General features: G+C 39.3%; 3 long non-coding RNA genes across 3 annotated transcripts in view; all 3 read left to right on the top strand.

The window, feature by feature from the left end:
* The window catches only part of LOC130083487 (uncharacterized), a 25,101-nt gene extending 6,717 nt beyond the window's left edge, over nucleotides 1–18,384 (top strand). The window contains exon 3 of the long non-coding RNA XR_008806843.1: nucleotides 18,268–18,384. This is a non-coding gene — a long non-coding RNA (uncharacterized LOC130083487). The remainder of the gene's footprint in view (nucleotides 1–18,267) is intronic.
* Nucleotides 18,385–33,045: 14,661 nt separating this feature from the next.
* LOC130083486 (uncharacterized) lies at nucleotides 33,046–34,431 on the top strand. Its single transcript, XR_008806842.1, has 3 exons — nucleotides 33,046–33,114; nucleotides 33,691–33,817; nucleotides 34,372–34,431. It is a non-coding gene; the product is annotated as an uncharacterized LOC130083486 (long non-coding RNA).
* A 10,945-nt stretch (nucleotides 34,432–45,376) lies between these two features.
* On the top strand, nucleotides 45,377–58,148 carry LOC130083485 (uncharacterized). The gene is made up of 5 exons (XR_008806841.1): nucleotides 45,377–45,656; nucleotides 45,837–45,956; nucleotides 46,776–46,860; nucleotides 56,367–56,739; nucleotides 57,867–58,148. It is a non-coding gene; the product is annotated as an uncharacterized LOC130083485 (long non-coding RNA).
* The last annotated feature ends 13,941 nt before the right edge of the window (nucleotides 58,149–72,089 follow it).

Below are 72,089 nucleotides of genomic sequence, written 5' to 3'. Positions count from 1 at the left end.
AGGTGCTCTATGTAACTTTTAGCGGCCTCTAGTGGTGATGTTTCAGATTGCAACCAAATTTTACAAGAGCGCTCGTGCTCGAACTCATAGACAATACAGTCTATTACGCAAATATCTCTGCGAATACTAGACGGATTCGGCGAGCACCGAGCTCATTGGGACCATCTAGTCGAGCTGAAAAGAACCATATAAGGTCCAAAGTTTTTGGTGGTGTTTTCGCGGAGATATTAGCAGAAAACCATCGGGCGCCATCAAAACTCGACAAGTGGATCATTTTAATGTGTGATTACAACCCCTTCACACACAGGCAATAAAAAAAAGGATTCATTTTAGTAGAAAAGTTACATAGAGCACCTTTAAAAGAAAAATTCACCCCAAAATTAAAATTCTGTCATCGTTATTGGCGTCAAACCTGGTGTCTTTTCACCGTCTTATTTAATTGAATGTATGTAAATGAGATTTAATGCATGCAATATTACAAGTTTATGCATAAACATGCAAATAAGTTTAATGTTTGTAAATTGAATCAATAATTGTGTTGTATTGGGTTATTTTAAATCAAACAAGCAGTAAACTTGTTAAAAAAAAAAAAAAAAAATCAAATTTGTTTTGGGTGAGCTGTTCTTTTAGGATGATTTTGATGATGTTAGATCACACAAGCAATAAATGTATATGAGAACTGCAAGTTTTATTTATGACCTGAGAACTGACTGCAATTTTTTTTTCATACTTTGGTGTAAAAAATATATACATGTATAAAAAAAATCATAATCATGATTATTTTGTAATAATGGCTATTTAATATGATTAGGAGTAGGCGACATGACCAAAAAAATGTTTCACAATAGCAATGTTTTATTTTGTTTGTTTTAGATACCAGCTAAATTTCACAATTCTCACCACCAATTTTGATACCACAGCAGAAACTAATTAGCCTGACGTCGTCATACTCAGATTCTAGTCAGAATGTGAGTCTGATACTGCTCCATTGGGCTGTGATTATGGGGCGTGTTTCAACCGAACCAGGAAAGAAAACGCCTCTGCACTCAATTGGATCAACAAATGCCTTGATCGCGGTTCTCTGTTCCTCTTTTAAAATGACTGCGCTGTCTACATCTTCTATAATAGACAAGATGCCTGAATCTACACATCTAAATTCTCCAGCGGTAGTCATTCTTTGTTGTAAACGAATTCAACCCAAGGGCTCTTTGGTGACGTGGATGGTTACGTTACGGTTGATCATCTGTCCATCATCGTATGAAGCCCGCCCTGACAATTTGATTGGTCCGAACACCTTTGGTTCGGGCATACTTGCTTCCCAACGGATCAAGTCCAGACCGAACTTCCCATCTTCAAATGTTGTGGGCGGGGCTAAGTTCGGCTGGCATCCAGGCTAGAAACTAATACTAGGCTCACTAATGTTAGTCAAAACAGTGGCAGGAATCCCTCTGTCACACACACAAACAAAGATCTGCTGCGAGGAGACTCGGTTCTGATACCTGTACCAAACTATGATGGGGCAACATCACGACTATGACGAGAAAAAACAGCTATGCTTGAGCATTCTGCCCTTTTTATGGTCGCATCTTGTGATATCATGCCTTTTTTTGGTTCATTTACATGTCTTTGGTCCGTGTTGCATTCATATTTCATTTGAACTTCGTTTAGAAGCAGACCGAGACCTATCTTTTCAGTGGTCTCGGCCCGCTTGTTTGGTGCGCCTGGTTCGGATGGCAGCGTTCACTCTTATTCACTTATAGCAGAGGAAGTTTTATTAAGCCGCTGTCACTCTTTCACTGCTTAATAATAATCTTTTGAGAATTATTAATATCAAGCATATCCCTTTTTACATTGTTTTGACAGTCAAGTTACATAATTTGACTGATCTGGACATTAAGTTTGGCCTTTTAAGGAAGAGTGGAAGTGCACCACTCTAAATGAAAGAAATGGAATGTGGCACAATAACCGTTTTATCTCAATCATTGTGTTTTCATAATCATTGGCAGCTGAAATCTAGACTTACATTTCGATTAATTGCACAGCCCTATACCCTCCACCATAAAGTTCTGTCTGGCTCATCTTTGTAAAGTTGTTTGAGTATTTTGAAGTTGTTTTTAAGCTTTGTATTGAAAGCCTGTGTAGACACTTCAGTCTTGATCACTCGCTCTCTTGAAGAGAGAAAATAGCCAAGAGAGATTGAGTTACTGCTTAGACCTCCCAGTATGGAGGCTGTTCTCTCAGTGTCCATCCCGGCAATGTTTTCAATTTAGTTGTCTCCGTCTATTCCTCAAGCGTGGCAGATGGGCACGCTCTCCAGGGCAAGTAAGCTCACATTACATCTTGCTTTTAAAGGTCTCCCCCTGGTTTCATGTTCCGTTAATCCACAGGTAAATGCTAGACACACCGATGGGGTCCTCGGAAGAAGAGCTGACCAGAGAAAAAGCACCCTAGCAATTAAACCTCGGGATTCACACTTGTCTGGTTCTGAGCTCACTTCCAATCTGGGTTTTGGACAAAAGTCAAAGATAACAGCTGCACACGTTGAGGGATCAGTGAACCCGGCTGACTCCCTGGCAGCCGGAACACCGGCAGGAACCAGCTCATAATTAGAAGCGTTTTAGGTCATCTCGAGGAGAAACGGAGACATGCAGGGAGAATAAGAGGCAAGTATGGATATAAGAATAGATGCCCAGCCTCATTGCATGAAGGGCACAACATGTCTTTCAAAATCAGTGCCAATGTTAATTTTAAGGTCGGAAACTTATGCAGGTGTGAATGTTGGTCAATGCATTGCAAGTGCACTCTTTCAACCTAAAGTCGGCATGAAAAGGAAATTTACCCAATCTATTTTCTAAAAAAAAGAAATTGTCAATTTTAGTCAATATGTCGTAACGTTATCTTCTAGTGAAATGACTGACTTCTCCTTGACTCTCCTCTGTACTTCTCCAATCATTTAGTCCACTTATCTCTGATTCAGTCCTCATCTAATCAACAACCGTTGAAAAGAACCAAGTCCCTGCCCTACATCGTCTCTACTTCTGTTTCATCAAGACTTTAATCTTATCGTTTCACTATCTAATAAGATTAGCTTTAAACTGTCTCTCGACATGACAAAAGTAAACCTATAGTCTACAGCGCCTCTAATGGAACTGCTGAAACTGCATTGCTTGTTACATACACATACTTGTCGCATTATGAACTAAAATTAAAATGTGTAGCTAGAAATATTTGTGTTAACGTATTTGCTGTGAAAATTTTTCAGTCCTAAGTGTAAGATCAACACAGTAAAGGATGAATGAAAATACTACTACTAATGTACTATTTTTTTTCAGACGATTTAGGGTGTGTTCACACTTCAGTTCGCTTAGTTCGTTTGGTCTGGACCAAAAAAAAACAAAAAACATTTAGTCTTGGTCCGCTTAGCGTTCAGATTGGCATTGTGATCACGAACCTAGAGGTGTTGGTATACGTTTACAACCTGATTGGTCAGCTTTTATGACGTATTGCTTATTTTTAGACGGAACCTACCGAACATCCAAAACAATGCTGTGTGCTGGGCTAAATGTGCTCGCTTTATGTGCGTAGTCTGCATATGATGGGATTTTGACCAGCTGAGAACTCGTAAAGAGCTTATAAAATGTGTAGAGGGGTGTAAACAGCGGCAGGAATCCCTCTGTCACACACACAAACTAAGATTTGCTGCGAGGAGACGCGGTTCTGATGCCTGTACCAAACTATAATGTGCAAACTATGACAAGAAAAAACAGCTATGCGTTAGCATTCTGTCCTCTTTAGGGTATCATCTTCCTTTTTTTGGTTCGTTTGCATGTCTTTGGTTTGTGTTGCGTTCATACTGTATATCATTCGAACCGCACCAGAGTTTGTTTGGAATGAACAGTGAAATAACAGAAGCTCGTACGTACAATACATTTTAGCAAGGCTTAATTAGGCAGGAAATATATATTTGCTAAACCAATATATTTAATATATTCTCTACCCAATATATTTAAATGCAGTGAAAATACAAGTATCGGTATAGGCAAGTACCAAAAATGAAAGTATCGGTATCGGACTCGTTCTGGAAAAAGTGGTATCGGTGCATCCCTATTGCCAACAAATAAAAACGTCTCAGGTTACGTATGTAACCCTGGTTCCCTGAGAGGGAACGAGACGCTGCGTTTGAGACGCGGTGGGAACGCTCTGCGTGATTGCGTCATGAAGCACGTGTAAAATCAGTCCAATGGAAGCCCGATACGTCATAGGTGACGTCATAGACCAGGAAACTATAAAGCACCCTTGAAAACAGACCGCGACAGCTTCTGAAAAGTCTGAAGTAAGTCGATCAGGGTATGCAGGAAGTATGGCAGGCAAACGCAGCGTCTCGTTCCCTCTCAGGGAACCAGGGTTACATACGTAACCTGAGACGTTCCCTTTCAAGGGAACTTCGAGCTGCGTTTGAGACGCGGTGGGAACCCCATACCCACTACGCCATAGTGACAAATGCCCGTTCTGTGTGAAGTCCTTGACGCACACTAAGAAGCAAGCAACCTCGCCCCAGGAGTGGAGAGGTCAAGGTCATAAAACCTGACAAATGTATGCGGAGAGGACCAGCCTGCCGCACTACAAATATCAAGAAGGGAAACACCCGAAACTAAGGCCGTAGAGGCCGCCATACTCCTAGTAGAATGGGCCCGTACAGCCATAGGTGAAGGCTGACCGGCCGCTTCATAAGCCAATGAGATAGCCTCGACTATCCATTTACTCATAACCTGTTTCGATGCAGGGCACCCTCTTCTGGGTGACCCAAAACATACAAATAGTTGCTCTGACTTACGCCACAGGGCAGCTCTGTGAACGTAGGCATCCAATGCCCGAACTGGACATAACAGGTTCAATTGTTCCTGATCTGGGGTATTAAAAGGTGGAGGATAAAAGGCCTGCAACACTATAGGACCCCCAACATTCACTGGGACCTTAGGTATATAGCCCGGTCTAGGGTAAAGAAATGCTTTCACCATACCAGGTGCAAATTCCAGGCATGAAGGAGCAACCGACAGGGCATGCAAATCTCCAATTCTCTTGATAGAAGAAATAGCAAGGAGAAACAAAGCTTTCAAAGTGAGGAATTTTTCTGAAACCTCTTCAATAGGCTCGAAGGGAGCCAGAGCCAGACCCTCAAGTACGATGGCTAAATCCCAAGCCGGTGCTCTAGAGTGCAGTGCAGGTCTCAACCTCAATGTACCACGGAGAAAACGAATAATCAGAGGATCTCTCCCAATAGAAGTACCCCCCAGAGGGGTATGATAGGCCGATATAGCCGCCACGTAAACTTTTAAGGTGGAAGGAGATAATCCAGCAGAGAAACGGTCTTGCAGAAAATCGAGAACTGAACCAACAGGGCAGTTAACAGGATCTAACTGACGCTCACCACACCAGGTGGCGAATAACTTCCATTTCAGCGCATACAGTCTTCTCGTGGAAGGGGCTCTGGAATGGAGAATGGTCTCAACGACCTCAGTCGAGAGACCGGATTCTATGAGCCTGGCCCCCTCAGAGGCCAGGCCCACAGTTTCCACAACTCCGGCCGAGGGTGAAATATCGTGCCCTCTACCTGGGACAACAGGTCCCTCCTGATTGGAATCTCCAGGGGAGAGCCGTTCAGAAGAGACACCAAGTCCGAGAACCAAACTCGAGTTGGCCAGTAAGGGGCTACTAGTAGCAGACGGGCCCCTTCCCGGCGAACCCTCTCCAGAACCCCCGGGAGCAATGATATCGGGGGGAAAGCATACAGGTGCAGCCTCGGCCACACCTGCACCATCGCATCCAGTCCGAGAGGAGCTGGATGCGTGAGAGAGAACCACATGGGACAATGGGTTGTATCTGAGGATGCGAAAAGGTCTATCTGAGCACGACCAAATTTCTCCCACAGGAGCTCCACCACCTCGGGGTGAAGTCTCCACTCCCCGGGCCTCAGCCCCTGCCTTGACAGTATATCTGCTCCCACATTCTGACGCCCCGGAATGTAAACTGCTCTGAGAGATAGCAACTTCCCCTGGGCCCATAGGAGGATCTGATGGGCCTGCTTGCAAAGGTGACGTGACCTCAGACCCCCCTGATGGTTGATATAAGAAACCACTGACGTGTTGTCCGTACGAACCAACACATGATGGCCTCTCAGGTCTGGCAGGAAATATTTGAGAGCTCGAAATACCGCCATCATCTCCAAGCGATTTATATGCCATGACAGATGATGGTCCTGCCAAAGACCTTGCGCCGAGCGGCCACTCATGACCGCCCCCCATCCTGTGAGGGAAGCATCCGTCGAAAGCGTGACGCGTCGACAAGAAGCTCCCAGCACTGGGCCCTGGGCGAGGAACCAAGGTTTCTTCCACATGACCAAAGCACGAAGGCATAGCCGCGTGACCTTGATCTTGCGGAACGGATTTCCCCTCGGAGAAAACCCCTTGGTTCTGAGCCACCACTGCAGGGGTCTCATGTACAGCAGGCCAAAAGTAATCACGTTGGACGCTGCTGCCATAAGCCCCAACAGTCTCTGAAACTGTTTCACAGTGAGTGACTGGCCTAGTTTTACATTTTTTACGGCTGTGAGAATCGCAGTGATCCGAGCAGGAGATAGACGTGCCTGCATTGTGGTCGAATCCCAAATTACACCCAAAAAAGTGGTCCTCTGAGAAGGGAGGAGAACACTCTTCTTGGTGTTGAGCCGCAACCCCAACTCCTTTATGTGAGACAGAACGACATCTCGATGCCGAACCGCCAACTGCTCTGACTGAGCTAAAATCAACCAATCGTCGATATAATTTAATACGCGAATGCCCTGGAGTCTCAAGGGAGCCAGAGCTGCATCCACGCATTTTGTAAAGGTGCGGGGTGATAAACCTAGGCCAAACGGCAGAACCCGATACTGGTAAGCTTCGCCCCCGAAAGCGAACCTCAGGAACTTCCTGTGATGAGGATGGATAGATACATGGAAATAAGCGTCTTTCAGGTCTATTGTGACAAACCAGTCCTCGGACTGAATCTGTGAAACAATTTGCTTGAGTGTGAGCATCCTGAACTTGAGTTTCTGAACTCTGCTGTTTAACTGGCGCAGATCTAGAATAGGACGCAACCCTCCATCCTTTTTCGGAACAATGAAGTAACGGCTGTAAAACCCTGACTCTCTGATGGGAGGAGGCACCCTCTCTATCGCTCCTTTTTGAAGAAGTGTCAGAACTTCCTGCTCCATAACCAGAGCCTGCTGTGGGTCCACCACTGTGGGAAGGACCCCTTGAAATCTGGGCGGACGAGAACCGAACTGAATTCTGTAACCCTTTTCTATTATGTGCAGGACCCATAAAGAAATATTTGGCAGAAGTTTCCACGCTGCCAGAAATTCCGATAAGGGAACCAGTCCCTCGAGACTGGCCTCTGGATTTGATTGAACAATCATTTCGGCGCCCTGAAGCGGCGAACCGGCAGGGAACAACCGAACTGACCGTTCTACAACCCTCCTCAGAGGATTGTACGGGGACGCTGACACCTCGGTGCCCTGAAACGGCGAACCGGCAGGGAACAACCGATGTGGCAACGCTGCGACTCTCCTCGGAGAATCGCCCCCCGGAGGGCGCCAAAGAGAAACGGTTCCTCGGAATCGTTCCTCCTTGGAGGGGACCACCCTCAGAAGCCTGGCACACTCGGCGTCAGGACTTCTTCTTAGTCCAGGCTCTCTTGGAGATGACAGTCCTCAGATCCTGTCTACCCCCACCAGGCCTGGACTGCGAACGCCACTCGGGAACCCCAGATTGTGGAGGAGCCCGAGCAGCGACGCTCTGTTTCTGCTGGAATCTGTGTGCGGAGCTCGTAGACGGACGAGGCTGCTCTATCTTTATATTGCGTGCAGCCTCGGGGACACTGGATCGGCGAGGAAGAAACCTCTGAAACGCAGCCGCTTGTTTTTTGTTTTCTTGAAACCTATCGACAACACAATTTATAGCATCGCCGAACAGACTTGTAGGTGAAAGCGGTGCGTCCAGAAGAACAGATCTATCTTTATCTTTGATTTCAGAAAGATTTAACCATAAATGACGCTCCGTGGCCACCAGGGCTGCCATAGAACGGCCCACTGATTTAGCCGTCTCCTTGGTGGCCCGGAGAGATAGATCGGTTGTGCGACGTAATTCTCGAACAGTCTCAGCACTAACTTCCTCACAATCATCCATGTCCCTCAGCAGATCAGCCTGATAAGCTTGTAAAATTGACATAGTATGTAAACATGCCGCAGCCTGACCTGCTGCCGAATACGCTTTACCCACCAGCATTGATGTATTTTTTAAAGGTCTGGTGGGTAACGTCGGGGCTTTCAGTGATGACGCTGACTCGGGGGAGAGATAGCTCGCAAGCGTCTCTTCCGCACGAGGCATCGTCAAATAACCATAATTATCCATACCTCTAACTTTACTATAATTACTAGTTTGAGGATTATGAACTCTGAAAGACGCCGGTTTATTCCATGATCTAGACACCTCAGTGTGAAGATCAGGAAAAAACGGGAGTTCCCGACGAGGAGGTCGTGATCTAGATGGTAAATAACGTTCATCTAGAAGACTTTTTCTTGATTCAACATCAACATCATCAGCTGGCCACTCAATATTTAATTTAGTAACAGCACGAGATAAAACCTCCATAAGCTCCTCATCAGCAGGGGTATGAGCTGGCGAAAACTCAAATTCCCCCATATCAACGACATCCAGATCCTCAGAACTGGATAGCCGTAACAGTGGTGTCTCAACCTGGGGAGGAGAAACCGCAGAGCGGGCTCCTTCCTGGGCTGGGACACCGAATTCAGCAGGTAAGGGCTGAGAAAGGGCGGGGCCCGTCTCAAACCCCGCTACTAAATCCATGTGTGAACCCCAAGATGAACGCCGCCGCAGTGCCTCGGCAGCCGCGGGACCCGCACCTCGGGGAACACGAACCGAACCATCCTCCTCAAAGAATGCCCGGCGAGAGCGGAGAGTTTTCATGGACAAACTCATGCAATGCTCGCAGTCAGCCCCCTCAAGGACCGACTGAGCATGCTCCACTCCCAAACAAGCAACACACATCTGATGTGTGTCCCCACCCGTAATGAAACGAGGGCAAGGGACAACACAACGTTTGTAATCTTGCTTGCTCGCCATAATGATATATATATATATATATAAATGATCGGACAGACAACAATAAATAGACAAGGACAGAGTCACAGAGAGCGCTTACTGAAGACAACAGAAGCTGTCGCGGTCTGTTTTCAAGGGTGCTTTATAGTTTCCTGGTCTATGACGTCACCTATGACGTATCGGGCTTCCATTGGACTGATTTTACACGTGCTTCATGACGCAATCACACAGAGCGTTCCCACCGCGTCTCAAACGCAGCTCGAAGTTCCCTTGAAAGGGAACTGTTTTTTTAGTATTATAGTATTTATTATTTTAAATGACCTTTCACATATATATATATATATGTATATTGGTTTCCGTTTTAGCTTTTCCCCCCAGTATTTTAATTTTATTTCTATCTAGCTTTAATTTATTTTCACTTCAGTGTTAGTAATTTTAGTAGCCTACTTCAACTTCAGCTTATTTCATTTAGTTGCTAAAACATTTCTAGTTTTTGTTTAATTTAAATGTATTTATTTTTGTGTAATATTTTATTTTATTTCAAGTAATGGAAATGATTTTGGTTTACACTTTATTTCGATGGTCCCCCTTAGACATTCCACTAACTATAAGTAACTTTGCTACTTGTCAACTAAGTCTCATAAGAGTAGTAGTAGACTGTAGTAGAGTATTAGGTTAGGGTTCAGGTTAGTAGAATAAGTTGACCTGTACTTGCAAAGTTACTTTTAGTCAGTAGAATGTCCTTTGGAGGACCATCAAAATACAGTGTTTGTAGATATTAAGCAGACAGTCTACTAATATTAGATTCTCAAAGTAGTAAGTAGAACTAGAATGTCTAAGTTGATCATCGAAATTAAGCATTACCATGATTTTTAACAGTTGTAGTTTTAGTTAACAACAATTGCAACCACAGGTCACATTAAGGATGAATGTAATTCACTAGCATTGTTCCATCTTCATTCTGAACTCCATATCTTGTTTTATCATTTAAACCAATATCATTAAATCAGTGTATTTATACACTATCGCATACAGCAAATTAACTGCACATAGCCTTAAGGTCAGGACTTCTCATGAGCTTGCACACACACACAACTGTCCACTAAAAACCCGTACATTACCTTGTCATTTCAGGCCTTAGGCAGAACGGCATCAAGACAACGGTGTATATTTTTACTTTTGCTTTACATTTTCTCCCTCTCCTCTCTTGTTCTCTGTATGGCCTCAGGTAGAATAGATGCTCTAGTGACCTGTTTGAACAGTTCACTACAGCACTGTCTGTGCAGTAACTCAAAGTCGCCAAACCCCTGAGGCTAAAAGAACAACATAACAAGAACAACGGTGAAACAAGAACAGGGGGATTGATGAAATATGAGGCTGGGGGTCTTTGTACATTCAAAAGCATGTGTCAGAGAGAATGTTGCTTTTTACCATAACATCCTCAGGCCAGAGTACTTACAATAATGGCTTTACATTGCATTATACATGCAAATGTAGCGAATTAAATTAGTCTGGGACTATAAATAGAATCATGGATGCCATTGTTTTGATGGTTCACACAACTAGCATTCAGCTTTGACTAGTGAGAGCTAAATTAAATGTCATGGCTGGTTGCCAGGGCGTTGCTAAGCAGTTGTTAAGGTCTTCTGATTTTTTTTTTTTTTTTTTTTTTTTTTTTTGCATGTTATGTCTTTGCTAAGGTGTTCTGGGTGGTTGCTACTGTACGCAGGTGGTTTCTTAATGACCAAAAAGAAAAAAGATTCTCTATAATATTCTGATCACTGGAAATGGCCAGAGTCCCTCCTTCAAGTTAAGTATGAGGGGTTTTTTTCACTCTTTTTTTGTCATCCACCAGGTTGAATATTGTAAGTTTGATCACTTAGACAGCAATAAGCTGCATAAGCTGAATTGAGCTATTTATGTTCGTAGCCCAGCTATTTACACACCAAAATTTAATACATTGTGTGTTGTATTGTTTGGGTTGTAAATTAGTGCCAGAGAGAATACTGCTCAAGAGAGCTAACAGCTTTGCATTATATGTTATACATGCAAATGTAGTGAATCTATTTACTCTGGGGCTATGAAAAGAATTATGTACTTCATTGTTTTGATTGCTCAGACACAATTAGCAATCAGCTCTGATCAGCGGCAGAAACCTTAAATGTAAGAAGTACCAATTGGCACAGGATATGATGCATAAGAAGATTTATCGTGGTCTAATCGAAGAGTATGTTGCATTTAATCTAATATTATTAGCTGGGAGAGGAAATACAGTCCTAATTTGTGAGCTCATGCTTAATTAGTTTTTTTTTCCCATTGTGGAGGCATCGGCAGTGACCTTTCTCCTCCTCCTCCTCCTCCTCTTCTTCAAAGCAGCTCTTTTTAAATTAAGCAGGCAGACTTGTGTGTGCTAACCTGCCCTGAGGAGCAGCAATATTTCATACAAGAGGAAGCGTGTCAACAGCAGCAGGTTACAAGAAAGCCGAGGTGCACTTCTGATGGGGAAAAAAATAAATAGAAAGAGCAGATGTTAATGAAAGAAGGCGATATTTGCTCCTTCTGTGTGCCTACTTGAGTTATAGGACTTTATTGGTTTTAAAATAGGAACCTTGTAGAGTTTCCTCATTCATTCAGACAAATGCTCTCGATGTATGTACTTATCCTCTCTGTCACAATTACATAGGACAGTTATGTAAGCTTGTTTCCGCCACAGAATAAAAGACAAAAAGGTAATTCTGTCGCAATTCTGACTTTATAAATTGGAATTCTGAGAGAAGTCAGAATTTACTTTTAAAATGTGGCGGAAACAATATGGCGGGAACATACAGTTCTCATATATGTTTGTTTGAGCTACACCTTCTACAGTACAGATGTGAATTTGCATTTCCTTTAGCCTGAGGCTTATTCATTTCACTTTTGGTGTGAAATAGCCTTTAATATTTGCTAAAAATATAACTCTTTTGTTATTAAAAAACAAGCAAGCGTAATTTGTTACAATGGCGTAACCGACTGCAATGAGACCGTAAATATCCCATAAGTCTGACATTGAAGAAAGGACCATATCTAGAGATCATAGAGACTTGAGGGTGGGCTCTTGTGGGCCAGTAAGAAAACACCCAGAAAACCTTATAGCCAGGGTAATTATTATTCATTTTTTAATCTGTTACATAATTTTGCATTTAAATTGATCAATTAATGAAGGTTTTTATTTCATTTTTGTTTACTAAAACAATGCCGCCATAGAGCAACATTCTAAAAACCACCCACAACACCCCAGTTTTGTGGCTTTTCCCCCTTTTTATAGTTAAATGTATCCTGTGTTCCACAAAAACTCCCATTTCCCATCCTTTGGAATAATGTCACTTCATGTCCTGTCATGTCACACTGGCAGCCTGCATCACTGGACTGAATCTTTCTCTCTGTGACTGTATGTCTACCCAGCCCGATCGAATTTTACGAGGTGGCTAATTCGTACTAATTCATACGACCTCACTCGTACAAATTCGTACGATTTTTGCTAATTCGTACATATTTTACGAGTTACCAAATTCGTATGAATTCGTACGAATGACCTACCCCTGACCCCGCCCCTAAACCTACCCATCACGTGAGTTTAGACAAATCGTACGAATTCGTACGAGTGAGCCACCTTTTAATCACTCGTACGAATGGTCGTGAGATAGCGTTGGTCTACCTGAACCCCTAATTCCTTTCTGCTCTCTCAACCTATAGTTTTATGTTGTGTTTTGTGCTGCTTCTTCTGAATTTATGTGTGTGGAAGACAGATGTGAGCCATGTGCAGACTGAAGTTTACATAGCGGTTGAATAAAGTGTCAACTGTAACGTCTGGCCATGTGTGAAGACGTGTGTTTCATATTCTCTTTGTTAAATTCCTGAGCTGGAGCACACAATCTGTCTCTTATCTATTCATTAGTGAATGAGTGGACAGAGAAGAACAAGCTCTGCACATATATGGCTACACACTTCCCGGGATTCATTCCACGCTTAATGAAACACTTGGTGACAGCTAGCGTGCAGCTATCTCTCAGGAGGATCCTGCTGTAACGAACCAAGCCACTTCCTGAACTAAATGTCTATTGATTCGCGCTCATAATGTTTCAAAAGCCTTATCTACTCCAAAGATATTTATCGGGGGAAATGTGATCAGTTGCGGTTTGTTTACTTTTGGGGCGAAATTTCTTTGTCATTTTTCAAAATCAATATCCTAAAGGTTAAAAAAAAAGAAAAAAGAAGTGAAAGGTTGGTTAAATATTTCTTTACCGATCAGGCCCAAAGCTACATCCCTCTTCGTATACCTGCTGCTCGACCCGTACTAAGAGAGGCGGTGTTCAAATAATCCATCAGGGATTAAATAGGATCACCAGTGGGTACGGTAATCACATCCTACATGGATAAATAGTAATCGATAACTCCGACCTCTTCTCTGCTCGATCAGTGTGGAGCAAAGGCCTAGCAGAAAGCTCTTCTCTAATTCAGCCCTTTATTGGTTTCGATGTGAGACAATGGATTCGGTGTGGTGGCGGATGGAGGACAGGACATCTTTTCAAGTGGTGCTAGAGAAGGAAAGAAAAAGGAATAGCAATATAAAAGGAAGTTGCGAGTTCTTACCAAGCAGACCCTAATGGGGAAGAAGTTGCTTTTGGTTTAGTATAGATTTGAAATGCATTTTTCATGCTGGCACTGCATGTGAATTACTATCCTCCGTGCATCTGATGTGAACTGCTCCCGGTGGTGTTTGAAAGGTCAGATAAGTGTGAAAGCATATGCAGACTCGGGGGAGATTACTGCGAAAGAGTTTTTGTTGTGCTGTTGTAAGTTACATTTCTTAGCAGCTCTTTAAATATCCAGTGGCTCTGATGAAGGGCAGTGGCCGTGTTAAGTACATGCTAACTAGAACTTGTTTTGAACTCACAAGCATTCATTATTCCAGCCCAATAGAATACCTTAATCGATTTGCTGATGCTGTATTAGCATTTAGATTCACTGCTTCACAGCTTGAGTTTGTTGTACTGAATAACAGCTTTGTGCTCGCATATATTCATAACCATTCATGATATTTAAACGTGTTATGTTGAGAGGTAGTCTCTGTGAATCAGATTTGTGTTAATGCACATATAATATTGCTGTGGGTGCCTTTATTTTATTTCTGGTCTTTTTATTCATTGGTGCAGTAGAAAAAGGAAAAGAAAAGGTAATTCACTTTAATTTGGTTTCATAATATTGAATGTATTTTATATAATTATGTTTAGTTATTTTTTATAATTAGTTAATATGTTATTTACATTAATTTGTTTTTATTTAATGCCTGGCATTTTTATTCATTACTGTAGAAAAAAGACATGAAATTATGTCAGGAAAGAGAAGAACGAGATCTGTAAATTATGTGATTTAATTTTAATGTATTACTCTTCTTTTATATTAAATACTCGTAGAAAAAAGGCTTGAAATGATGGCAAAAAGAAAGAGGAGAAATGAGACTATGACGTGAGCCAGATATTGCTGTGGGTAATAGAAATTATTTTATAATTTTTAATCCTTTGTTTACTTTTATGTATTCATTTATTTATTTGAATATATTTGATTTATATTAATGTATTTGTACATTAATTTATAGATTTTTCTTTCTTGGCATTTTTATTCGTGGCAACGGTGGAAAGGAGGCATGAAATGTTGGCAGGAAAGAGTGAGGTAGGATCAGCAAATGGCACAAGTCATATTTACTCATCGCCCATAGCTCCATGGTTCAACTTGTTGCCCACGGCTGCGTATATCTAGTGGACTGAAACTCCATAGTTCAGGTAACACATGTCTACATTACCCAGATCAAGACTAGTTCCCTCATACCAAGACCTATCGATCCAAGATCGAGGCTTCCCATTTTAATAAACGCCAATGGAGAAAAATGGTGTATTAAATTGCATCCGCTTTCCATTCGGTTCAAGGTCAAGAAGACTCTGATACTGACCTGTAGTATAGTAAACCTGATCACCTTGGGTTGCATATCCACTTGTTTCACCCTTATGTAGGTCAAGGTGTCCAGGCAGCCCTCTCTCAGAAACATCCAACAGAGAGACCGATGAATGTTCAATGTAATCTGAGCACATTATAAGTTTGCCAGTTTACCCCAGGGTGTCTGTCTCTCTGTGGTGAGTGTTTTTGGATGTCCTCTGCATTTCATATATCTTTGGCTGGAAGTCCAGAGACTTTCCTGAAAGGGGTTCATTTGGCCGTAACCGTTATCCCCCATCAAAAATCAATAGGTTATTTTGAGGCCAACTCTGATCTGAAATGAACTGGGAAAGTTTCATTCGGTGAGCTGCACTCTTCAAAGTGAATTGTCCCAGATCGATAGCGTCATGAATTATGCAAGTACATTTCATACAGTACAACCCAACTCCTTCCTCAAAGATTTCACCAAAACAGGACTTTCCTTTCTTCAGGTTGCCGCACCTAACGGCTGGTGTATAAATAGCTTGGACTTTAAAGAATTATCTCAAAGGATGCATCAGTCCTCTTTGCAAAGTGACCTATGACCTTGTTTGCAGTCAGCTTGGACCTTACAATAGAAGCTTATTGGTGGGGAAGGATATTGACAGCATCCGATTCCTGTTGTCTGCTTGCTGCTCTATTGTCAGTCCTCCTTGGCTTTGTGTGGTCTTCCGTTGAGGAAATGGTCATTTCAGATAAATCCTTTACAGTACATCTAATGATTGCCTTGCTCTTTACATCTGATGGCATAATTCAGCTTGGTTTAGACGGCTTTGTCCGTAAATATTCATTACAATTCATGATGTTAAGAATGATGCAGGGGATCTACATTTCATTTCATAAAGCTCATCATTTTCATATAGCTGGGAGTGTTATGTTGACGCACATAGACATTGCGCAGGTATTTTATTTTGTACGATTGGGTGACCAGGCGTCCCCATTTTCCGGGAACAGTCCCAGGTTTTGGTGTTCTGTCCATCGTAAACTGTCCACCAGTTGTCACCGTAAATGTCCCCGTTTTACAGCTTCTTCAAAACAACCCGAAAATTAATTGCAAATGCCCTACTGGTTATAGGAGCAATAGTGTAGTGATTATTTTCACCAACAGATGGTGCTGTGTGTGTGTGTGTGTGTGTGTGTGTTCGTGTGTGTGTACTTTATGAAGAACATAACCTGGACGAGAGCAGACATCATTATCGTCAAATATCAAAAGAAACATTGTTATATCGCTTTCAAGGTAGTAACATACTAATTATTCATGATAAATTAAAGTAATACTGTTTGTGCTTTATAACAGGGCCTCAACATTGTGTGGGATTGTTTTGCACAATTTTAAACGTCCCCAAAAGTTCTCCAGTCACAACAGTTGTTTCCACACATCTTATCTTAACTATTTATATATATATATATATATATGTGTGTGTGTATATATATATATCATATATAAATAGTTAAGATAAGATGTCTGGAAACTGCAGAACTTTTGAAGACGTTTAAAATATATATATTAAACAATTACACTTGCAACAAAAATATTTGCAGAATATGCATACTTTGTTAAAATAAGCCAAAAATGCAAAATAATAAGCCCAATTAAGGCTAGTAAGATTCATTTTCAAGCACAAACATAACAAAACATTTGGAGTTTAAAAAGTTGTAATTTCTATATACAGTATCAAACGGCTTGTGAAAATGAAAATTTTAAATGCAATTATAAAATGTTAAAATATTTTATGAAATAGTTTTATTTATCATATCATATTTATCTTGTTTTATTTTTGTAATGTGTTTTTAGTCATAATTTTGTTTTGTTATAATATTGTTTTGAACTGCTTGCTATTTACAATGGCTATTAATTGTTTTTCAGTGTGTGATTTTTTTTTTTCTCCCCGCAGGTGCAGTGAATTGTATTAAAACCAGACCAAAAATCCTAATAATCAAACTAAATCACAATAATTATTAATGTAGACAATAATATGGGGGACCCACAACAATAAAAAAAAAAAAACATACAAAAATGTATTGTCCCCCTTTTTTAATTAATAGATAATAACAAATGAGATATCAGTGATATTTTGATCACTCAAATAGGAAATGTTCCTGGTTTCCATTTCCGAAATCTGCTCACCTTATTGTACACCACTGTTCAACAGTTTAGGGTCTGTAAGATTTTCTTTGTAATGTTTTATTTTTTTATCAATGTTGAAAACAGTTGCTGCTTTTTTTCAGGATTCTTTGATGAATACAAAGATCATGATTTTTTGTTTTAAATAAATGTAAAGCAACCTTGCTGACAAAAAAAAATCTATTAAAAAAATTAATAATTTTTTATTTAACTAATATTTAATTTTAGTTTATTATTTAGGTAATACATTTAAAATTAAATGCCTTTTTATTTAATATAATCTCTAAGGAACAATATATGAATAGCTTTTATTGAGCACAGTCATGCCTCAAGGTTTAATGCTTTTTAAAACTCTGCTTATAACCTGCTAAAGTCATTCTTCTGCTTTAATCCATTTCAAGCTTAATATTGTGCTCTTGATGAAAGCTAGCTATCGTTATCAATGCCGGCCAGCCCGAAAGAAGACTTTTGATAGAGTACATAGGGCTTTTTAAGATGCAGGACACACAAGGCCGCCTTTTTAACATGCAAGACACACCTGTATCTTTTAAACATGCACTGCGTATGCACCTCTTTTAAAGATTCAAGGCACATGGGTGTCTTTTGAAATATTTTCTGGAATCACAGATGGGCCGGTCAGCTGTGTCTCCTTCACTCGTCTGCCTTTGCTCCATGACTTCATCGGACCATGCAAAAGCTGTTCAGTCTACTGCCTCGCTTCATTTTAGGGCACACACTCAACAGCGAGCAATGTTACACAGCACTGCGTCTGAAATGATGTCTCAAGTATCTGATTGCTTCATTCCCCAGCTTCCATCACAACTTTCAAGCTTGCTCAAATTGATTGAACTTCCAAATTTGTCACTGTGAAATAGGTTAGCAAGTAGAATCACAGAAGTCCTAATTAAAGATAGGATGCAAATATATTCATAATTGTGTTGCTTTATCTCGTCTGCACTTGACGTTCCTTTACAGCAAATGCGGGAAATGACATGGAGCTTCAGAGAGGGAGGAAAGGAATAAAGAGGAGTGGGATGGAAGAGTTCTGCTGTGCATTAATTAGGTGTCTGCTGAAGACAACAATGCAATCTATAAGCTTTTCTACAAAAGGCATCATTTTAAGAACATCATACGCGCACCCCAACACAAAGGCTGTTTCAAAAGGTAGGCAACTTAATTATACCTTGTTTTAGCCAAAAATACAGGCAGCATCAAATATATCCTTCACTGAGGCCATCTCAGAAAGCACTGCAAAAATATAATTACATTTTATTTCAATAGTCCACCATAGACATGCTACTAACTATAAGAAACTTTGCACCTGCATGTCAACTGTTACGCTCAAAATGCAGGCAAATGTGGCCCAAATCCGTTTATTTATTTGCTCACATGTGACTCAGATCTGTTTTCTCATGACGCTGTGAACAGCTCAAACCACTTGGTATCTGATCTTTTCATTAGTGGTCCTAAATCCAATACAGGTCAGATGTTTTGCAATGACACCTCAGTCTGAACAGTCAAATCGGAATTCATGCGACGTTTATGTCACTCAAGATCAACATTCGTCACAAGCCTGCACTCATGGGAGTCGGATTTTACATGCACAAAGTTATCAAGAGAGTTGCTAAAGGTAGTCTGTGAAGGACAGGGATGTGACAGAACTCATAAGTGACGGCTCTATAAGCAAAACGTGGGCTCGTATCATAAATGTTTAAAAACTCTGCTCTCTTTTTTCACATCCTTGTCTTTGTTTTTTATATTGCCTGCACATAAATTTGCTGGCGTCTGCAGCAGATCACGCTATAAATAAAAGCACAATTGCTTACTTTAATATTCTATGTGTTTATGACAGCTTGCATGCGGGTCAGTCCAGGACCATGGCGGTTCGCACTGGAATCTGATATTGGACACATTTAAAACAACAATGTGAACAGCTATACTAAATCATATCTGAGTAAATCAGAATTGAGCACTTGTCAGTTGAAGTTATAGTCATTTACGTACTTAAATTTTTTCACCGTTGACAAGTCAGCCTTTCGAATTTTCCTTTACATTATTTAAGTTTCATTTAGTATTTATCATTTATTTCAGCTTTAAACTTATAACTAATAGTTTATTTGAATAGTTTTAGTTTTAATGAACACAACACTGATACACATTTTTAATACTGACATGTGTCAATTAAAAAGTGTAGCATAGTCAAAAACGGGCTGTTGTACCCTTATGTGTGTGTCCAACCCGGCAAGTCGTACGAATTTTACGAGGTGGCTAATTCGTAACAATTCGTACGACCTCACTCGATTTTTGCTAAATCGTACATATTTTACGAGTTGCCCAATTTGTATGAATTCGTACGAATGACCTACCCCTGACCCCGCCCCTAAACCTACCCATCACGTGGGTTTAGACAAATCGTACAAATTCGTACGAGTGAGGTCGTACGAATTAGCCACCTTTTAATCACTCGTACAAATTCGTACGAATTGGTCGTGAGATAGCGTTGGTGTACACATCTTCATCCTTGTGAGTGAAGTCTGAATAAGGAGCATTATTTGTATGCCGTCTAGATTTGCAGCCCTGTAGAGTGTTTCAGACTGACATCCCATGCCTCAGAAGGTATACTCACTATAGGCTTTGAAACAGAACTACAGTCTTTGATGTGGTTGAAGCCTCCAAAACTGCCATGCATCAAGCTCAAAAAGATTTCCGTTTCCTCCATCAGTTTCCCCCCTTCCTTTTTATTCTCTTCAATATAACTGGTTTGTTTCCAGTCTGATTACCTTCATATTGCACAAAACACCTGATTCCTTTTCTGTTTTTATTCTTCCACACCCCTTTTTTTCAGAGACTGTCTCTCTAAATGTTTAAATGTATCTCTCACAGTCTGTTTCTCTCCTGTCTCCTGTGCTGGTTTAAATTCCGAACACGTGCACAAACAAACACAAACGTTCATAGATTCTCAATTTACTGATAAAGGCGATAAATGCTAAATATTGTTGCCCTAGAAACCTCCTTTACCCACCCCCCTTCATCTGTCGCACCCCTCTTTTCTCCACCTCTACACACCACTATGTATTAATAAACTAACACACTTATCTAATCAACAGGAGTGTATGTATGCGCATGCATCTGGAGAGGGAGAGAGGGAGCAAACGTGTGTGTGTGTGTCCACTACAGATAATCCTGCAAATGAGTCCAGTGCCAGTGTCACACTGCGCGGAGCTCTGTTGGCTGGCAGTTTGGACAGCAGTGTGGATGGAGAGAGAAAGAGAGCGGAGTGCGGTGTTGTGAACACAGCTGCGGTGAGGTACAGAGATGTTCATGTTAATCCATTTTCAAGGCAGACGTCAAACAGAGTCTAACTGAGCTAAGCTCTCCCAAAACGTACAGACGGACTCACACACAGCAATTGATCCACCGGATTCTGTTTGTTTTTTAAAAGGAATGTTTTCCTGAGGTGATTTAGTGAGCTGGATGGGAAATGAATACATATTTATGCCCCAGTCCAGCCTCTAGCACTCCATCGTCCTCTACTGAGCGCCGGAATAAAATTAGAGGCCGTTGACATGACACTTTTTTAACTGAAAACCGGAAACTTTTTTATGCGTTTTGGCCGTTCATTTACACTTCAACAGCGGTTTGGGGGCCTGAAAACGTTAATTTTTGAAAACAGGAGATTGATACTGTTATCATCTCCGTGTAAACTACAAAAACGGTGATGTCATGCATTACGTGTTCAGTCTATAGGCACATAGTTTTTCTTTTTAAAGTGACATCGCAAACTACTGGCCCGGCATGAATAATACAACGGTTTAGTCGAATAAACAATCAAAGAATAGTAAACTACATTGTTATCATATGACCAATATGTTACATGCTTATTTATTGCATTAGTGATTTTTATTATTATTATTATTTGGCTTTCTTTGACAGGATAGTGGAGAAACAACAGGAAAGTACATGGAGCGAGAAGGAAAACAGGACTGGGACAAGTTCCAAACCAGACTCAAACTCGCTCCCTTAAAGGGTTAGTTCACCCAAAAATGAAAATTATGTCATTAATGACTCACCCTCATGTCATTCCAAGCCCATAAGACCTCCGTTCATCTTCGGAACACAGTTTAAGATATTTTAGATTTAGTCCGAGAGCTTTCTGTCCCTCCATTGAAAATGAATGTACGGTATACTGTCCTTGTCCAGAAAGGAAATAAAGACATCATCAAAGTAGCCCAACTAACCCTTTAAGAGCGTAAAAGCATATATGAAAAATGCACTATATGATAACATTTTGCATCCCCCCCCCCCCCCCCCCCCACACACACACAATTTTGTGTAAAGAAAAAATGATCACAAAGGTGCTTAAAAATGTTCCAGTTATTGGTTTGACAAAACTAAAGATTACCAAAGTTTTTACACTACCGTTTAAAAGTCTTGGTGTCAGTAACATTTTTTTTAAAAGAAATGTATACTTTTATTCAACAAGGATGCATTTAATTGTTCAAAAGTTACAGTCAAAACATTAATAATTTTACAAAAATCTAAAAATGAAATTTGCACAACACATTTTGTGCACAACTGTTTTCAACATCAATGATAATAATTATAATATATATATATATATATTACAATTTGTTCATTGTAATAGTATTTTACAGTGTTACTATTTTTGATCAAATAAATGCAATCTTTTTGAGCATAAGAGACTTTTAAAAAGTGGTAGTGCCTTTTGAATGGAATATTATTAATATTATAATATAATATTACAAATAATTATTGGTATAGTATTCAACACAAGTCTGCACTCAAGAAATGCCATTAAAAAATAATATATAATTTTAATAGAACAGTTTTCCATGCTGTATTGTATGCACATTTTGGAAAATAAGCCTACATATAGACTCTGTGAAAATACTGTAGTTTGAGCAGTGGAGTATGCTGTTTTTGAACACAAGTAACATTTGAACTTCACCTGGGTGCTGCATACCAAAAATTTGATATTTGACAAATAGAATAGAAAATATACCTAATTCTTGTTGCTGATTCGGCAAAGAATCTCTTCTTCTAACTGTAACAGGCTAAAAACTCAGTGGCAGTTTTCACATGTGTTTTAACCACAAGAACTAGAAAGAATGAAAGAATGTTATCACACACACTGCTCCAGGAAGCTGTCCAGTGAGAAATGTGTATGACTTGGTGACAAATGTGAGTTCAGTGACTAGGTGTGTTCAGGGCACGTGTGTGTGTGGAAGTCTTAGTTTAAAGACACAGCTGCTCCTGCAAAGGAATTAGTCTTTGGTGTGTGTATGTGTTTGTGGGAGGGTTTGTGTTCCACAGAGCATAACCAGGCGTTGTTAATGAATTAATGACACAGAGACAGACACAGGGGGGTTTTGATTAGATAATAATACCATGACTTGTGGCTTCATGGGAGGGAGTTTTAGACGGGCGGTAAGACGGGCACTCTTGGGAGGTGCAGTTTGCTCAAGATGTTCACCAGGCCCTGCTGGAACTGCCCGGTAAATCTCAACTGACAGCTTCCACAGAATAGAAATTTGATTGAAATTGGGATGTGCTGAGTTATTATGAGTATATGAGGCGACCATACAACCATTCTAATTTACACTTCATTCATTCTCACATGATCCTTCAGAAATCATTCTAATATGGTGATTTGCTGCTCAAGAGTTTTTTTTTACTGTCAATGTTGAAACCAGTTGTGCTGCTTAACATTGTTTTTATGGAAAAAAATATTCATATACACATTCAATAACATTCTCTTCGAATCTTAGAAACATTCGATTTGCTCCATATACTTCTATTGTTGGTGTGTAGAGAGTTTAAGCAAAACATCTTGGGCTATACTATTTCAGAATGTTGTTGTGAAATTGTCTTTTACTTAACAAACAGCTAACAGAAAATGACCTAATGATAGGTCAATGGCAAAAGATAATGCAAGTCGAAAAAATAGATGTTTTATTTCGAAGTAAAAAGCTATTAAATTCTATAACACTTACGGAGGTTTTGAGAAACTGGAGATAGCATTTGTTAAAGATTGTGGTAGATGATGTGTTTGAAGGCCACTTTAATAGAAAAGGGATACGAATCCGCCAGCAATAAAAGCTCTTTGTGAGTCAGTGTAAGTAAATTTCAAGTTTAGGAATTGGTTTAGATGAGATTTTTATGATAATCACTTCTGTCTGACTTTCCATACACTTAACACACATTCTCCCACACACTCTGTTCGGACGGAACTAGTCTTCAATGAGGAGATCAGGTAAATTTGGGGTTTTTTCAGATGAACTTGAATCCCTTCTGAATCAAACATGTCTGTGTTTTTCTCACACAACCTCGATAACAATTAAGGAACTAATTACCTATTGTTATTTGGCTAGTCAGGGATCCTATGAGAAATGTAATCCTAGTAAAAATTCCACAACTTTTCTCCTCGTTTATTTTGACCTTCGTCGAATGCCAGAACTGAAGCTACATTTCTTGTACATTTCTGGTATTCAGAAAATTCCAGGTAATATAAGGTGGTGTATCAAAAGTGACAGTAAAAACATTTACAACGTTAACAAAGATTTCTATTTAAAATAAATCCTTTTCTTTTGAACTGTCTCTTCACCACAGGATCCCACAAAAAAAACATTTTCAACATTGATAATAAGAACAACAAAATCACCAAATCAGAGTGATTTCTGAAGGACCATGTGACTAATGGCTGCAATAAATGTAACTTTGCCTGCACAGGAATACATTATATATTAAAATATATTCAACTAGAAAACAATATTGTTTTCACTATTTTTGATCAAATAAATGCATCCTGGGTGAGCATAAGAGACTTCTTTTAAAATTATAGAGACCAAACTTTAGAACGGTAGTGTACAACACACATCTTCAACAGCACAAATTCCCTCTTTAGTAATTACATAGATACAGTTAAATTTAACGAATCCCATCTGAATAGCTCTTTACAATGTTATTTACATGTCCTGATGATATACACGTGCACCAATCATCCTCACATCTGTTACATTAACTTTAGCTGGTTCTCTGCGGGATCACAAACTCCTGTGTGTATGTATGTGTGTGAAAAACATCCCCAAGGTCGGTGTGTCTGTGTGTGCCTGAAATGGGAGCAGGAACCTCTCGGTGGCCTTCGTACAGTAAACACTGCTCCCGTGGGACTCTGTTCAACTCTTGTCCTTAACCCCAAGAGAGCTTACTTCACACATCTCATCAGTAATCATGTAAAGCAAGGTTTACTAGGGGTCAGACTGAATGACCCCTCACAGTACGCAACAACATCAGCAAATCCCACTGCTGAGGAGAGAATAATGGGTAATCTGGGGAGCGTCAGGGTGGGGCTCTGCGCTTTCATTTAATCAGGAATGGTTCTGAACTATATCCTACACTACAGTTAGCACTTGTTTGATTTAAATTAGGTCACAGAAATTGAGCATGGGTTAAAAATTCAGATGATGTGCAATGATATTTGATTCCCTTTGATTGCTTTTTCCTCCAGGTCTTTTTAGCTGTGGAAAGGAAACTAATCAGCTTATTTAACACAGCTCCGCAGTCCATATTGACACAGTGAATGGAAAAAGAAGAACCATGGGTCCTGCAGATTAGGGTAAGATTGAGTTTTGGTGGGAAGATTAACTTTAGACCTGAAACAAATGACACAGTTAACCCTCTAGGGTCTGAGTGGGGTTTTGAGTGTACACAAATAAAAAACAGTTTCGAATGATGTCCAATAATGACGGTTCTTTGTGCTGTTATCAGGAAAAAATGCACCAGAGCGCGTTGGCGTGTTCGTCGACCCCAGAGGGTTAATATGCACTTAATTTACAAACATGATTAGACCTGGACAAGACTTGATCAGTTCTGTCATTATTTACTCACCCCTCATGTATCTCTTAAGCCATATGATTGATTTTCCTTCATGTTTTCAATGTTTTTTTTCCATGCAATTACAATGAACAGGGGCTGAAGCTTTCAAGCTTCAAAAAGGTCTTAAATATTCAGGCTAAGCTATCATATTGCTTTAGAAGATTTCTCTGAATGACTTTATACTACTTTTAAGGTGTTTTTGCTACTTTTGGATTTTTACTTTCCTTCTGTTAATTGTTATTGTATAGAAAGTAAAGTCCAGCACATGTAACTGACATAGGCCAGTAAGAGCTGTGCGTGTAAACCTGGCCTCAAGAGGCGTGCTAGCGGCTGCTGCTTTTAGCGTCCTTGTTAGCACACACGCCTCCCACGCCGGAGACCCCGGTTCGACTCCCGCTCGGAGCAGGTCGTATAGGACCGGTTACATTTGGTGCTGTGACCTGGATGGGAGTGAAGTTTAGGGGGGTGAGTGTAACGGACGTAGGCCAGAAAGAGCTGTGCGTGAAATAATAATTAATTACATTTATATAGCGCTTTTTCTCGGCACTCAAAGCACTTTACATAGAAGGGGGGAATCTCCTCAACCACCATCAATGTAAACCTCACTCCCCTGGCCTCAACAGGCGCAAGCGTCGGATGCTAGCGGCTGCGGTCTTTAGCGTCCTTGTTAGCACGCCAACCTCCCACACCGGAGACCCTGGCTCGAATCCCGCTCGGAGCGGGTCAAGTTGGAATGGTTACACACAGTCTTCATAAAATCTTCTTTTGTGTTCTACGGAATAAAGGTTTATCATGCAGGTATGGAACAACGTGAGGGTGAGAATTGTCACAGCATTTTTTTTATTTTTGAATGAGTTTAAACATTGTCTAGGAAACTAACTGTTTTGCCCTTCAAATGTGTCAGAAACTCAAATGCTGTAAAATATTCTTATTCACTTTGTTTATTCACCACAATTTTCAGCACAGTTTGGTAACCACCAGAATTTGTTGACCAAAGGAGGATTTTATCAGTAAATAAATGTGTGTTGGTTGTTGTACTACATTTCAGATCAGACTGCTGTAAGAGAAATATGCAAGCAAATGGATTTTTTGCTGATTAAGATGTATAAGGTCTTTTGGACCATTGGTATTATAGCAAGAAAGTGATCATAAATATAATGTAAGCACATAGATCTCTTTTACAGGTGAACTGAAGGGAATATTATTAAGTGCAGGGACAGGACTGCTTTAGTCAACATTTGTAATTTATTAAACGCGCTTTAGGAATGGGCCTAGTTGTATCTCTGTGTGTATGGGTATGTTAGTGTGATTACTTCAGTTGCTGTGTGCATGAAGTTTATTCATAGTTTGGTTAAATTAGCTCTGGTTATGTGACTAAGCAAGTGTTTGTGTGAGTTTGCATGCGTGTCAGTTTTCAGTTTCAGCATCCGGTTGGGTTTGTTACTCTCTAGAGTGGGTTACAGCAGGTCTGTTTCATAATTGATATGTCACTGTGTTTAACATGCGCACATGTTAGAATTAGCAAAGCTGTGTGACAGACTAAAACGGGTCTGTTACCACCTCTGTTTTGCCACAAGTATGTAATCCTGTTTCTTTTCTCAACGGGAAGTGATATGTTAACATTGACTAAATCCCAATTTGTACATGAATCAGTATAAGGGTTATATATATATATATATATATATATACAGTATATATATAGCAGCGGCTATACACTAAGTGAAAATAGGAACTAGATATATATATATATATATACAGAAAGAGAGAGAGAGAGCATGTTTTTCCTAGCGATAGATGCTATTTACACAACGTTTACATAGCAATAGATTATATTTACACTAAGTGAAAATAGCAGCATTTTCTTTTCAATAAGTGTAAATAGTAGTAATTTACAGTTAGCTATTTATACTTATAAATACTATTTGCACATCTGTGTTGTACATTAAACGGGATGCAATAATAACATGTGTAAATGCCTATTTATTAAAACTATTAAATGGATGCTCCCTTATTATGACCCCTAACCCTAACAGATAAACACATAGTTATTAATAAACACACATTAGACACTCTGCCAACAAGGCGGGCTATTTGCACTTAGTGTGAATAGACACTCCGTGTATATATATATATATATATATATATATTAGGGCTGTCAAATGATTAATCACGATTAATCACATCCAAAATAAAAGTTTTTTTTACATAATATATGTGGGTGCACTGTGTATAATTATTTTGTATATATATATATATAAATACACACACATGCATGTATATTTAAGAAAAAAATATCATTTATATATAAAATATTTACATTTATATATAATATAAATTATATATAAATCTATATACAGTATATACATGAAAATATTTCTTAAATATATACAAGCATGAGTGTGTATTTATATATATAAAATAATTATACACAGTGCACCCACATATATTATGTAAAAAAACTTTTATTTTGGATGTGATTAATCACGATTAATCATTTGACAGCCCTAATATATATATATATATATATATATATATACACTGAACAAAATTATAAACGCAACACTTTTGTTCTCTTACGAGAGGTTCTCTCGTACTGCGTAATATCTTACGGTAGGGGAAAACCTCTTTTCCTCGAGATATTGAAGCCAAAAAATCATCCTTAATTTTGTATTAATGCAAAACGCATTGCAACAGCAAGCAGACATAGGCAAGGCGGCTTAGCGCGCCTATTGGCTGGCCTGTGGCAATTGCAGCAGCCTATCGAGAGAGGCCATTCAGTGACAGTCCAATGAGGGCGCTTCGCCCCCATTGCGTCACGCTCCCGCCGTAACGGGCGTGGCCTAGCCTTATAAATACGGCTCGATGGGCTGATATACTCTGATTTTCATCTCTTCAGCGAAGCGTTCACACCGCTGGATCCTGAGTGAGAAGCTGCGCCGTCGAAACAGCTTTCTGCGGGACGAGCCTCTGCAACTGAAGTCGCTGGCCTTCACCTCGCCGCCTTCAGCCGCCGTTCCTGCTACGCTATCCGGCGTACTATATATCCTTTACTCTGCTCTGTATGTGTGCGTGTGTGTGTGTTCGCCCCGCGACTCACGCGTCTATCATCTAAAAGAGCCGCGTCTTTTTAAAGATGCCATCCTCCTGTGGCTCGTGCCGAGCTCCACTCAGCGACGGGGACCGCCATGTGATGTGCGTTTCCCGCCTGGGAGAGGATCGTGCAGCTCTCGCGCTCGCCGACGGCGGGTGCCCTCACTGCGAGCTATTGCCTATGGTGACTCCGAGGACTCGCCTGGCATACTTCAGCGAGACTGCACTTCCACCCGCTACAGTGCCGCGCCGTAAAGGCGCCATACTCAGCGGGTCCCCGAGCCTTCTCCTGCCCGTGAAAGCTCGCCGGTTCGCCCGCCAGCTTCACCGGCTTGACTCGAATCGCTCACTGACGGATAACGGCCGCCGCGCGCCACCGCTTCCGCCATTAATGACGACGAGATAGCTGCATCTGTAAAGAAGGCCAGCTGCTCTATCCTGGCGTCGGACAGTGAGGATTGGGCGAGCTCTGTGGACCTCCCCTCCTTCTGTCCGCGAGTCGTCAGGGAAACGGGCCAACATCAAGACCGCGGCTAGCTTTCTTTACGTTATAAGAAAGCTACCCCGCCCTCGCCCCCCATGGGCGTGCGTCATCGGCAAAATGAGGAAAGAGTGTGTTTTAGTCCCGCCGAGGCCGGACTAATCTCCATTTCTCAAACAATTCTCAGCTCCTCTTAGTTTGAGCGGCTGTAAATTTCAATATTGCAGCAACGAGCCTGTTGTATAACACGCACGCCTGCATTATCTGAGGAGCATTATCTGTGGCATATTATCTGCCCCGAACTTCGGCTCAGAATGCTGCATCCGCTTGAGCACGGCTCGCGGCCGACTAAAGCTAACATGGGCAACTAGACATGTAATTTTTTGCACAGTTCAGGCTGAATGCTTCACCCTGGCTGTGTGGAACACTTAAGTGACTAGCTCCCTTAGGATGCTAAATGTTATTGAGAATGATGCTTCCAGCCTCTCTTCTCGGACTCTGTGTGAGTCCCTGGTGATTGTGCACTATATGAGCCCCGGGCACATGCCCTTGGGACTTTGGTGTCGAATCCCAGCATGCACGGCGTTTTGCATTGTGTTCCCCTAGCGTAAGATATTACGCAGTACGAGAGAACCTCTCGTAAGAGAACGTACTCGGTTACTAACGTAACCTCGGTTCTCTCTAGAGAGGGAACGAGTACTGCGTATCTTGCCGTGCATGCAGTACGCTGGTTCGCTTCAGCGATGAAAACCAGAGTAAATCAGCCCATCGAGCCATATTTATAAGGCTAGGCCACGCCCGTTACGGCGGGAGCGTGACGCAATGGGCGCGAAGCGCCCTCATTGGACTGTCACTGAATGGCCTCTCTCGATAGGCTGCTGCAATTGCCACAGGCCAGCCAATAGGCGCGCTAAGCCGCTTTGCCTATGTCTGCTTGCTCTTGCAATGCGTTTTGCATTAATACAAAATTAAGGATAATTTTTTGGCTTCAATATCTCGAGAAAAAGAGGTTTTCCCCTAGCGTAAGATATTACGCAGTACTCGTTCCCTCTCTAGAGAGAACCGAGGTTACGTTAGTAACCGAGTACGTTTTTGCCCCCATTTTTCATGAGCTGAACTGAAAGATCTAAGACTTTTTTCTATGTACACAAAAGGCCTATTTCTCTCAAATATTGTTCACAAATCTGTCTAAATCTGACAGATTCTCCTTTGCTGAGATAATCCATCCACCTCACAGGTGTGGCACATCAAGATGCTGATTAGACAGCATGATTATTGCACAGGTGTGCCTAAGGCTGGCCACAATAAAAGGCCACTCTAAAATGTGCAGTTTTACTGTATTGAAAAAAAAAATGGTTGTTGATTGTGGCCTGTGGAATGTTGGTCCACTCCTCTTCAATGGCTGTGCGAAGTTGCTGGATATTGGCAGGACCTGGAACACGCTGTCGTATACGCCGATCCAGAGCATCCCAAACATGCTCAATGGGTGATATGTCAGGTGAGTATGCTGGCCATGCAAGAACTAAGATGTTTTCAGCTTCCAGGAATTGTGTACAGATCCTTGCAACATGGGGCCGTGCATTATCATGCTGCAACATGAGGTGATGGTCGTGGATGAATGGCACAACAATGGGCCTCAGGATCTCTGTACATTCAAAATGCCATCAATAAAATGCATCTGTGTTCGTTGTCCATAATTTACGCCTGCCCATACCATAACCCCACCGCCACCATGGGCCACTCGATCCACAACGTTGACATCAGCAAACCACTCACCCACACGACGCCGTACACGCTGTCTGCCATCTGCCCTATACAGTGAAAACAGGGATTCATCCGTGAAGAGAACACCTCTCCAAAGTGCCAGATGCCATCGAATGTGAGCATTTGCCCAGTCAAGTAGGTTACGACGACGAACTGCAGTCAGGTCGAGACCCCGATGAGGAGCATGCAGATGAGCTTCCCTGAGATGGTTTCTGACAGTTTGTGCAGAATTTGTTTGGTTATGCAAACCGATTGTTGCAGCAGCTGTCCAGCTGGCTGGTCTCAGACGATCTTAGAGGTGAAGATGCTGGATGTGGAGATGGGCTGGTGTGGTTACACGTGGTCTGCGGTTGTGAGGCCGGTTGGATGAACTGCCAAATTCTCTGAAACGCCTTTGGAGAGACGGCTTATGGTAAAGAAATGAACATTCAATTCACGGGCAACAGCTCTGGTGGACATTCCTGCAGTCAGCATGTCAATTGCACGCTCCCTCAAAACTTGCGACATCTGGGGCATTGTGCTGTGTAATAAAACTGCACATTTTAGAGTGGCCTTTTATTGTGGCCAGCCTAAGGCACACCTGTGCAATAATCATATTGTCTAATCAGCATCTTGATATGCCACACCTGTGAGGTGGATGGATTATCTCGGCAAAGGAGAAGTGCTCACTAACAGATTTAGACAGATTTGTGAACAATATTTGAGAGAAATAGTAGTGCACATAATAATTGTGCACATAGAAAAAGTCTTAGATCTTTGCGTTCAGCTCATGAAAAATGGTGGCAAAAACAAAAGTGTTCATTCACTGGCCACTTTATTAGGTCCATCTGTTCAACTGCTCATTAATGCAAATATCTAATCAGCCAGTCACGTGGTGCATTTAGGCATGTAGACATGGTCAATGTGATCTGCTGAATTTTAAACTGAGCATCAGAATGGGGAAGAAAAGTGATTTAAGTGACTTTGGATGTGGTATGCTTGTTTGTGCCAGACAGGCTGGTCGAATTATTTCAGAAACTGCTAATCTACGGGGATTTCCATGCACAACCATAGGGTTTACAGAAAATTGTCTGAAAAATAGAAAATGTCCAGTCAGTGAGTGGCAGTTCTGTGTATGTAAATGCTTTGTTGATGCCAGAGGTCAGAGGAAAATGGCCAGACTGGTTCGAGCTGATAGAAAGACAACAGTAACTCACAAAACCACTTGTTACAACCGAAGTCTGCAGTCACAACACGTCAAACCTTGAAGCAGATGAGCTACAGCAGCTGAAGACCACACCGGGTGACACTCCTGTCAGTTACGAACAGGAAACAGAGGCTACAGTTTACACAGGCTCACCAAAATTGGACAAAAGAAGATTGGAAAAAGTTGTCTCGATTCCTGCTGCAACATTCAGATGGTAGGGTCAGAATTTGGCCTGAACAACATGAAAGCATGGATCCATCCTGCCTTGTTCGGTTCAGGCTGGTGCTGGTGGTGTAATGATGTGGAAGAGAAGAGAGTGGAGGAGGTTTTCTTCATAAAAGTGTATGAAGTGACTTTTCTAGTGTGGTACATACTTTTTTTGTAGGAGTATGCAAACAAGAGCTGAGGCGTTATCTTCCACAGTGTGCTAAGCTAGCTGTATGCTTTATCTCTGAGCCTGCTGTCACATATTTGAGGTTATTTTCCCTTCAGTCCAGGGGTTGAATTGGAGTCACACATTTATATAATTAAAAAGAATTTGTTCAAGCCTGACAGTGCAATTATGTGGTTACATCTAAGCAATCTTTCACACACATAAAAGCTTCCAGCGGTTATTAACCAAATATTGCTGTACAAACAGCCATTCACTGGGGTGCATTTTAAAAATAAAACGGGAATATAAAGTGTTGTTATAAGGTGGTCTGAGCATAGTGAGACATTTCATCTGGAAAATAAGTATTCAACAGAATAAAGAAGGGGAAAGTGTTTTGGATTGCATCCAGTGAGCCCCAAAGCTTAAGAAAACATTTGGAGACAACTGCTGTCTGATGATTAATTATACTTTCATAGCTTCATAATTAGTCATATTCCACAGATTCAGCTAATTCCTACATCAATTTTGTTAGCTTTTTCCATTATTTGCACTTTTTAAATTGAATTTGTTTCTCTCAAAAGACTACATTTATTTTATTACCCCTATTATACATAATAGTAGCAATATTGCAAAGAGTTATTCAATCTATACCAATATGCATTGTACATTGAAGTGTATCCTCATGAACCAGCTGAGATGTAGCAGATCTTCACCTCCACCAATGCAGTAACATAAATGTTAATATAGTTTTACCATGCTTTTAGACATACACCATGGTAATGCATTGAAAACGAAATGAATGAATGAAATGGACATTTATTTTAGTAAATTGCACAGACATAAAAGTGAAAAAAAAGGTAAAATTTACTTTGTGAAGTAAAGAGAGTGGAAAAATCACACTTAAAACAGTTGAGATAATAATTTGAATGTATGCTGTTTTTTCTTATGTTGTCACATATCACTGCGCAGCAAGTGTGAGAAAACAGTATAGAGACCTCAACACTTGGCATGAGGGCAACCATCAATGGACAGGTTCGTATTTTTGACAAAACATGGCACCAAACATGACAAGAAATATCAGCAACAATGTAAATAAACCTGGCAAACAGTGAAATAATTTAACCTTATTGATTATCCATGCCTTGGTGCATGTTTAGAAACTTTTACTTATTTTATATCTGTGATATTTCCAAGAAACAAAAATCGAAATAAATCTAAATAATGAAATATAATCAAAGCAATAAATGTGTAATATATAATGTAAATATAAATAATACTTTTACGTTATATTATTTCTACAATAACTGAGTGCTAATTTAACATATTTAAATTTTTGTGTATTTATTGTGAAAACATTACTTTTTTTTCTATGTTTACTTAAATGAATTCATTCCGCTAAATATTTTTTTCCCAGTATCATATTTTTTGAAGTATCATGTGAATATCATGGCACATGAATATGATAATGCATTAGTGTAAGGGATCTATAGCAAGATTAAAGATACAAATATGTAAAATAATACGCAGCCACATTTGTCTCGCATGTGAACGCTAACAGTAATGAAAACGTACAGTGCTTTGCTGATAATATGTGGTTTTCTCCTACAGGAATGAAAATGTTTGAAAATGCAACATGGTCTATGATTTAAGAGCACAGGGAGACTGGAGACACACGACACCTGCTCCGCCTCCTCAGATGATGGCTGGCTCTGCTGATGGGTCTTGGACAGAGAGCGTTTGTGGTCACCATTACCATATCACACACACACACACACACTGATGCATATACACTCACATACAGGTCTCTGGCTACAATCCAATCAGCAGAAGAGGTTGTGGGTAGAGGCAATCTTGTGATGTTTTAGGGGAAGTGGGACTATAATCATGGCTCTCCATACATAAAAATTCTATCTGTCTCTCATTCTTTTGTACATGCATACACTCTCCTTCTCAATCCTCTAAAGTGGGCCTGAGATCACAGGAATAAAAATGTGACAGAGATTCAAAAAAGCATTTCCTGGTAATAGTCATTCTTACATGAATAGTGCATGACAAGCAAAGAGCGATGAGAAGAAATAGGGAAAAGAAATGAAATGAATGGTTAGTTCGATTGGGATGGATGTTTTCAGTGCAAAGGTTTATATCCTTGCACTTTCAAGTAGTTGCAGTGAATTTTGGAAGATTTGGGGGGAACGAGGTAGTTGGGAGTGTAGGAGAGATGTGCAACATTTCGTGGTACTCTACTCAAAGAGAAATGAGGTAAAACTAATACTCATAATTATATTTCAGGCGGTCTACTGAAATGGGATGTAAGGATCTACACATCATAGAGCTAATAAAACATGACAGAAAAAAAGTTGGGAGATTCGGAATCATATCAGTGGGTAAGTTGAATTATTTTGTGGAAGATAGAATATGAATAAGAACATAAATTCGAACTCATATGTGCACATTTTCATAAATCAGTCAAGAGAAGTTTTAATATTCAGAATTTTTAAATGTAGTGAAACAATATTTCAGCATTAGTCATACATTATTCTTCTCGTATTTTTTCAACTTTGTTTTTATGATATTAATCATATTTAAAATATTTTTCATGCATTTGAAGGCAAAGATTTCTGGCACACTTTACTTCCATTTTGGTAGGGAAAATTACAAATAATTGCTTTATATATTGACTATTCACCAATATGACTTATATTTTTAGAATTGCATGTTTAAGTTTTACAGGTGATACGATAAGCCTTTCTAAATATGGTCACATACACTTAAAAATGCTGGGTTGTTTTAACCCAAATTTGGGTCAAATATGGACAAACCCAACCGTTGAGTTAAAAATGTAATAAAAAAATTGAACCTGATTGCTAGGTTTGTCCATGTTTGACCCAAATTTGGGTTGAAACAAGCCAGCATTTTTAAGAGTGTAGCATTAAAGGACAGCAGGGTTCATGGGTCATGTGGACAGAGATTAAATCTGTATTTTAAATGTGATTTATGTCATTTTCTTCAATGTTAATATTTTCAACCAGTCAAACAATTTGTAGATGGAGATCATGAACTTTACCGTTCAATATCATCCAGCATTTGATTGATTGACATGTCCGTCATAAACAGGAAGCTGCACCAGGTCATGTGACAGAGCTGGTTCAGGAGTACGAGATTTGCTGTCACCTTGCCTAGTCTCATCTCCCTCCTCCTCTCAGGCAATTCTCCCGATTGCATGTTGATTTATTCATTTATTTATTTTGCCTACCTTTGTTCTAGCGCTCTCTATGAGATTAGATGAGTTCAGTTGGCACTGCTTTCACCATCCGTCTAATCTGTGCGCTGTCATACTGATGGAGTGAGAGGGGGGGGTCAGTCCTCATACAAGGTTAATCAAGCATTTTCACAGAGCTGTTGTTTCTACCCTGTAAACTCTAAGAGAGATAGGCCCATGAAGCTGAGCCGTTGACATCTAAACTGTCACGTTAACGGGATAAGACTCAGCCTAAAGTGGCGGCGCTCCTCTTTATGGAAACAGACATACAAATCAGGGCTGTCCACTCTGTTGCCCGGCAGAAAATACTCAATGTATGTATGCAGTCTGAGAAAGACAATAAATCAGATGACAAATCGGGCTTGACAGTTTGCAAAGTAGCTCTCGGATCAAGGAAAGTTTCTTTTAAGATAGAGGATCGAAAGACTGAAAGATAGAGCAATGGTTTAAGGCAGCGTTTTGTAATGAGAGGTCAAATGACGCGTACCTATTTTCTCAACGCAATATTACTCTGGGGAAAAATGGACGACAGAGGCCAAGATTGAACTAAATTAGACTTTATATGGCCTGACATATTTTGATTTAACAGCCTTTTCGGCACGGCAGGCTTATTTTTTCTTTTTCTTTTTTGACTTCTCTTTATCTTGAATGCCCCGCAATGAAGTTTGTTATTATCTGTAATGCGTTTTTCACTAATACATTGGGATGTTTAATTCGAGCATTGGACAAATTTCAGTGCCCCCCAAGATCTGAAAACAAATTTGTTTCTTAATGGAATCTACCAGCGCATCTAAATAAAGTGTAATTAATGTAATGTTTGTGGCGCTTGACTTAATAGGAAGACACGGGTGGAGAGAGAGCAGCTAGCAGTCTGAGACGGGAGTGATGGCACACAGAGCTACATTTTCCCATTTACTATGGTAGCCATGGGGTGATTTCTAAATGCCATTTCTGTGTACTTGAAAGACACATACGGAAAGAGATCAAATTCAGTGGGTTGTTTCAAATGAAAGTGAGCCGCTGAATTGTTTCATGAAAGGTCTTTAACATAGTGTAATTATACACATGATGAGACTTTTGCTTCAGTCTCGTGATCCTGAGTGGTGCGTCCTTATGATTCATTCCAGTAGCTCAAACAGTAGAGCATGGCGCTAGCAACGGCAGGGTTATAAGTTCAATTCCCAGAGAAGGCATGATAAAAATGTGTGCCTTGAATGCACTGTCACTTTGGATAAACGCATCTGGTAAATGCACAAATGTAACTGTAATGTAAATATGAATAAAGTGGTATTAAAACGCATTGCTTCATGTAGGGTTCTACTAGACCCTGCACGTATGAGAGACCAATGAAATCAAATGAAAGAAATATGAAATGTGTGCATATATATATTTCAGTATTAATTGATTGATTGATGGGGTGACATGTGAACTTGTGTAGTGCAATCAAGCTGCCTGTTTGTTAAGCCAGGGGAAAGTATATCTTTTTTTTTAAGTAACCCATTATTTGGCGGGAACTTTATCATGGCAGATGCTGTCAAGCGTCTCTAACAGTTGTAAGAGTCTGAGTGCTCGCTTCTCTTTTTGTTGATAGCTGCTCTATCATTCTTCCTTTGCTCTCTTCGTCACTCACTTCTTTTTTTGTCATTTTTGTCATCCCATGCTGTGCAGGTGTCCTGTTTTCTGAATATGGGGCTGGAGAGAGCAGAACTGGTCTCTCTGCTGAATGAGTCTGTTAATTAAAAAAATCACTATCAGGATCTCTGCTGGGTTTCCAGCCTCTTTCATTCTCACATTCGATTTCTAGCGTTACTGAGTCTGCTTTCATCTTTCCCGGTGCCATCTCTATCCTCTTTGCTCCTTTGTATTTTGTTATTCTCCTCTCTCCTTTTTTCACTCCCTCCCACCGTGTGTGTATTGCAAGAAAGCAAAAGGGCAACAAAAAGTTAAAGTGAGGAAAAAACAAAAAACTCTTTAATATAAGTCTCTCTCTCTCCGAATCGTATTTCTCTGGGACTGATGATCTGACAGTCTCAATTACATTTCCTCCGTTCTTTTGAGAGAGTGAGTCATGGCAAAATCGGAGAAGCGGCACGTTGTTCCTCGCCTGCTCTTTAACAGGCTCTCAAAGGGCTTCAAGCCGAGGCTATTTTACAAGAACATTTTGCATTTAGCAGTAATGGTCAGATGTACTGAATACATGTGCTTGCGTAGGTCAGCTATTGGACTGAGGATAAAAGAGCACCCTCGTTTTTTTTTTTCCAACAGTGTCGATGTGAATCTTTACCTGAACAAAAAGACGACAGGGACAAAAACAACATTATCTCCTGTGAAAGCGCCAGTCTTAAATGAGCCATTGACCATTTTGTTGTATAACTGTGTTCAGGTGGTCTATCTTGAGGATCCTGAGGTTCAGAAAAGCTCTGTTTGTCAGACGCCTCCCACCCTTCTGCTCGCCCCGGAGCACACGGCCACTTATCGGCCTTTTTTCCCCCCAATGCTCACTCAATCTTTTTCTCGTTTGACTGTTGAGGGGGTCAGTGCAAAATTGAACAAAAATGACCACTCCGTCCGCACTACGGTGAGTACACAACTGTCCGTGTTAGAATGTCACGGCAGAAGAGTTCTTGTAGCGCGATGAGTCACACTCACAAATCCAGTCCTGAGTGCCGCCTCGTTTTACGCGTGTGGCTTGGCCTGTGCGTCGGGCAGAAAATGGACTCGAAAATGCCAAGGAATGGGAAAGGGTCGGGTCATTAAAACAATAAGAGATCTGGGCTGAAGAGTGTCCACTCCACAGCCACTCTGATAGACATACCGTACCTCCAAGCGCAAAATATCACTCCACGTTTCCTGAGGCGTGTGAGGGAAGGTTGAACTAGCCATCATTTAGATGAAAGATCCACTCAGTCACTTTAACCAACGCTTGGTGGTCCTCCTCATCTTCATCATATCAACCAAGGCCGAAGTCCTCATTTACCACGTTGATGTAGATTAGTCCCATCTGAGCGCCTTTTGTGGCGTCGACTGCACATGAGCTTTTAAAATCTTAAGTTACAGAGAGTGAATATTAGCGGCGTCCTTATCTGTCAGATTAATCTGGCAGAATCAGATCTGATGTGTCATAATGGTGTATTTATACCGCAGTGTTTCTTGACCTATTGATGCAAGGATCTTTCTCTTGTTGAATTTTCTTCTGCTCGAAGGTTTTTTTGTGTGTGTGGCTTGTCTCTTTGAGAGTCCAGTTATTGCGCTCAGGCAAAGATCTATCAGTTTAAATCCCGTAAAGAGTGTTTATATTAGACCGGAGTTAATACAACAGTCTACTGAAATTTAGGCCAGTGGTTGTTCAATGATCCTCTGACTAGACGGGGGCCGTTTTGTTTATAAAGTAATTATTCAGCTAATATGACGTTTCCATTAGTTTCTGCATGCGTTTATTTATGCGCCCGCTAACTCTTGCTAGCGGCTAAAGCAATTAAACGCACATCTCTGTAGATAAATACAAGAAGAGTACGTCGAGGCGCTTGCAAACAGAATCCATTAGCGTACAGGGCAATAATTCATGCATTTATCGTGTCTGATTGTTATTTTTTAATCTGCATTTTATTTACATAATTCCAGGCTCGTTTCCACCGCACAGTCACATATGATAAAAAAAATAATTGCCTACGTTTTTGGCTATATACTTCTTAAGATTTCATGTCAAACTGTAAACTGCCTAAGTTCTTCTTTTTTTTCACCAGACGCTATTTTGTGTTTGTTGCATGTTGGGTCTGTCTGACATGCCGCTGTTGGGGTTTGTTCAGATAACCGTATCACTCACTTGTCACAGCGAGAGAGGGGTAGACAGGAAAAAAAGAAAGAGGTAAAAGGGTCTCTGTGAGGGGCAAAATGTGCTTTCTCTCTAAATAAGATATTTATTTATGAGAAAAGCAACAGGAAAACTAGACATTGGCACAATAAAAGCTAACTGAATTCATTCCTATTCATCACAACCAATCTTCAAGACAGAGGTTGTCTCATATTACACTCCCTAGTGCCCTATAATGCCAATCAGTATATTGTGAACACAAATGTGTGCACTAGCAAGGGCCTTGATCCACTAAATGTCAATTGTAAATAATTATATGATCAATAAGTTATGACAACATATATTTTTTACATTGCTTTAGCTCATCAAAATAAGTTAAGACATGTTCAACCTTTTATGTTATACAAGATTCAACAAATGTTTTAACAGTGTTGGGACACTGATTGTACAATTATGTATATGGTCACACATTAAAATGTAGCTGTATAAGACACCATAAAAGAGTGATATCTGTCTGGTGAGATGGTGTTTTGTTTCATTGTCTTCATCTTCATTGTTGCTGGTAAAGACCTGGCTTAATTCAGAGTAGCATAATCTTACTATTTGAGCCATACCGTATAAAAAATAGTAAGAGTAGTACTTGCTATTCTGAATTCAGCCTCTGTGAAATTGCTTGATGAGCACAGATTCATCTTTTTGTTAACATACTGGTTGAAGCAGGAAGTTCATATACATACACAAACACATTACCACCAGTACCAGTCTTTGTAAATCAGAATTGTTGTCTCTCAAAAAAATTCTGTCAGATGTTAAATAGACATTTAGAAGATTGGATGTTTTTGATTTAACTCTTTCCCTGCCAACGTTTTTTTTTCCAGCCACTGCCAGCAGTTTTGATATATATATATATATATATATATATATATATATATATATATATATGTTCATATAACAAAATATTCTGGGGACCATGAAACTTTTGTGAAAATTTATATACAGGTGAAACTCAAGATTAGAATATCGTGCAAAAGTTAATTTATTTTATTAATTAAACTTAAAAGGTGAAACTAATATATTATATAGACTCATTACATGCAAAGTGAGATGTTTCAAGCCTCATTTGTTATAATTTTGATGATTATGGCTTACAGCTTATGAAAACCCTAAATTCAAAATTAGAATATTGTGAAAAGGTTTTCATGGCTGTAAGCATGAATGGAGAACAATGGAGAACAATACTATATATATATATATATATATATATATATATATATATATATATATATATGTGTGTTTGTGCCAAAGATTAATTGTGTCAATGTTTAGGACTACACTTGCATATCAATCACGTCAAAGCTAATCAGTATGGACTAAAAGCCACAGAATTCCAATTTTAAATTATTTTGGGACCGGGTCTTTAAAAACACATTGCCATTAAGAAATATGTTTGAAAGTATTGTTCTCCATTTCTGATGAGTAGAAGATCTGTAATTGCTGACTCACTGGGCAGTGGACTGAAGTAGGGAGCTGACTGAGACAGACCCTAATTTTAGGTCTTCACATATCCCCCCCATCCCCCCATATTACTGTATATCAAACAATCCTCTCATAAAAGACAGTGGGCCACTGTTTTCTTCCAAAAAAAAAAAAACATTCGGGCTGCAGTTTTCTTGTGCAACTTTGAAGTGTGTTGCTGTGTGTGTGAAATGGATGTTGCATCCTGTGCTTAAATGTGTGTTGTGTGGTAGTGGGTGCTTTAATCTGGTGGCTCCTGAGAGCCTGGTCTCCAATCTCAACAGCATCTGAGAGTGTGTGAATCATACACACCCTGACACACATCATCATTACCATTAGAGAGCTCTCTCTCTCTCCCTCTCTCTCTCTCTCTCTCACACACACACACACACAAGTGCCTGTTGAAGATGGATGGAGTTAGAGTGAATGAGCCTTGTGTTACCTGTTACCACGGTGACTGCTGATGCTTCTCTTTCCTCGCTGTGTTTTCCTCTTGAAACACCATTTTCTCTGACAGCATGATTGCGTATGGGTCTGTAAAACATTTGCACTATTATTAGACACATGTATTGTGTAACTAAGAGAGATGTGGGAGAAAAGGGGGTGCATATATGTGAAAGAGAAAAGGAGGGCATGTAGGATGCAGTAAAAAAACATTTATACATGAATGAGAGAGAAACAATGAGTTTGAGATTCAAATATTGAAGTGAGCATGAAATCAGAATTCCCCCTATGAAATTTACCCAGTCACGTTCCTTGTATTGCAAGGGATGAGCAGTAGAAGTAATAGTTGACACCTTTCAAAAATGTACCTTTTTCTTCAACTGGAAGTTTTAGAGCCATTGCTTATCTGAAATACATCTCTAATGTTTCCAGTTAAATAAACATTTAGAAATGTCTTTAAGATGATTATGATTAAAATGCACACTCTTTATTGGCATCTACTGTTCTATGAAGACACATCAACATCCATGGAACATTTGCATTACTCAAAAGGTTCTTTATATATAGTGAAAAAATTGTTCTTTAGATTTTTTTAATATGTTAAAACACTAATGGTTCTTTTAGAAACTTTTCATTGAAAGGTTCTTTGGGGATCCAAGAATAGTTATTCTATGGCATCACTGCGAAAACCCATAGCCTTAATTTTTAAGTTTGTATGTAAAACTGCTTTAAAAAAAAAAAAAATTGTTAATCAGATGTTTGTACACAACAACTGAAGTATGAAAGATATACGTATGCTATTTATCCTCTCAAAATCATTAAATGGTAACATATACCCTGTAAATAGGACATAAGAAGAAAAAAGGAACACCATGGGAGAGAGATTCGGAACTATAATTCTCTGAAAGCGCACTGCAGCGAGACAGAGCGAGATGAGACACGCGGTGCATCCGTGAATACCCATCATGCAAAGATCACAGCATGCGTTTATAAACATGTGGCTTCCTCCTGCTGATGTGCGCAACACTGTTCATTCAGCACGCCTCACGAATCCACGCTGTTAGCACCAAACCGGAAAATACATATCATTTGTCATGACGAACGCTTAAATGAAACATTTCTCAAATTGAGATCAGAGGCAGTATAGTTTTACAGTTATGAATTATACACTGTTTACTGTATCCCATTAGATGATCGTTACTGCACATCCATAATCTCCAAACATTAGGTACATTGTGCTATCAAAATAGTATCAGCAGAATACAATTATCCCATATAGATTCCAGTGTTGGTGCGATTTAACAGCACCGCCAAGCTTTCAAGATCCCAGCGGAATTCATCATGTGCAGGTTTTTCACATCTCATGACAACATGAGTTGCAAAAAGGCCTCCAAACACTGTCAGCCGAGGTCTTGAGATCAACACACATCAGCTTTAACCGCAGTTCAAAATATAATGGTTAGAGAAAACTCAAGCATGAACATTTGACAAGGCTCCTCACTGAGATTTTGGGTTATGTAAAGGCTGGCTATTGAAAGAGACCATACAGAGACTTCATCTATCAAACTGATGTGAGAGCTGGACTTGTCTAATCGCAGTGTTGCACAGCAAATGTCACATTTTCTGTGACGCCGTGACAGCGGTTTATGCGTCAGTTATCAAGCTCTGCTAAAGGCAGACTCTTTAAGATCCGCGTCCAGTAAGTACCTTGATGTCGGCTTCAAAGCGTACTAGCATTTGGTAATGGAGGGGAAAAGTCAAGCGAATGGGAATTTCTAATGCAAAGCAATATGACATACAAAAAAGCAATGTTCTTGAACATTAAAGTGCATGCATTACAATGTATATACAGTAAATGATTTGTTGTGTTTGTCTGCACATATAGGCAATTGTTCTTTCTGCTGGCTGTGGACTTCTGCTAAGACATGCACATGGAGACAGGCAGAAAAACAGATGGTAAGACTTATGATCATAGTTGCTTTCAATAATGTTATCATACTGTAAATATACCTGGAGTACTACAATACTTGGAGAAACAGTAAAATGCTGGTTTTAAATCAGAGTTTAGCATGGAAATACATAAACTTTTGTTCACTGTAAATGGAAGCAGATTTTGGTCGCAATGGTGAGGCAAATTTATAATTACGATTGTATTTACATTTTATTATATATTTATTTTATTATATTTTATTGGGATTTTTTTCTGATGCTGAAATGGACTTCCATGGTTACAAAACAGATTTCTCCAATAATGGAGTTTAATACTAGACTGATATTACCAGAAGACTGGAGATAAAACTTGATTTAAAAAATGCTGTCAGACATGTGAAACACATGTTTAGAATTCTTGAAATTCCATGACTAGGTGACACCAACTTTATCACCATTAAGTTCCGAATGTGTAAGCGTAATTTTGTCACAGCAGAACTCGAACTCAATATGTTGGTGTGAACCCACCTGCTCAGATGACAGCGTATAAATCAGAGTTTACACCGCAGATTGACTCTCCACCTTTCCAACTCTGACTTTATTGCATCTTTGGCTTCGTGATGCGAGTTTCCAAACACGTTTATCTCAATTCAAAATCGTCTGGAACTGTTTTTTGGTGTGACAAAACTTGCTGAACTAGCCATTGGAGGATCATCAGGGAAAGATCTGCGTTCCGTTTGATTATATAGCGCACATATATGTTGTGTGCATATCTGATAACATCCAGTGTATTTGAGGATTATTTAAATATTTTTTTATATTTATTGATATTTTTAATTACCTTTTATTTTCATTTTAATTTTAGTTTAACCCAATAAAGCCTACTGTATCATGTTTGATATACAAATTTCTATTTTTGTTGATTTTTGTTTTTCAAGTAAATGCACTGATTGATTGTAGTTATCTAATTTAACATGCACATTTTTAGCTAATTTAAAATTAATTATTTTTCTGTATCTTTAATGTTCAGTTGATTATTTTATGTCATATTTCTTTTTAGTAAGGTAGAAATATATGAACTGTAGTTAACATTTGGTATGCTCTTAGGGTTGTGCATATGCATGTCTAGCAAAGCCATGGAATCCTTTAAACGATAACGATTGCCCACAAACACTCGTTTTAGCAGCGTTACATTTAATAAGGTTAAACGGGACATATAAAGAAAATCTGACTTTTTCCGTGTTTAGGTGTTATAATCGGTTCTCCGGTGCATCTACCAACACAGAAAACGTGAAAAGTGACAACCCAGTAACTTTGTTTTGGTAAGCCTTTCTCTGCAAGCATGTAAAAAAATAAGCCAATCAGATTTCGCTCCCCTTCTGACGTAGGAAGGGGATCTTATTATAATATTTCCACCCCTTAATCTGCGCGTTTCCACCCACGGCACCGCCATTTGGTTTCACAAGCGACAACAGTGTAACCAGTTCTAACACAATGGCAAAAGTTCTAGCAATGCATGAAAACTGTTCTGTCGTTCGTTGGCTTCACAGACGAGCACAGAACACTATTAGACCAAAAAATGTCACAGCTGTCTTATAAAGACCTCAGGGAACTGTGTCAACTTGTGTAAAAGTTAAACATGATGGTACATGCAAGTCGATAAGATTAATCAATGTAACTCCACAACAACTCCATAAATGTATCCACTAACCATTCAGAAACTTCTAAGTGCATCTAAAAGTTGCAACCTCTTCCTGAGTCTCTCCGTAAGGCTGCACTGCTACTGGTTATTTCTGAGATTTTGGATGAGTGAAAATATTTGTGTGTTTTGTTATTGTATCCTAAGCTCGTGTAAAGGATCGGCCCTCTTCTGAACGGGGCGGGGAGTAGCAGCTCATTTGCATTTAAAGGGACACACACAAAAACGGCGCGTTTTGCGCACATCCAAAAAGGGGCAAATTTGACAAGCTATAATAAATGATCTGGGGGGTATTTAGAGCTGAAATTTCAGACACATTCTGGGGACACCATAGATTTATATTACATCTTGTGAAAAGGGGCATAATATGTCGAACCTTTCTGAAATTTCAAATACCCCTTTAAGTAATTCATCCTTTTCTCTGACTCTAATCTATTTTGTTAGAAAAAAAATGTCCAATTGAGAATACTAACTATTAGAAATGTAATTTAGTCAATAACAAGACCTAAAATATAACCAGGAAACGACTGAAATACAGACTATCACACCATCCATTGTCTGAATACTACTAGAGTCCCGTCACACCAGGTGAATTTTTTATTTATTTTGTTTTTTGTTTGCCTGTCGACATTTTCTAATTTACATCACTCCTCTGATGTATAGCTTCATTCAGCATTCAGAGAAAAATGGACGTTGTGGGCTTTCATGCGTAGAACTTTCAATTATTCATGCATTTTGCATAACACGCACTTTACTGTCATTGGCTGAACTTGACACTTTTTTGATTGGTGTTTTTGTGCAGGCTTTCACAGTGAATGACAATACGCTAGCAGGCTGACTTGCTCATCTGTGTGTATTGCTATTATGAGGCAGTCTGTAATATACATACATTATATGCTACATTGCTTTGAATGCAGGTTGGTTTTTATCTAATTTTCCTTCCCGTAATGGCTTCTGTGGCCACTAATAAGAAAACATAATACTTATTAGTCCAATTTAAAGTTTCAGAGTTGAAAGGCACACAAAGACTGAACGTGTGTGTATTTGAAAATTCAATGCTAACACTGCCTCTTATTGTCTTTTGCACATAATTACAGACTAATATTTGCCTGACTTGCCCTAAGAATCGGCAGACAGCGTCGGAATTGCAATGTGCCTGAATAGCGACGCTTTACACTTCAAGGGAATCACATTATGAGAAGAGCCAGTGTCCTCAGGTGGGCATCAGCGGTTTAAATTCAACCATCAATCATGTGTGAAAGGCAAACCCACTCAGCACAACTGAAAGACAAGATCACAAAAACATTTCTCAGAAAAGTTCAATAAAATCCGAACAAAAAAAAAAAAGGCATATGTAATTGTTGAGCATCTGTTATCTGAGGTCAAACGAAGATATGTATCGCTCAGAGAAAAAAGTTAGCAATTAATGCGATTCACGCAGTGGGAGTAATACACTCATGTTGCTTTGATAAATCTGTGCGCTCTTGTGGAACCTTTAACACACGCTCCCCTTTCTCGTTACGCACTTTTTGTCCTTTATCTCCGTGTTTGTACGAACCATGACTTACAAATAAGGTTTACTGAAAAAACGCAATGAGATGTTCCTATAAGATATCTTTTTTTAATTAATAGGGTATAATAAGACAGTTAATTGCCAGCCCGCTCTCTGGGATTGTTTCTAGATAAAATAAAAGGTCTAATGAATTTGATCTTATTACGTGATGAAAAAGTCCCCCTCCCCCCACCCCACGCTCGTACTCCTCTGTTTTTGGTGTCCTTGCCACCGTCTGCTGTTTCTATAATCTCCAATTGCCCTTTCTTAAAGGGACAGTTCACCTAAAAATTTAAATTCTGTTATGTCATTTCAAACCTTTTTTTTTTTAATTCCCTACACAAACAAACAAAAAAAGTCAAGGTGATTAAGCTGAACAAGGCAGATGAAGAAGTTCATCTTGGTGCTCCTGTCCAGGTTTTATGATCATAACCACATCTTTTTCACATTTTAGCAGTGGTGTCTAAGATTAAAGTTTTAGCAGGTGCAGCTCCTTCAGTGATGTTGGCTTTGTGAAGTTTTCTGAGATCAGTTTTTGTGGAAACATCGTCTTCAGGGTGAATATTGAAGTTTGTCGTCATGTTGTTCTGTGTTGTTTGGACACAATCCTTCTTCTCAGTTAACTGTCCCTATCATTCACTTTCGGTTTTTGCCCTCTATTTTTCTTCGCTGTTGAAGTCTTGCCATGCTTTGTGTAAACACAGTCATAATCATAAAGAATGTTGTTTGTAAAACACACAAGAATTGGGTGGTTAAGGTTACAGATGCTCTTTCCTTTTTGGACGTCTGACAAGTCGCCCATTTCATACATGGCTTGCACATTAAAAGCACTGCTGAAAACCACTTACTGTATACTGCACTGATATACAAACTACAGAAAGATAAATAAAAGATAATCGCAAGGTTTGTTTTTTTCACTGTAGCCAAATGATATTAACCCCTATAATAATAGGTGTTTACATTATTTTGTCAAATTGTAATAAAATAACATATATATATATATAAATAATTAAAAAATATATATAGATGGGAACAACATGTTGTGTCGTGGTTATGAGACTCATGAGAACCAATGCTGTTTTGCATTGTTGATGTCAAACCTGACGTGACACGTCTTGATGTGCCGTTTCTAAACGTGAATGAACAACTTAAATTTCAGTTCAGTATAAATCTCTTTCAGAAAAGATCTTTTGGTGTTCATACATGTTTTGTATTGATAAAAAATTATATGATCAATAAGTTATGACAACATATGTTTCTATATTGCTTTAACTCATCAAAATAAGTTAAGCCATTTAAATTGTTTTATGTTATACAAGATTCAACTAATTTTTAAGTCAGTTTAATGTAATTTAAGTTGAAATGACTAAACATCCAAGTTGATTGTACTTAAAAATTTTAAGGCATCAACTTTTTTACAGTGATGACAGATGTTATATTTTGAGTGGACTATGTCTTTTAAAGCCTATGACACACCAAGCCGTCAGACCGTGGTTGAGTGTCAGCCGGCCCAGTTTTTGAGGAGTGTTCCGCACTAGTCGGACCCCGTCGAGGGCTTTTTGGCTGATTGAGCATGTTATATCGGTGTCGCCACCATCAGTGAGAGAGAGACTTTTGATTGTTTAGCTTAGCGAACGAGAATAAAAGTGAAACTGAGCAAAGAAGTCAAGACTGCAATGACAAAAGGCTGTTCTAATTTATGTCATCTTACCAGAGCATTCAATGCACAAATATTTTCATGACAACATGACCCACCTGGAAAGAGCTAAGTGATTGCATGATTGATATTCAAAACGGTAAGCATGAGCAAGCTGAAGTCCTAGCTTGGGTTTCTCTTTACGAATGATGAATATAGACTAATACTAGCTGATATAGACAGTTATTTACTTAAACGTAGGTGCGGAATACACGTGCTAGTTGACAGTCGCCTCACGCCAGTCTTTGTAGTGTTTTTTTTAAGAGCAGCTTTTTTTGGCCGAGACACCGCTAGTTCTTTTATGTCGGAGTGGGTTTGCCTTTTATCTCTCTCTCTCTCTCTCTCTCTCTCTCTCTCTCTCTCTCTCTCTCTCTCTCTCTCTCTCTCTCTCTCTCTCTATTGTCAGACCGTGCGGTTTTGCAGTACTTCCAGTGGTGGCTTTGCAGAGGGCCATTTTAACGAGAGCTCAGGGAACTGTGGTAACAGGGAAGTGGCTGTCACCATCTTTTTGTGTCGCTTGCCTTTGCAAGAGAGAGACAAAAAAAGTGAGAAAGTGTGAGAATCTAAGGCAGTCTTACATTTCAGCGTTTTTTTTCACCGTTTCTGTTCGATAACTAGTGGAAAAAAAGTAGACCACACAAGTTTCCCTTTCCCGCTGTTGTTAATGAATGCATGTGTCTTCAAAGGCATAACTGGAGAGAACTGAAAACCATGCTCCAAACCAGTCAAGCTGATCTTGCAAATTAAGGGCAAAGAAAAAGAGACACATATGGTTCAAAGTCTTAAGGTAAATGATTAATTCATGCATATCAGCCATCGAGACATCTATAAGATGCGGATCATTTAGGGGAAGATCAATGACTGAATTTATATAGGTCATAATATGATATTACCAGGCCCACATCTGGAATCTGCGCATGCAGTATTTTGCAGAAAATCCTGCAGGATTCACAACGTTCTACAAATCCCCAATCCCTTTGCATGTTCGATTATTAAGTATTTACGATAATTTTATCAACTTTAGATAACAATGTAGGGTTACACTTTATTTTAAGGTGACATAGTTACCCTGCACTTACTCAAATAAGTAATTAACTGCATGTACTTACTTACTGTAGAGTTACAGTTAGGGTTAGTTACTTGTAATTATGCATAAGTTACTGTTATTACTATAGTAAGTACATGTTGTAACATGTAACTACGTCACATTAAAATAAAGTGTTACCCAATGTAGTCCTCTCAGCTCCATTTAACACATGTAACATTGTTTAAATGTTCCACAGAATCCCAGATTTTCCTCAGCTGATTCTATGTGCCTGGTTATCACAAATCTCAGATTTAGATGATTGCTAAAGCGTTATGTAGAATATACTGTATATTTGTATTTCCCGATAGACAAAGAAAGAGACAAGTAGACAGTATGAGGTATGGCAGAGAAGCAGCGTGGATCACAGATACCTGTTTATAATTCACACTGGCTTTGTGTTTCATTGATGTGAAGCAGAACACTTCCAAGAGCCACTATATGCCACTCTCCTCATTGGGAAATTTTTTTATCAGCCATTTTAGTTTGTTTGAGAAAAAAACATTTTAGATAATATTCTAAATTAAACTGGCTGTACTAAAACCAAAGCAAATTGTGTGAAATATTGTTCAATTTTAGTATTTAATATTTAATTTTATATAATAATTAATTATATTTGTTTGTTTTTTTGCTCCATGCAAGATTTCATTAAAGGTTCTCTAAGCGATCCTGGGTGACGTCACTTCTTGTTGACGTTCGAACTATTGTCAAACAAAACGGAGGCTAGCTAGACCCTCCCTCCTCCTCATCCGCACACTAACCGCCCAAACCCTTCTTGTCGGTCATTGGCTGGAACAGTTTGTTATGTTTCGTGGTGCGGGTAAGCCCAGTTTGTTTTTGTTGCTGTTTGTGGAGCCTGGGCTGTCTACAGAGATCGCGTTTTTTTACAGTGTGTTCGGGGGACAGGCAGCCAGCGGATAGTGAGGAGATGTTTGCTGTATGTGACAAAAAATGTTTTGGCCTAAAAAACGCGTGACATTGCTTAGAGCACCTTTAAGCTAAAGTATGGAAGCTTGTTTCCGCCACAGAATGAAAAATAAAAAAGGTAATTTCGACTTTTTATCTCACAATTCTGACTTTTTTCTCACAATTGCGAGATATAAAGTCAGAATTGCGTGATATAAAATCGCAATTGCGTGTTATAAAGTCAGAATTGCGAGATATAAAGTCAGAATTTATTGATATAAAGTCAGAATTGCGAGATATAAAGTCAGAATTGATTGATATAAAGTCGCATTGAAATAAAGGTATTTTGAAATAAAGGTATTTCAGGTTATAAAGTCAGAATTGCGTGATATAAAGTCGCAATTGCGTGTTGTAAAGTCAGAATTGCGTGAAATAAAGTTGCAATTGCGTGTTGTAAAGTCAGAATTGCGTGAAATAAAGTTGCAATTGCGTGTTATAAAGTCAGAATTGCGAGATATAAACTATTCTGAGGGGAAAAAAGTTAGTCTTTTCCCCCCCTTAGATTTGGCCTGATAACTCGCAATTGCGAGTTTATATCTCACAATTCTGAGAAAAGATGTCAGAATTTCGAGATATAAACTCGCAATTATGTGTTATTAAGTCGGAATTGCGAGATGTAAACTCGCAATTGTGAGAAAAAAAGTCAGAATTGCGAGATGTAAACTCTCAATTGTGAGATAAAAAGTCACAATTCTGTCTTTTTTTCTCGCAATTGCGACTTTATTTCTCATAATTGCGACTTTGTCTCGCAATTGCGACTTTATTTCTCATAATTGCGACTTTGTCTCGCAATTGCGACTTTATTTCTCAGAATTGTGACTTTATATCTCGCAATTGCGACTTTATTTCTCAGAATTGCGACTTTATATCTCGCAATTGCGACTTTATTTCTTACAATTCGCAATTGTGAGATAAAAAGTCGCAATTATTATTATTTTATTTTTTTATTCAGTGGTGGAAACAAGCTTCCATACTAAAGCTCATATCTAGCTTAGAATTGGTTTTCAGAAAAAGGCTTTGATTTCTGTACCTTCTTTCCTGTTCGTTGCATGATGTATACTGCCTTATGATAGCCTCATGAAGATAATACAAGATCAGATTCACAGTTTCAATGGTTATGACCTGGGTGTGTTGAAGAAAACTGATCTCAGACAAGGATTTATTATTGTTTTGAGGCTTGAAGGCTGTATATGGGCATGGCCCAGCACCCAATACTGTGCTGTCATTTAACCTTCCATAAAGCATTCTGCCTCATATATACAATTACATTTATTTTTGGTTGTTATTGACAAGTTAATCTATAAGTACTGCCCCGTGCTGTGCAGTGTGTGTGTGTGTATGTGTATGCCTCACTACGCTTGAAAAATTTCAAAACCGCAACTCTCTCTTAATGTCAGAGCAGTGAGTCTAAATCAATGGCATCCATTTCTGTTTCAGACCTCATGCAACAGCAAGGAAATCGATCGATCTGGACATTTCTCTAAAGGGTCGTCTTCTTTTCCTGTTACGAATCTGTCCGTTGTGTTGAAATTGCGTTTTCTGATTCAGAGCCGATTCCTCGGCAACAGCAGCTAAAGCATCAAATGCTCTTTCTCCTCCAGGCCTGTTGATAATCTTCAATCTCCGATGCTGATCCTGTATAAATGTCAGTTGTTATCTGCTATTTGTCTTTTGAAACCGGGTCCGTTCCCCTTTCAACCTAGTTTTTCAGCAGTTCTTGAAGCTTTGAGTACAGACAAATCTGCATAAATGTGACCTGCTCCATCATTTTAAGGTTTATGTATGAAATGAAAATGGAGTAAGTCTTTGTTTTCTAATGATAGACCTATAATTATGTATCGAGTCCAATCCACTGTTGAGAAAATCATTTAAATAATGACTGTCACTACAGAAAATGACCTCTAAGGGATTCCAAAATAATTTCAGATTTTTTTTTTGGGACAGAATTAGGAGATTTATTAAAAAACACATGAAATAATTTAGACATCAATAATTAAGGCATTTATAATTTATTTAAAATATATTTAAAATTTATTATGTTCTTTAAAAAATAAATAAAAAAATCCTTATTTTTAATTTAACATGCTATGGACATTGAATGACTGAAGTAAATGTAACATTCAAAGAGCGTCATTTGAAATGTATCAGAAAATTGACATAGCTAGATGGCTGACATATTTTATCAAAATTAACACAATACGAAACAACTGAAATGTACGTTTATGTAAGCGCACCATTGCGATTTATGACTCAAACTAATAGTGCGCTAATTTCCCAAACCTGGCAACACTGGTCAAATATGTAAATATATGTTTGGCTAAATATGGAATTTATTAAAGAGTAATGTGCTGAGAGGTCAATTTGGGTTGGGTGGGGTCAAAAACTAAACAGCAGTTTCATTTGGCAGACTGTGAGAGGGTGTGAGAAAGTAAAATGGAAAGTTACAAAGGATGTGTGTGTGTAAGATTGCAAATATGAAAAACGGAAAGTGGCTAGTATAGCTGTCATATTAGCGCTGGTTCTGTGGACGTGGGCGCACTGCTCTTATATTAAACTGTCACAACCAGAAAGAATGTCTGGCCGTCTGGGCCACACTGAGAACAGACGTCTGGCCCAAGGACATGTGCTGACATCCACTCCCATGAATATTCTACTCTGAAATGTAACCTATAATTGTCTGGTGCTGGGTGTGTGTGTGTGTGTGTATCTCTCTCTCACTGTGTGTGTGTGTCTCTAAGCAGATGGGAGTGAAGCAAATTTATCTTCTCTTATGCTGGCCTATAATGCGTAATATTAGATATTTGGACTCTATTTTATAGATACAATACAATATAAAACTTGACAAACATGATTTATAGTAAGTGTCTGGCTGTTTATTACAGCGTGCCTATTTGCGCTTATTCAATTTTAATACACTACGTTTGTACGTTATGTGGTTTAATATACAACCCCTGCTCATATAAAGTGGCATAAATGTCAAACATTTGATCTAAATGTGTTTTTTATTCCTATTTTCAGCTTATTTTAACCCCTACAGACCCTGAACTTTTGAGCGAATTCTTTTTCGTTTCCCAAATGTCCCGCCCACAATCAAAACGCTCTGATTGGACCACAGAGATGCTGAGGATGATTAGGGGGTTTGCTGTCTGTCTCTCGTTCTCTGAACTGCATCTGCTACAGCTGTATTACATTAACCATGTCAGATTCACTTTTATTAAATACAAATTAGATTCCTGGAGCTTTGCAGCTGCTGCATCTGTGCTGAAAGAATATTGAGCTTCCTGATCTTCTGTATGTATTGTTCATTTGGCAATCGTTTGAAACACTTTCTATGTAGAGGAATGTAAACCTCTTTCCCCAATACAAATTCACGTTAAATAGTATATACTCTACCGTGTAAAGGTTCGATGTCAGTAAGATTTTTTGTAAAGAAATATATATATTTTTTACATTTATTCAGCAAGGGTACATTTAACTAAAGGTGGTAGTAAAGACATTTATAATGTTACAAAAGATTTTGACTTCAAATGCTGTTTTTGAAATGTCTTTAAGGTTGTGATTTGTTGTTCTTTATGTTTCATTACGCTCCATTAAGACTCTTAACCTCAGTAGCTGTTCGTCTGGGGCCGTCTTTTCATTTCAAGTTCCACATTTTTGATGTCTTGCTCTTAACAGATGCTCACTTGATCAAACAGGTTTCTTATACAGATGGTATGTACAGATAATGGCAATGCCAGACAGGCAACTCTAGAATAAAAGCATTCAGAAGATCAGAAGATTTTTATATTAATAGTTAGGAACACCATTTACAGTGAACTTTGGTTAAAGTCACGATGAAATGGAAGTAGCGGCAGATGGTTTCTGCTGTATTGTGAAGTACATCCGAGTGAAATGGATGACAAAAAGTTCTATATAGAACCTTAAAGGGTTCTGTCAGGGTCTTCACATATAGAACCTTTTAGGGTTTCCCAATCATGGGATCATTTTATGAATTAAAGAGCTCACAAACTTCAGAAATCTTCGGGGTTTGAGATTTTCGTTGACACTGGGCATGAATATTCATGAGTTTCCTGTTTCGTGTTAAAGCGCCACTGAAAAGCTCCACGGTTGATAGAAACCGTTTTCAGTAATCTAACTGTGTTTCAGCGTCGAACGAAGTTAACCTTTTTATAATTGTTCATGTATGCTCAGTTTGTATATCGTGTCATGTGATATGGTTTAATGATAAGAGCCAATGATTTTCCAGTGGCCTATCTAACATATCTAAACATAATCTAACATATTTAAACATAACTTGTATAAATGTATCTGTAGTGGCATTGTCACAGACTGATTTTTATTTCATGCCGATTTTACATGCACAGACTAACTTTTTGTAGTTCCAACACAACTGGACGCCCATTACTGAATTAATTCAGAAAAATATTCATATTATCTTAGTTCGAAGACGTTCAAGTAGATTTAATTCCTCTTTCGTGATTATGAAAACTGACATACGGTAGTCTCAGGGTTTCAGTCAAATCCCCTACGCCTCTTTGTGTAATTTAATTTGCGTCCCTCTTTTTTCCCTTACAATAGAGTAGACGTTGCACAAAGCAGCTCAGGAGAAATTAACAGCTTGACAGAAATTAAGTGTGAAATTGCTTCAGCAACAGGTACATGATAAGGTTATAATTGTTTGCCAATGAATACCAAAGCCATTTCCTCCCAAAGAGGATTGTTTTTTGTTGTTGTTGTTGTTGTTGTTTTAAGTGAAAGGAAGTATGAGAGTTTAGCACAAAAGAGCAAGCGGAACGAGAGCCCACAGTGGTCAATGTGCCCACTGTCGTCCCTGTGGACAGCTGGTACAGTGCCAGCCCTAAACACATTCAGATTTGTTGTCACCCTTGTGTTTGCCCTCTGACCTCTGGAGTGCATTGAGGCTAACTGCTTCTGAAGTCAGGGTCAGAGTTCAGTCTGTCCAGCAGATGTCTCCGAGAGTTTAGGCAGGAGTGAGGGATGATTTGCATGTTTTTCAGGATGCCGAGTCCCCAGCAGGAAATGGGTGACATCCTTCCCGGACTTTTTAGTTTGGCCTTGAGAAAGCTTGTCCGCCCGAGTCTGTTTTCAAACACAGACACAGTTACTGTTATAGATGCAAACATGTGCGTAAAACCATCTGGAAAGTGGTTGGAGAGGCAATTTTGCGAGAGGCAGTTGAACTGGAGAGTCATGGTGGGTTCATTTAGCTTCCTGCTGATGGGAGACCCCCCTGCCCTGTCAGAGATCGAGGGAGAGCTATTTAGGATTCTAGAGGGCAGTTAAATGATGGTCTGGCTGTGCTAACTGTATAAATTTGTACCATTTCCATCAATTATTAAAGCTCCCTGTGGACCAGTAACACCAAGTGGATTTATCATGCTTTGGAACACCCATGACACTGCTTCTCATTCAATAGCCCCCACTTTCTTAAAGGGATAGTTCACTCATTCATTTACCCTCGTGTTGTTTAAATCCTGTTTGACCTGCTTTCTGCCACAGAACACAAAAGGAGATGTTTTGAAGACTCTCTACCATGCATTTAAAATGGATGGGGACAGAACTTTTCAAAGTTCAAAAAGAACACAAACACATCATAAAGGTATTATAAAAGTGGTCCAGACCAGAGGTTTTGAAACTTGGGTTCGTAGAAAATGTGATAGACCAAAACATTCGTAATTTGATTATTTATTCGTTTTATTAATATTAATTATATTATATTATACCAAAGAACCACAAAAAATAATGTTAAAAAAATTAAGTACATATTTCAATATATTTTACTAGTACAATGACACATTAATACGTTTTTAACAACGTTAACATTTTTTAACAACGGATCATCATATTTGGGGGTTCTTGAAAACCCTGGTCCATTTGAATATCACTGTATTCACTGTGAGAAAACAAATTCATAGTGCTTTATTATTAATAAATGTTTATAGATTTTTCAAAATGTTGAGAATTTGAAACGTTTTTTAATTTCCATCCATTTTGTCACAAATATGCCATTTCAGTCAGACTTAATTGGACTAAAATATGACATGACAGAAAATATTGACTAAATGTGAAGGACATTTTCCTCAGAAGGAAATAAATTGTGTAAAAATTAACACTTTTCCTGTCCCACCAAGCCAGCTATATTAAATCCCACGTCATTCTACTAACAAGATGAATCCATTGACAGGACACTAATGAAGTAATAGCGATTCTTGAATCTGAAGACAGCTTAATTATCCACCAGTCCTTACTTTTTACCCCTGTATAAGGCTAGCGCTAGCCCTCGCTCTCATTAAGAGTCTTTGTTTCAGGGAATTGATCCCGAGTGAGAGTCCATGCGGCTTCTTGAAGATCCCACAGCACAAGATTCCTTTGCAAGGAGTTCCAGGATCTCACTTTACTCACATTCCGAGGAGGAAGAGTCCTACAGATGGGCTCCACGCAGCTCTGACTGCTTAGTTGCACCGCCTCCCTGCTGTGCAACATGATGTTACCTGCGACTGGCTCTCCTAGGACTTTGGGGGGTTGTCGGATGTGTCAGCCCCCGCTGAGCCGACAGGTGCAGGTGTGTTCCATCTTGGCGATAATGACGAGGGTGGGGATTTTGACAGCTGGACCCTCGGACATCTTCCAGACCGGCATATCGGCACACCTGTGGAGTCCGAAAGCACTCTGGAAAAATATGTGTGTGCATGTCCGCAAAGCCCTTCTCCTCTCTCAGCTTTCCGTAGGGGACTTTCACCCAAAACATACTAATTAATTTCTTTGTTTTACTAATTAACGCCTTCTTGGCCCACGTTAGCATGTATGCTAATCTGTGGCTCAGAGCAACTTGATGACTCGAGACGGGATTAATGGCTGCCTGTCAGGTCTGTCCCTAAAAGGGACTTTAGCAGTGCTCTGTGTAATATTAATAAATTACATTATACTTATATTTCATCTATTCTTTCAGGGATTGTACCTTCTGAATTATAGAATAGCATCATGAGGGGGAGTAACCCCATATAAAAACGAACACAATAAAGAACAAAAGGCCAGTATGAGCACTACTTCAAACTGACATTAGATCTTAATTTAGGTCGCGATTTAAAGTGATGTAAGCAAATCTACAGGGTCCAAATACACAGTTTCGTGGCCCCATTAGTGATAAGTGCTCATGTTCTGCTGATAGATGCTTGTGTATTAGACTCCACTCCGGCTCTCATGGGAAGTATGAATGATTCACAGCGAACAGTGGCTTCTGTATGTAAAACCCTGAATGAAAAGACACGTTCTTGCTGTGCTGACATGGATTCCATTAAACATGCTTAATATTTTAACAGATAGGTAAAACTCAGAGTATATGTTATGTTCCTGTGCATGGTATGATCGTTTGTTCCAGTAAATGCACACGTTATCTGTTTGAAATCGAAAAACAGCTGTGAATTGCATGAAAGTGAAAAATGACTGTGAATTGCATGAATACTGAGGGAGATATTGTTTCTTCTGAAGTTAAGTCAATAATTCACCCATGCAGTTAGGAGATATTACTGAGACAGCAATATGTTGTTCATTCCATATGTTTGATATGGCCAGGCGAGCAATATAGTTGACAGTGAGTGTAGATAAAAAAATATAGCGATTCCCTGGAACAATACCATATAACATGTCGACTTCCTCCCTTTTTGTCCTGTAGTTTTCCCTTCGAGGGACTGGGGGGCTTTTCTGTAATGTGATAACAATCAAACTGATGAAATAAAAGCTGTTTGTGTCATTTGGGGGAAACGCACACAAATTGTTTCCTTTTCCTTTCCCCTTTCTTTCAATTTCAGACAAATCTGCTGTGGATTAGGTGATACATCGGATGAAAGCGCACCTAACCAAGCATCTGTCCCGCGAAGAATGTGCGAAAGAAAGAAGATATGTCATTATTTATTTGGATCAGTCACAGCGGTGTTGGTGGAATGGGACTCTATCTGAAATTACTGATACACAAACGCCCTTTCACATCTCCTGAAATGTTCTGGATTAACCTGATTCACAGTTTCTGGCACGTTTCCCTATATTAACCTGATTGGACCGCTGTTTTGTATAACAGCTCTTGAGAGGTTAGAGCTACTGGAATTATTCCAGGGTTTTTTTTAAAGATGCAACAATCTTTAGATGCTTCTGAGCCTCTTATTAGAGTCGCTGGATGTGTGCAATTTGGAAAAAAAAGCACAAAAGGTAAGTATGATTTTGCCAAGTAGGACGGATTTCTGGTTTCTTGGGTCCAAAGAGGCACAACATTTTAGGATAAGGTCAGGGGGTTGACCAACATTCAGTAACATTTTGTGATACATTAATTAATCATATATATAAAATAAAATGACACTTCAACATTTACTCCCATGATCCAGACCCATTCAAAACATCTTGGGAACTAGATATCCACAACCCAGTGTCAGTAAATGCAACAACAAATTGTCATTTAACAAAAATTGTTCAGACAAACTTTCATTTAGCACATTTAAGTGGATAAAAAACAATAAAATGTAGTTGAGACAAAAATGTAGCTCCTTTTAATCAAGTACATTGAATAAGTAGCAGATTTTTGATTGTTTACTTATAAATTACTAAACTATCTAATGTTAACTAATGTTAACCAATTACACCTATTGTAATGTTACCTCAAATTCTTATAATTTCCCTCTCATTTTAGTGGTTTATGGCTAGAATATTGACAGAATTGTGTTCCAGAACCAACAAAAGATGGAGAAACATTTGTCACCAAGATTTAAATATATTTCAGAGTGTGTGTGAATTATACATGCACACGCACATACATCTACATACACCCTCCCACCTGATGTCCTTCTCCTGCATTGCTCTCCATAACCTGCATAAATGCTCATTACCTATCCGCTTTAGGTGATGTACGCTCTTTTCTTGCATAACTATGTTTATTCAAATGCGACATGTAGTAACTTTACATATATATGCAGATATTCCATAAAGTACCATTTGAGACAAGCCATGTTGCCAAGGACAGAGTGAAAGATGTGCAGGTATTCCAGAAGCCTCCGGACCTTAATTCAGGTTCTGTTTAGAGACTTCTAATATATGTAGTTCTGATGGGTCACCTTGGCACTTTCCGGTCCAATGTGTCCACACACCATTTCACACTGTCCTATGGGACAAGGCTTGGATCAGCTGACAGTTGATATTGTTTTTCCTCCATAAAAGCACCATCCTATCGTAACAGTTCATTCTGGATTGGAATTTCAACAGGAAAATATGCCTTAAAGGGCCTTTACTGTTTAGAATAGGGGTGTAATTTTGTAATGTTAGCATTCTAGTTCTGTCTACATCACAAGCAATGATGCAACATAGGAAATACAAAATAATTCCAGTGCATTTGTTTAGTAAGGTTTCTTTTTGGATGCTACATTGACAATTTGCATAGATTAAACAGAATTGTCTGTGATTAGTTAGAGGATTGGTTACAAACTCAACCGCTGTAAACCATTGTAATTTATTTTATAAAGTGCATTTACATGAACCTCAAAAGTTCAATTTGAGTTGAACTAAAGCAATTATTTATGTATTTATTTTAATTTTAATTTGTAGCTCAAACAATAGAGCATCACATCAGCAAGGTCATGGGTTTGATTCCCAGAGAATGCATAAACTAATACATAAATGTATTCCTTGAATGTAAGTCATGTTGGATAAAAGCATTTGCCAAATGCAAAAATGTAAATGTAAAATGCCATGTAAATGATTTAGTCTGGCTGAATTTGTATTGTACCAGTCTAATTTTTGTAAAGTCGAATTAACAGACCTAAATATTGTGATTGTAGCTCAGCCTCGTTCAGCACGAATACACATATTTCTGACTACAACCGGTCTCGACAGTGTAGACTTTCTCCGAAAGACAGTGACGTGTCACATGTAGCCTATTTAATTATTAAATTTTTCTTTTTGTTGTGTCGACATTGTAGCTCGACTATGCAAAAGCTTGATTATACTGAGCATGTTAAGATACCTTCTGATGCAATGGGAGCATATCTAAATGGATTTTTGTAAAATTAGTTAACCACACCATCTGCAATAACCCAGTGCTGAATGTCTCTTTCTCACCATCAGTGTAACAGCCAGCTGAGGTTACAAGGTGAAAACTCATGAATACAAACATCAATCTTCTCCTTCCTTTTCTTTCAGGTAGCACTTCATTTCAAGTCACTCTTTCCATTCCTGACTCTCTATCTCACACACGTTCTCTCAAGCTCTTCTAGCAAACCTGGTGAAGTAAATGTAATGGACTTTGGCAGGGTTGTGTTGTCAGATCCCAGAGCTCCAAACAGTAGAAGGGGCAGCCAGAGGGGACGTGACCAGTGGGAGAGAGGTCTGGCTGGTTAGCTGAACTATGCTTTGGCCTCCTTCAGCTGATGGAGCAGTTTCTTCCAGGTGCCACCATGGGAGACTCGAGCCCTTCGGACATCTCCGACGAGGATTTTTCCAGAACGATGCAGGAGCAGAAACAGCCAGGTGAGCAGAGAGAGGAAGCAGTCTGTAGTTAACCAGCACCACTCCTCTGAATTCATCGAATGCTGCTGGGCCCAGAGAACTGCTCAGAATCACAACAAGGTATTGATCTATATATCTCTCCAATTTATTTTGCTAGGCAGTTGTGGAGGTGAGAGGTGTTTCCGCTAGCTTTAGCTAACATCGAAATTCTTTCTCTTGATGTGCAAGGAAACCTGATGAGGTTTATAAACAGATTGCTGTTAAACTAGTGAAAAGCAGTATTCTGTCTACCCTGTGGTCTGCGTGGGTCTTAATGCCCATATAGTGATGGGGACACTATACTGTCAAAAAAAGCAACGTCCTTCAATTGAGACGTTAAACCGGGGTCCTGACTTCATGGTCATTAAAAATCCCAGGATGTCCTTCGAAAAAGAGTAGGGATGTAACCTTGGCATCCTGGCCAAATTTGCCCATTGCTTCCTAACCATCCCCATATATATACTGATTGGCTTATATTGGTCTCCTCTCCACCAATAAGCTGGTGTGTTGTCTGGCGCAATATGGCTGCCGTCGCATCATCCAGGTGGATCCTGGACATTGATGGTGGTTGAGGAGATTCCACCTTATATGTAAAGCTCTTTGAGTACAGAGAAAAGCGCTATATAAATGTAACAAATTATTAAGTATTATTATTATTATTATTCATGGAACGTTTAAATTTCTTTTTAATTTTAGTATTTTTTTAATATTACTACAGAATGTTCCGAATGTTTTAGAACATTCAAAAGTAACATTCCCATAATGTTTGCAAAATGATAAAATCGAATGTACTTAATGTTTGCGTAACCAAGAATTTTTTTTTGTAATGTTTGCAAAAAATAGTGCTAGGTGTGTGAATATCATTAGGAACAATCATTTACCATGTAAACGTTTGCTAAAAAGGTTTTAGTATAAGGTGATGTAACTGAGCCATCGATGCATTTCATTTGCTAACTGTACGTTCACACCGCCGCCGGCGAGAGCGGCAAAATTCGCTCTCGCCGCCCTGCCAGCGACGCCGTGGAAAGATTCGTGAACGCTCTGATGCTCTGACGTAGATCGAATGTTTGGTCTTTTTTTTTAAAAAATATTTAAAGGGGCTGTAAAGCAAACAAGCATGTCGATCATTATTTTTGCAGAAAATTGATCGATGGAAAGAACTTAACTTATAGTGACATGTTTGCTAACGAAATAAACCAATTAAAAGCCATTTGTGTGGTGTGGCTTTTGTGTTCATGGTTAAGTGCTATTCTTATTTGCATTCCCGCTGAAAAACAAGCGTTCTAGCGCGAAAATCCGTCAAAGACGCGCCGCGCCGCCCTCGCCGGAGCTCGCCGCCGGCTCTCATTGAAAATGAATGGCTTCCGGCCACTTTGACGCTCTCGCCGGCGGCGGTGTGAATGCACAGTTATTATTAACTACATACTGTAGCTGAGCTTTCAAATTGGAAGCTTTCAAATGGAAGTTTGACATCAACTGAAAGTGGAGATTCAGACTTTCTGAGTTGAATAGAATAAAGCAGTACTGTAGACATTTAGCATACTTTTCACAGTACACGTGTTACAAAATCCTTCTACAGCAACCTGGGGTCTTAAGGCCGATTGCCTCCTGGTTACCAGCCCAGAATGGGATTGAGACATGCCGTGGGCCAGATTTAAACCCACATCCAAACATGAACATTGTAGCTCAGTAGGTCTGGAGCATGTGTGCTAACCACTTGGCGGACATTAGTTCTCCTTGTCTCACTGGCATAGCACTGTTAAATGTGTACGAATGGTTTTGTCACACATATATTTACACACTTTTCCCCAGATTTGCATGGGGATGTGTGTGTTCATGTGTGCTACAGACATAGCTGAGTGGTAAACCTGAATGTGTCGCTCTGGCACTGCCAGGGCGCTCAGTGCATGTGTCCGTCTGTTATTGAGAAGTATGTTAGAAGGCCGTGTATATGTTCAGGCTGAACCATTCAACAGAGAGATTTACACTTCTGTCAGATGCCCTGTCGTGAGAGCCAGACGCTGTCTGAACAACCCGTCAATCTCTTTGCCAGCCTCTCTCTCGGTTTCTGATTTTCTGGATACTTTCCTCTCTATCTTTTTTTCAGTTTTCCAGATCTTTTGTTCTCTCATAGTCATTTCCTCTTCCATCAACAGGTGTTTTTATTTAATTTAAATCTTGTATCATTTCCATGGACCTGGCTCTCAAGATTTTGTGTGTGACTTGAATTTGAGGCTCTCAATGTTTCTTGATCCCATTCCCTTGCTATCTTTTCCTGAGAGTGTCCTGTCCCTACTGAAATCCCAACAAAAGCTGATCAAATGGTCTGAGATCATTTGCACAAAGAAAGTTATAACACAGTCTTAGGGTCAATAATGGCTGATCAGATGTTCATGTGCACGTGGGAGAATGTGGTATGACTAACAAATTAGTTGTTATCCATTGTGATGTGATCACATAACTGTGACACACACACACAGACACACTCACACACACTGCAGTGAGTAAGGAGTTTACCTGCGAAACAGCACTCCGGGTCAGCTTAATCAATGAGACATGTTTTAATAAGTTTGAACAAGCCTTAGCGGCAACACAAATACACACACACTTACAGGCATCTGGTGGTGTGTACCAGAGCTCTGATACTCTGGAAAAGAGTGTGATCTTTGTAAACTCCTTCTCCTTGTGAAGTAATTGCAGGTTGATAAAGAAAAGAGACATTGATTTCTGGACGCAGAATTAGGATAATTGTTGTACGTGTAGAGACTTGATGTGCAGCCATATGAGGGGGTTTATTACATAAGCACCACATGCAGATGGATGTTGTATTTGTTTACTATAAACATGAGGGGTTGTCCTGGGCGCTGTTGCTATAATTGCTAATTTTCCAAATGATTAAATTCAAGGAAACAACTGTTTCTTTATCCCTTAAAAAGAGTAGCAGCTGTTATACAACAATGTATGTACTTATATCCGATTTGTTTTGTTTTGTTGCATAAACAAAGAATAATATGTGTGTGTATAGTCGTAAAAACAGTGCATGTGTTTGTGAGTCAGGCAGAAAAGCAAATATGGCCGGCATGTTTTAAAAATGGTTCAGGACAGTTGGGGCATTCACAGACCTGCTTTTTGTGATAGTAGTAATTAGATGATGCCCCTAACGGTAACCATTTAGCGATTTTTTTCTGCTTAAACGGTATTCATTGATGTAAACTGCTCTGAAACTGCAAGCCTGTCTATCTATTTAATGAAATCACACCTTTTTGAAGTTCACTAATAATTAGGGTGACCATATTTTGATTACCAAAAACCGGCCTGGCAAACAGATACTCAAATGATACTCGAAGTTTACTCAAAGATGCCTTATTAATTTCAATACAATTAAAGTAGGCTATGCCTCCTCTGTATGGATAGAAAATTGTTATATTACAAGACACAAATTCAGATAGGCTTCTCAGAGGTTACTCAACATAATGAATGAAATAATGATAGAAATAATGTCTCTTCTGTATTACAAAAATAAATATATAAATAATAAATAACTAAAAGAAATACCCCCAAATTGAACAGAATACCTCACAAACTTACAAAAACGAACTAACAAACTAACTTTAGTTTTATTCCTCTTTATTCGTTTTTTTTCCTCATCCTCCTTGTTTGCCCATCTATATTTTGCTGTAGAGCTGATCTTTCCCAGCAGTTTTTTGAAAACCAGGACATTTTCATCACTTTATAAAAAACAGCCAGGACAGGACGTGAAAACAGGACATGTCCTGGGAAAACAGGACTGTTGGTCACCCTAACAATAATAGCTGTTTCACGATTCCTGTTTTTACATCCTAAATGTAAGACCTCTTAAAAGCTAATTCAATTGTATAATTTTTTTATTTTTTATTGGCAGACGTTGCCCACATATACCAAGTTCTGACATGAAACTCTAGATGGCGCAGGCTATTAGATCCTTAACTCAACCTGCTTGCAATGACATCATTCTCTATAGGGAACAGCTGATTGGTTCCTGCTGTATCAGCAGCCAATGAGCTTGTGTGCTCAAGCTTCAAATACTTAGTTAGCATTTGCCTTGGAAGTGCAGCACGCTTTCAGAAACCCTCCACCTTCCCCAGCTCCACCTGTCTAGATTTGCTACTGGTATTTCATGTATGCTATATTGTACAGCAACAGCATGTCTTACTTGCTCACAGCAGTACGTCATGTATGTATTGGCAGTAGCAAGTCCTCTACTTGCTCTGCAGCAGCAGCAGCAGCAATAACCAACATTAGCAGGAGCAGCGTAGCAGATCTATTCCGCCAAGACCAAATATAGCCTATCGACATTGTCATACCCATTACCATGCCAAAAACTCAGAGAGTTGTTATGACAACTAGTTTTAGTAGCAAATATAAGGTAAATGCTTGCACTGTTGAGCCCTCTTATAAGTAAATGTTTGGAGTTTAGCAAAAATGTAAGTAGAGGCAGATTTTTCCAGCGAGCCTTGGTTTTGCGAGGGTCTATCAAGCATTTCCATTTTCAAACCTGCTATCTTCCTGTTTTCCTCATTCTCCTATTTCCTTGTCTTTCATTGGGTTCTCTGCAGCATTCGCTATTACTTTGAACAGACTCTACTACTAACAACAGAGGTGGTAGTCCATTTACGCGAAGTCGATTTGTTATGATGCCCTTGCGTTGAAACTGCTTATTAAAAAAAAAAGAAGAGCATTAATGCGCCACAGAGCGAGCGACTTGATGGAAGTCTGCTCTAAAAAAATGAAAGCAGGAAGTGAAACGCTGTCAACACTCTCCCATGACGCCCCTGTCACATCAAACCCACATTAACTGACAACGTTGCTGTTTTAGAGAAGAGTTATTTCAAACAAGAGCATCTCTCCAGAGGAGCCCTTTCTTTAATCCGCTGAACAAGTACAAACAGCACAGTTACAGACTGTTGAGAACAAGAGAAGAGAGAGAGAGAGAGAGAGAGAGAGAGAGAGAGAGAGAGAGAGAGAGAGAGAGAGAGAGAGAGAGAGAGAGAGAGAGAGAGAGAGAGAGAGATGCATGAAATAAAGCCCTAGTTGTAGATAGGAGCCTCATGATTGTCTATTTTTGTTCTGTGTGGACTGGCACTTCTGCATGATACAGTATTTAGCTGACAGTGCTAATGCTGCTGTGACTCTTAGCGCAACAAAGATTTCAATTGCTGTTCAAATTTCAAAACACTGAAACGAGGAAAAGTTCTGATTGAATTTGGATTGATTTGATATCAAGTTTCACACTCTGAATGAGAGCGTAATTGAGCCAAAACTGTTCGTCACAGGGCAGATCGGCTACATTCACAAAGCAGCATAAGGTATTAAATATGGTTACGTTCAAACAAAGTTTGGCTTTTAACAATAATACTAATCACATTTTACACTGTAACCAAAACTTTCTTACATTTTCAGGACACTGGATCAATGCACTTCTGCCCAATTTCACCACACGCAAGTCTCTCGATTGCGAATGTGTCTGGTATTGACTGCACATTTAGGTGAATCCACTAGGTGGCAACACTCACAGTTTGGATAGTGCAGCAAAGTAGTCGAAGAAGATGGAAAATGCCAGTTGAGTAAAAACAAACAGAAGACAAAGGTGGAAACAAGAACAATGGACATGCATGCAAGGTCAGATGGTGAAGATAAGGTTACACTTTATTTCGACGGCCCACTTCAGACATTCTACTTACTATAAGTAACTTTGCGACTACATATCAACTAACTCCCATTAGAGTATTAGTATACTGTAGTAAACTGTTAGGTTAGGGTTAGGTTTTAAGGTCTGGGTTAGTAGAATAGAGATCGCTAAGACATGTGACCAACTGGGCGGCAACGTCATCAGAACGCAAAGAATTATGGGTATGTTTGGCCAGTTTACATGGGCTGGAATAGCAGGCTTGCTTTCTGACATGAAAAAAATAAAACAGTAGTGTGAAAAACATATTATAAATCCTAGAAAATGCAGCGGGCTAAAGATAACATTGTTGGACCATACCGTCTAAAACTAAATCATAATGCAAAGACGACATATGAGGAGAAAATAAAGGGAATCAAGGGACTGGATCCTTATGAGCATAGTGACTGGTCAGGAGACGTCAACCTGTTGCCCAACTTCCAGCACCCATATACAACTACATGATATTAAATGTTAGTGCATACACACGAAGTTTTCAGTAACTTCATGTCGCAAGTTTAAGCACCACACTGCTCGCTCTCTCTCTCATCTATCTGCATGCAGTCAGAATTCATGTCAAGATTGCAATCCTGGAGTGTGTGTGTGTGTGTTCGCGAGAGAGAGAGAGGGGCGCAATCTTTTTTTTTTTTTTTTTTTACAGTCTATGGATGGAACTGTGTGTGTGTGTGTGTTTGAGAGAGAGAGAGAGAGAGAGAGAGAGAGAGAGAGGCGCGATCATACAATGGAAACATAAAAACATACTCCGTCATTATGTTCATAACAGGACATAATTCAAACAGAACTGCAAAGTGTTTACTTATATTTGTGTACACTCGCAATAAAACACAACATTGTGCCTCACACCTATATATATATTAAGTTGCTCAAGCAAGTGGTCAAATATTTAACCATGTACTTATATTAAAATCGCAAACATTTTAAATTAAAACTTAAAATTGACAAAAACAGCCGACTCTCATGCCTTTTCTTTTGTATTTAAATTTTAATACAATAAATCTTGCATGTCACAAAGAACTTGTTTTTCCACCTCCAAGAATGAGTTCATTATGTCCTTGTTGAGGTAAATTGTTTTCCTTGCTTAAAACCCCGTCTTAAAGTAAAAAGATGAAAAGTAGTATTTAATTAAATACATTTATGGTGAGATTACTACATTTTTTTAAATTAAATGCATTTATGGTGAAATTACTACATTTTCAGGTCAATCTGTGTTCATTTTGACCACGAACCGTGCGCTGTCACTTTAATTCAGCATTTGCAGCACAGCAGAGATAGACTCGGTGTGTAAACGATCTCTGCACTGCTGTATCCGCACCGCAACTGGAACGGATCGACGGACTGCATCCGCGTGCAGTGTGAAAGCTCTAACCTGTTACGCCGCCTTCACACTGGCAGTTGAAATCATCTCCGATACGGCTCCGAAACGACCGGAAGTCATTCATTTCCTATGGAGATTCGCAGACCGCATGCGAATGGGTCCGAAACGGGTCCGACCGAGTGCGGTGCGAAGGAAATCGTGTCCGTTGGTCATCCGGATGCGTTCAAAAAATTGAACTCTTGCGAAAAGCTACGGACGGTTCCTATCCGACAATTTCAGCGGAAGTTAGCGTTGCTATGATACTGATAAACAAACCTGAATTCTTATCGTTGTAAAATCATTATTTATTTTATTAAAAGTTAAGTTGTCATGTAATTTTTTATTTTCATGATTTGCTAACGTTATTAGGGCAGTTAATACAATTAAATTGTAGGCAGACATCGAACTAAATATGATATAGTGGTATAAATTATACCACTATATCACATTTTTAGCTGACCTGACATGTCAACGTCCTGAGCAACTTTCCTCACGCAGCAGCCTTCCTATTAATATCTCTATAACCCTCATCAGAGAGATCATACAGAACTGACAGAATCAAACTGTCTAATCTCTCCGCCATTTTTGTTCTACCCGCTTCCAGCGCTTTTCACTGTGTAGTACGACGTCCGTTGGGGGCGTATTGCGTACTACGGAGCTGATTTCAACTGCCAGTGTGAAGGCGGCGTTATGGGTACGGAAAAAAATACGCACTGCAAACGGAGTATGTGTGAAACAGGCGTTAAGCTTTATGCTACTTCTATCGTGAGAACGACTACTGCAGTTTACAACACAGCAGGTAGACGGAATCTTGTACACTGCGTTCTTCCCTCCATGCAATCAAGTCTGGCGCCTTCTGTTTGTGCCGCGGATCCCCAAAATGCTTTGCGTTCACCACTGGTAATACGTCACTGGTGACGTCACATTAGCAATCTCTATAAGCTGACATGTACTTGCAAAGTTACTTATAGTCAGTAAAATGTCTGTTCATCAAAGTAAAGTGTTAGTAGATATTAAGCAGACAGTCTAGTGATACTCTAATGAGAGTTAGTTGACATGTTGCAAAGAGACATAGTTTGTAGAATAAAGTAGACCATCAAAATAAAGTGTATAACATTACATTATAACATTGTTTTTTTTTATTTTGTTTGTATACATTTTTTAAAGTTTTGGGCTGACAAAAGGGCTGACAAAGTTAACGCACTTACTGGTATCATTTTTAAATGTGTACAGTTGAATTTCTTAGCCAGCACAGTCTAGTGTTATTTCTATCTGGAGGTATTTTCACATTTAATGTAGGTTCTAAAGATTTCAAGTTTTATAATATGCCATGTATCCAAAACCATAACTAAAAATCGTTTTTGGTCAATGAAGTATACTCAGAAAAGCTCAGATGCTCGATCATGCACAATATGTAACAACAGGCAGAAAAACTAAGCATACCCCAGTCTCAAGGGACCCACTTTTGGTAATGTCTCAATTTGAATAGATATGTTGGTACTGTAATTTACATTTGCACAGTACCAATATTTGGAAGATATTTGAAAACATTGCTTTATTTGGCATCCGAGAGGACAACAATAGTCTGAAGTTTGTCGATGGAAACTGGCACATTGCTTGAGTAATCTTGGCTGAGATGGACCTTGCAGTCTATTATAAACCTTTTAATGCTAAATGTACATCAGCATGATGCAAGCCATAAATTGACTAAGCGCAGCTTTCTTTAGGGCCTTGTATGAGGTGATTTTAAAATGGCATTGGCAGTCTTTTTCGGGGGTTTTTCTGCATTGATTTAGCAGTATTCTGAATAATATACCTCACACTTTTTGCTAGCTTGATACATTATGGTATTAGGCAAAGCATTTCAGAAAATGCCATATGCGGGGCATAACTTTGAGAACGACAGGCACTCCAAGGCAGGGTTCTGCGGCCAGATTCAGTGTGGACCTGGGCATTATCCAACACAAACACTTCAGTCAGTGTGGCATGGCTAGTGTGTTCACCACACAGACAGATCAATACATGCTTGTGTCTTTGATGCACCTGTTACAGACTTGTTAGTTGGCTCCTGGCTAATGTACTGTGCTTCTCAACTTCTCAAGACGATGGGTGAAAACACTGGTCCAGCACCGGCAGCCGAGAGTAATAATGTGTTGACAAGTCAGTGCATGTTCACCATACTCCCCCAACACCCTTTGATTCATTATTAACAAGTACAATGACTCATAAGTAATTAACTCCTATTCTTAGTGCTGGTTCATTGTTTAGTGTTTAGCTCGCCGTATTATCACGTTGATAGCCTTGCAATGGTTTTGTTTAGTTGTTTTAACCAAATAAATGACTTGGGTGGTAATTATGTTATTATGAAACAAAGTTAGAATTAATTCATAAAATTAAACCCAGGAAGGGAACTGACACCTTTAAGAAGTGAGACACTTTTTGTTTACCTGCTCCTGGTTTCATAGTACAATAATCTTAAATCCTTTTTTGGAATTGAGCCACAGCAAGAGCACTTAAGGGATTAGTTCACCCAAAAACGAAAAATTCAGTCATTTACTCTCCCTCATGTCATTCCTAACCCGTATGACTTTCTTTTTTTTGGTTGAAAAAGGAAATCTGAAGACTCTGCTGTTCTTTATTTTCCAAACTAAGGCTTTTAAGCTTAAAACATTCCATAAAAATTTTTATTTCAAATGTTCTGAGACCATTCAGTAGGTTTGCGTGAGAAATAGACTTGTCTTATAATAGTCATTATAATAAATGGCTGTTACCTGCTGTGGCCAGATCGAATCAGTTAATTGATCTTGAGAAATGAATCAGTCTGATTTGTGAACAAATAATTCATGTTGGTTTTGTGAATCAGTTGATACATTAAAAAGATCCAACTCAAAAGAATGATTCAGACAGTATTTCTCTCACAAACTTGCGAAGGAGAGTTGATTATATAGAAAACTTGAAATGTAGCGCAAAAGTCCCCTTTTTCGTCATACTTTTATGGTGTTTCATTGTTTGTTCATTGTAATTGCAAGGGACATCTTCAAAATATATCCTTTTGTATTCCATGGAAGAAAAATAATATGAGGGTGAATGAAATTATATAAAATTATCATTTTTGAGTGAACTATCCATTTAAGTGCTTATGAAGTGTATTAATATGGTTTCAAACCTAAAGTAAAATGTAAAAATGCCTTTCAAGCCCAATTTGGCTTGTCTTTGTTCCCGAATCAGCAGAACACCATCATGACATCTTACACTATCTATTTCAGTCATCATAAACCCAAACAGTAATTGCATATTCAAATCTTGTTAAGAGGTTTATCTGATTTCATGTCTTTTTCTTTTGTTTTGTTTCAAACCCCTCCTGTACCAAGATGAAGCCCTAAGATACAAGGGATTATCGCTTGCTATCAGATGAAGAACTATGGAAACACACACACAAACCCTTCAGATAACACTGTAAGCCAAAAAAAATAAAAAAATTAAACGCACACACACAAACAATATTGTAAAAGCAGAGATGTTAAACAAGCGATCAAAAAAGAACATCCTAATCTTCTCGGCATCTTTGGCAATCTGTCGCTCTCCTGTAAACACAGACCTCTAATCACTTTGGTTTTGGATTTATGTTTTCAGGGCAGTTGCGAACAGACCCTTGATTTGATCTCAATCTGTTGGTGGAGGACCTTTGCTACTCACGTGAGGGTGGATGAAGGTGGCTCATCAGAGACGATCTCCCATGACCCTGTTTTGAAATCAGGCTAAATCAACAGACCCGATTCGTTGGCGTAATCTCCTCACTCGCCTTAGCGCTTTGTAAAATTGGAGCATAACAAGCTTTTCTGTTAATACCCTGTGAGAATGTCTTTTCTTTCTTGGAAGCGGCGCCAAAGTTCTAATAAGATATCATTGATGTTATTCACTCTGTTTGGTTTGTTTGGATCCATTTTGTCTTTCTTTGGACTCATTCCAGGTAAATAAATGCAGACAAGAAAGCAAATAAGCATTTAATTTATCTCTATCCCCTAAAGACAGAAAATTCCTCTCTCAGGCGTGTCTCTCTCTCTCTTTCGCGTGCTCTCTTTCTCTCTCATACGCATCTGATGACACTTTCCTCCATTTCTTTTTGTCATCCGGAATGATCCTTGCGTGTGAACGTGACAGTTTTCACGTTTGACGTTGTTGCTGTTATCGCTTTTCTTTTTTTTACCACTTAATTTTTTTCCTGTTTTCACCCGGTTGTCTTCTGGGACTCAGCCACATATGCTCCCAAATAGATTTTAATTACGATCGCACCGTGTGCTTTGTCTGGGCACTGTGAGTAATAAGGAAAGAATCGGGGCCTAATTGTTCATGCGGGCGGATGAGCATGCCAGAGATGAGAAGAGGAGTAGAGGGAGGTTGTTGTCCGCAGTGACCGGTGTCTCAGAG

The sequence above is a fragment of the Rhinichthys klamathensis genome, unplaced genomic scaffold (assembly GCF_029890125.1).
Source record: "Rhinichthys klamathensis goyatoka isolate OS25496 unplaced genomic scaffold, OSU_Roscu_1.1 h1tg000056l_1, whole genome shotgun sequence".
NCBI classification, from domain to species: domain Eukaryota; kingdom Metazoa; phylum Chordata; class Actinopteri; order Cypriniformes; family Leuciscidae; genus Rhinichthys; species Rhinichthys klamathensis.
This window is presented reverse-complemented; position numbering and strand designations above follow the sequence as displayed.